The sequence below is a fragment of the Felis catus genome, chromosome B2 (genome assembly GCF_018350175.1).
Source record: "Felis catus isolate Fca126 chromosome B2, F.catus_Fca126_mat1.0, whole genome shotgun sequence".
Classification (NCBI taxonomy): Eukaryota; Metazoa; Chordata; class Mammalia; order Carnivora; family Felidae; genus Felis; species Felis catus.
In genome coordinates, this window is record NC_058372.1 from 78,611,319 (window position 1) to 78,683,407 (window position 72,089).

The 72,089-nt window shown below is 40.1% G+C and overlaps 1 long non-coding RNA gene across 1 annotated transcript; it reads left to right on the forward strand.

Annotated features, from left to right (window-relative positions):
- Positions 1 to 16,457: 16,457 nt before the first annotated feature.
- LOC123385461 lies at positions 16,458 to 43,183 on the forward strand. The gene is made up of 3 exons (XR_006597997.1): positions 16,458 to 18,038; positions 37,333 to 37,459; positions 40,395 to 43,183. It is a non-coding gene; the product is annotated as an uncharacterized LOC123385461 (long non-coding RNA).
- Positions 43,184 to 72,089: the final 28,906 nt, after the last annotated feature.

Genomic DNA, 72,089 nt, shown 5'->3' on the forward strand with positions numbered 1-72,089 from the left:
AGGGCCATTAGGGAAGGGACTTTGTCTGGTTTGCTGCTATGTTCCAGTACCTAGAAGGGTGCCTGGTACAGATTAGATGCTAAAATACCACTTACTGAATGAATTTCAGTTTGGCCAACGAGGAAAACATTGAATGGTCATGAAGATTAAGATTATGATCATGAAGATCATGAAGATCATGAAGATTAAGTAACTTGCTGGGATCTAATTAGGGCAAAACATCTCTTACCTTTCAGACCTGTGATTTTTTTCTCTAAGCATGGAATTCATTGTTTATACCCGAGTAACTCAGGATTTGCATGTTATCCTTTGGCAGGATGTAGGAGGTCAAGATTTCTCATCTTCAAAGACAGGTAACATGCATGAGATCAATCCAGAGGTCAGAATGGACAATCACACTGTTGAGATTGTGTGTATAAGAACTTAAGTCAGTGTTCAGTGGTGTAGTTTTACCTTACTTTCCTGGGATTTGGGGGTCTGGTTCTCATCTGGAGTATACTAATTTTGAGAAGCAGCTCAAAGGGATGGAAACAGACACAACTCAGCTTGAGTCCTGACCAGGCCATGTACTGTTAGATGATCTTGGAAAAGTCTATTGAACTCTTTCTGAAATAGGGATAACTTAAGCTTCCTGGATGTCCTGAGCTGAATGAACCTGCACATGTAAAATACCTGACCCAGGGCAAGGGTATGGGACAGGTTCAGTGGATGCTTCAAACTTTCTCTTCATCCAGTTTTTGATTGAAACTTCCTCCTTTAGGTTGAAGGCTGAGTTTTATTCTGTGTTTCTTAACGTCTCTCCCTCTCTTTTTAAATTTAGTATTTATTTCTTCATTTTGAGAGAGAAAGAGCAAGCAGGGAAGAGAGAGAGAGAAAGAGAGAGAGAGAGAAGAAAGAAAGAAAGAAAGAAAGAAAGAAAGAAAGAAAGAAAGAAAGAAAGAAAGAAAGAAAAAATCCTAAGCAGGCTCCATACTGCCAGTGCAGAGCCCAATGCAGAGCTTGAACCCATGAACCATGCATGGGATCATGACTGGAGCTGAAACTAAGAGTCAGATGCTTAACCAACTGAGCCATCCAGGTGTCCCCCACCCCCCCTTCCCCCCTGCCTTAACTTCTCAAAGTATCTGGAAATCTGCTTTATCGTAAACACAACTGGCTTTTGGATATCTGGAGATTAACTAATGATAACAGGAAGGAACGACATGGTCCTCAGGGAAGGGGGTTACTGAAATGTTTCCACTAGGTATTTATCATGGTGAAGTGGAGTTATATGACATCGGGCGGGGGGGGGGACTAAAAAATGTGGCTGCTTTGGTGTGAGTCCTGGATAGATGGAGAGCTCTGCTGTCCCCAACACAGGCCTCGTGCCTATGGCTAGCAGCACAGGGGAGGCCACTCAGGATGGACCAGAGGCTCCCCTTCTGGCCAAGGTGAGTGGGTAGAGCTAAAGCAGCACATAAGAGCCCAAAGAAGAGATGTCCAGGAGGTCAGTTTAAATTCTAAGTCCCTTAAGTCAAATTTTGCAGAAAAGGTTTATTTGCAGTTCTCCTCATGTACCCTGCAGGTTGTAAGCATGGCAGATTTGAAATACAGTTACCACAGAAGATCTCTGGAATTCCAGGGTGAGAAAAGAAACAGCGTTTAAGAAAAGGATGATGTCCTACCTCTATGAAAAAGCTTGGTTGTGTTAACACGGAACAAATCAGTAGAAGTAATGGGTGAACTCTACCTGCAGGCTTCCAACTAGCTGTGAGAATACCTGCCTTCTCATAGAGTTACAGAGAATCATTTTAGAAAAGTGTTCGCTTAACTCTCAGTCACTCCATGAATACTAGGTGTTTCTATGATGATAATTTGGTTTTGAGGACGGTTGATGCAGGAAAGATGTCAGAATCAAGTAGGCTGATCTTCAGATGCCTGCATTTGCTTCAGGATCTCAGGGCTCAGTTACTTACTCGGCTGTAAATAAACCCTGAGATGCACTGGCTTGGCTCCTTTCCCTCTCTGCCTCTCTCCCCTCCTTGGAAATACTAGCAAGGGATTATTGAATGGAAGCAAACCACGAGGCAGAAATGTGCTGAAGAGGAGAAAGACCTGTATACTTGAAAATTACCTCTAAATGGTACCTCTTAGAGGTAAAGCAGTTAAAAAAAAGTCTGAGTATTAAATACACGGAATCAAACAGCAGAGAATCTATTGAGATTATTGAGGTAGGCCTCTTTCTTCATCAACAAACAACATCTATGATGAAAACATTTATTTGGCTAAATGGAATTCAGGGCAGAGGGATAAAACACACTCAGTTTAACTGAAGGAAGGCAGTAAGCCTTTGTTCTGGCTAAGACCACGTTGCTTGAGGGAAGCATGTAGTTAATATGGAGAAAAAGATGATCAAACAGAGGAGTGTGATATATCGACTCATATTCTGTGAGAGAAAATCTGTACCATTTTGGAAGAGATGACTGTAATGGCCCCAAATGCTGCTGCAGCCCCTCGGTCACACATCATGTGACTTGATGTCTTCATTTACTACCATATCAACCCTCTCATCATTTCCTCTTCATCTCCTGCTCTAGGAGGGCTTAATTCTTTGGCGGTCATTCTTATTCTCTTTACTAATAGGCAATCAATATTACATCATCCAGTACTCTGTGATTCCTCTCACACGATGAGATATATTTGAGCAAATTCTCCTGGGACTTGTTTTTCAACTCCCTATGCCTGGCAAAGCGAAGCTATGAGAATACCATGCAAAATACTGAAATTTGATTGGACTGCAGCCCAGACAGCATGATTACAGCAACATTCTTACCCTCTTTTATGTGAGCTGGTGGCTGTAAGACATCCATATGCTGTTACTTGTGCTTCTGCCCAAGATGAATAAAGAATGAAGGAGGGAGAAAAAGATAATGAACTAATTAGAATTGTCCTTTAATGAAAAGGGCTTGATGCGGCTATCTTACATTCAATGGATCATGCAGTTGTCAACATGTGAGTTCATTATGAAGAGGGCAGAGCTTGGGATAGAAAAATAAAGAGAATCGTTTTACAGCAGGGATGCTCAGTCTCGGTATTGTGATTATTTGGGGCTGGGTAATTCCCAGTTGTGGGGGGTTGTCTTAGGCATTTTAGGGTGTTTAGCAATCCTGGCCTTTACCGACTAGATGCCAGTAGCACCATCCCCTCCCCCCAAAAGTTGTGATAATCAAACATGACTACAGACATTACCAAATGTTCCCCGAGGAGCAAAATTGCTCCTGGTCGAGGGCCACTACAGTACAGAATAGTCTATGACCCCTCTTTATGTCACACACCATCCCTTTCCCAGTGACAGAAGCTTATCGTAAACTACAAGGAAAGCATAATATTTAGATGGCAGGCTGAAGGGAGCTGGTGGTTTAATAAGAGAATAAATAATGTGACACTTCTTCCAATCATCGTGCCTTAACCATGTGCTGCCCAATGCGAGGATGTTTCCTCTGACTCTAAACATTAAGGAGAGAAAGTAATCTTGCTGAAAACCCAGCCACTTCTTCCTATGGAGAGTGTTTAGCTGTTTCTTGAGAAAAAAAAATTGACCTTTAAAATTAATTTTTCTTCCAGAGTTTTTTTCCTTCTTGAATTACTTCTCTCTACCTTGCCTTTCACTGCAGCAAAATGGCACTTAATGGATCTTTGAAATTTAATCTACCATAATGTTGCAAGACTTTCTGAAGTTTAATAATAACCCTTTGAAATGATTTGGGAAGAGGATCTGAGAGGAGAAAGGGCTTTATTTTTGTTAGTTTTAAGCATTTTCTCTGCTATTTTAGTGGAGGAGCAATCTGATAGGCTTTCCTTTCCCTCCGTCCTCCTCTTAGTCTTCATGAAGGACAACGGAATCAATAATGTTGCAGAACTTTTCACGTACTTAGCAATTTATCACCCCTAACCAACTAATCTGCAGGAACCAGGCAGCAGGAGGAAAGCTTGTTATTGGATCCATGAAAGTGATTCCCAGATCATCCATTTTTACTTCTGTAAACAGACGCATAGTTCCTGGCACACTGAGGCTCTCAATATACCTCTCTTAAATAAATGCTTCTTTAGAGTACTATGACAAATTGTTCCTATTTTTTACATCAGCAGACTCACAAAATCCATGCTGACCTGCAATATTTACAGGAGCCCGGTCTCCTCCTCTTAAGTTAGGGCTGGACACAGAGTAGGCACCTAAAACCTGTTTATTGAATGGGATTCAACAGAACATAATCATTTCACATGCTTTTTTCTTACAACAACCTTGAGCGATGGAGGACAGAAAAAGACATTTGTACCTCATTTTACAAATGAAGAAGCTGCCACTCAGGGAGGCACGATAATTTGCCTTTATTCATAAGCTAGCACATGTTGAAGCTGGAATTTATTAGAGCTTAAACATTGCTGTTTAAAGAGACATGCCAGGTCTCTCCTCTGTTGTGGATTTAAAATAGCTTATCAGCATTTTCTCTATGCTGAATATACTTCTCAAAACCATTTCATACTCTTTCCTGTGATTTACTAGTCAGCAGGGGAGCTTACAATTATTAATTTGACTAGATTGCACCATCCAAGGGGGCAGGAATCATTCAGTTTGATTTGTTAGCACAGAACCAGGCACACAGAAGGCACTCATTAAAAATTTGTTAGATTTGTTGAAAGAATTTGTGTATTGACAGAACCTTAGGAACTGTAATATAAAGAAAGAGGGGGCCTGGAGAGCAGATACAAATATTCAGGCCCTGGAAGGCATACTGCTCACTTTATGTGAATGGGAATAGAGTGTTGACCTGGCTTCTGCATCTCTCTCTGGTGAATTTGATTAGTTTAAGTTGGTTGTCCTGAATTGCATTCACTTCAGGAGTGCTGACAAATTTATTATTCTGGTCTGTAAAGCTGAGGATGGATCACGGACCTCGATGCCTCTACGAGGCTCTGAGGAACCAGAGCATCATTAATCTTTCTCCTCTTTTACATGCAGCAGGCACACCCTAAGATGCAGATGTGCAATGCGGTTATTTTTGAGAATATCCTTTCCTCATCCCTACCATCTCACCTCTGCCTTAGAGCTGAGCAGCTAGAAACCCGTGGCATCCCAATGCACAAAGAACTCCTGAGGCTGACACCCACCTCCTTCACACTCCCGGCCTTCATGAGCAGATGATGGAATTCAGTGCTTCCTTCCCAGTGAAGCCTGTCCTCACTCACAGAGAGCAATAGTCAAAGCAATTACAGCTCTGGGTAGTGCGCTCAAGCCAGGAGGAAAAAGAAGACCACTGCCTACCCTGTAATCAAGACATCCTTCCTTGAATCTTCCTATTCCTGTTTTGGATTGGGAAGGAAATGTGGTGCCTCTCCTCTGGCCATCTTGTTTCTCACCCAGGACCCCATTTTCTAGGGTCTGGGGAGCAGCACTTTGTGTGGAGTGTAGAGACCAGCTACCATGAAGAGAAACTGAAGGCTGTGACCTGGAACTCTCTCTTACAGGTTAAGATTGAATACAAAGTTGTGTGGCTCCTCTAAAATGGTGGTTCACAATCATGGGTGATTTTTCTCTCCAGGAGACACTTGGCAACATCTGGAGACATTTTGTGTTGCCACAGTGGGGGCAGTGAGTGTGCTACTAGTGTAGATGGATAGAAACCAAGAATGCTGCTGAATATCCTATAATGCAGGTCTGCAGGTTGTTTAGGTCTGCTGAATAGAATCTTTTCAGCATTAATAAGTTTAAACGGCTTTTCATTTGGAAATCTGTGGTTTATACTGAACCCACAAAACCATGGATCAGCAAGGGTAGGGCATTTGGGGCTTGTTCACTGTGGTTTTTCCAGTGTCTGTGGCACAGTGCCTGGCATATGGTGTGCTTCATAAATATTTGCTGAATTAAGTACTGTAGTTGGGGCTATTGTGATATTAGGAAGAGACTCAGTTGATTAGCTGTAAAGAGGGAATAAAGAAGAGCCATATCAAAAGCATTAAGGGTGGAGCAGAGCCAGGAGGTCAGCTAGGGTGCAAGATTTCATGGGATAGGCTGTCCAGAGGGTAGCCAAATGTCTAGAGATTTGAGGAGCAGAACTTCAACTACCCAAGGTGACTCAACTTGAGACCTCAATGAAGTAGAGGCCCCAAAGCATCCATAACTGCCCCTGACCCTTCCTTTTTGGTGAACCTCACATACTAAGGGTTTAGTATCATAAGTGTCTCTTGAGGTACTTGAGAGAGGATGGTTCATAGCATTCCAGGAACCAAATTCTCAAGATCAAAGCTAGGTCTTGACTCAGGCTTCCTTGCTATTCTAGTCTTTCTCTCTCTTCCAAATGCTCTACTCACTGGTTAGTTTTCCTAAGGTTAGTCATGATATATCAACCCCTTATTGTAAAACCTTCAACAATTCCCCGTGTTCTACCAAAGTTAAGTCCAAACTCTTTGCCCATACCAGCATACAAAGCTCTGTCTACATTCTGACTTCATTGCCCCTTTTCTTGCCCTTATTTTCTCTCCTTACCTTTTCTCCTTTGAACCTTTTATTCCTTTACATTCTATCACAACGACTTTTCCACACATACCCATAGCTTTAGCCAAGCTAGACTATTTGATTTTCCAGGAACAAGCCTCCTTGGTGCCATTGCCTGAGGGTAGGCAAACGGTGTCATCATCTACTGGCTACCACATTATCCTAATGGCAGCTAACCTCAGTCCTATGCATTTCTCCTTTCATTGCGTTCATTTTTCAGGGGTCCTTCAGCTCCCATAAATATGGAAATAACTCAACAATAATGGAGTCAGAATCCCAGAATAAATTCCTATTTCCTATCTACTGCTTGCATAGGGGATGTGTGTGAATTAAAGAGATAATGCTGTCTGCAAAGTGCTTTCATCTTCCCAGAATGAGCTACATTCCTTCAAAGCATTATTCGGATTTCACATTGGCTCTCACATGTGCCTAGCATAGCAAGAAAGACCCAGCCTGCTGAAAGCAGGGGCTTCAGTGCTTTGCTGAACCATGGTCTGAACTAAGATAGAAATTTATGTCACTGTGAATGTTCTTGTGTTTATTATTTGCTTAAGATTTAAGTTTTATGTTTAATTGAAGGTTTTCTCTGCCATGTTGCTATCTTATGGTAGACACATTTCTCCCTTCAGGAGGTAGAGACTTTGAGGGTGCTCATGAAATCCCAGTTTTACAGGGACTTTGATTAGATATGTCATCACCATTTTCCATTATAGAAATGTAATCGTCTTTTGAATATGGAGAAAGTAAATCAGGAAACTTCAGTTCTCAAAGAGAAAGGGGTCAAAGGTGGGAAAGTTTATGATATGATCAAGAGTCTGGGTGGTCTTATTCATCAAACTCAAGAACAACAGAAGTGAGATGAAAACTCTTCAAAAATAGAAGCACAGTGAAAAGGAAATTTTGCTTCCCACATACAACCCTTGCTTCTCTGGCCACCAAAGCCTAGAGTTGAAAAATAGAAGTGAGAAAGAGGAGGGGTAGCAACGGAATTGCAATAGAAACAGTCCCCTTCTACCTGGAGTGACCTGCAGCCAATGTGGGATTTTTGGAACATTTTGAAGCTCCCTTTTCCAACCCACTTCCTACTTATGAGAGTTTCTGGGGGATATTTCATGTACATTTGTGGACCCAGTTCTTAAAACTACCATGTTGTATTATTTCCCCCATGGCCTGTGGTGGTGCTGCCAATACCTGCCCTCACTGGAGGTGCCTACACATGTGGGCACAGGGCCACCAGCCTCCACACTATGGCCACGATACCTGTCCAGAGGGCTTGAACCGCTGAGGGTAACCTTGACCCTCCTAAGCTGCACTAGGTGCTGCACTGAAGAGCTGGGAGGAATCTTTCTCCCTAGTGTAGGAATCACTCAATTACTTGGAGTACAAAATCGTGTTGTTTTTGTATCTCCAAATCAGAGAGGTGGTGGTGGTGTTTGTTTTTGAAAGCAGGCCTTCATTTCAATCTCCTCCAGAAGGTTCAGGACGGGCTTTGCGGCTGCGCTAGTACTCCACTGAAATGCTTACTTCTCCTCTGTACTGAGCATTGGTTTTGGACGAAACTTGCATGCCTCAATTCTCTTTTACCTTAGGAATGCACTCTTTCCCAGGAGGCAAGCTCCTTTTGCAAATAAGTACGTGATAGGCTGGTCCCACCAGATACATCTTGGTATATTAAGCCTAATCTGGGACTCTTTTTATATACAGAAGATAGCAACCAGTCGATCTTTTAGTCCCACACATAGTGTAGGCTAAAAACATCAAGTCATGAGTTTTATTAGTTTTAATTAGAACTTGTTTGATTGACAGGAAGAGGAACCCCCTTAAGCTCACAAACTGACTGTTAATATCACTGATGTGGGTACCTGAGGACAGCTTGAGCTCCTGGAAACTGCATCTTGGCAACTCTGGGCCCAGAAACCATTCTCTGTCTCCATTACAGCTGTATGTTCTCCATTCTGCTATTACAACCTCTTTTCACTCTTGCTCTCTCAATACCTTTTCTCTGTTTACACGTGGCCCCAAATGGCCAGCAGCCCATATCAAGGTGTTTTCCATAGATCTAGTTAAACACAGCCCCCATCTGTTATAATCCTCGTAGGAGAGAATACGATTAGGTACCAGCTAGCCATTAAAAGGGTTTATTTTGGCTTGGATGTCCATTCTGCTCAAGTCAACAGTTCCTGAAGGTATGTCATATATATAAACATTGCTTTTTCCTCTCCAAAAGGCATTTTGAGAATGGGGCCTTGGGTGGGACTGTTACCCCCAAATATGGTTGCTATGCTCTGGAAGGGCAGGGCTTGTGCTGCAAAGTTCTTTGAATCCCCTATAAAGTCTTGCTCAAAGCTGACACTCAATAAAAGATTGTAGGAAGGATGTTGAGTAAAAAGGTCCCTGTGGTCTTGGACCCCACGACCCGTATGATCAACTGTGTTACGAATTAGGTTTGCTGTCCTCCTATAGGATAATGACAAACCAATAAGCTAGAAATTTGGAAACCTTTTGGCTAAGGGTATATCCCATGCCTGCCAATACTGGGTTAATAGATTTTCAGGAGAAATCTTCTAATCCTCTGGATATAGTTTCTTTCTCAAGAGGGCTTAGGCACTGGAGAAATAAATAACACTGAGAAAGTTTGGGTTCCCTTCAGCTGATGCTGCAGCTCCACTGCCTTATAACAGCCACTGTGATTAACAGCTCTGAAATGTTTTTAATGAGCATTTCAGTCTGGGTTTACATATCCTTGAAAGAGTTAAGATTTCACCCAGGAGGTTTCAAAACGGAGTTAGCATGTGTGCTTATTACTGCTTGAATCTGCAGCAGAAGACTTATTGCCTTTGTAAGCAGAGAGGCAAATGGATCTTAGGCTTAGGGCTTCTAGAGGTTTGAGCAGATCGGAGACCTGGGACGGCAGCTGTGAGGACAGCGTGTGAGTTCTGTTGGTCCAAATGAGGAGGTGTGGCTAATGCACCTCCATGAATTCGCAGCTGGGCATTCAAAATCTTACAGTGGGCTGATATAGAGGCAGAAATATTGGGCACTCAGGTAGGGGCATGTGATATGCGCCAGGAAGTTGCTTTTAGCTCTTGATAGACATACGACACCACTATTAAGAGTTTTCTTGATGTAAACATTCATTTTAAAACAATAGTCCCTGGAAAGTGGTATTTAACTAATTTACTTTACACTTAGGCAGCATTTGCCATGTGTCAGATACTGTTCTAAGTGCTTTAGAAATACTGACCATTTAATCCTAGCTGCTAACCCATGACGTCATACAGTTATGCTTATTTTATAGACAAAGACACGGAGGCTCTAAATGGTTAAGTAACATGATCCAGGTTAGACAGCCAGATAATGATGGAGCTGGGATTTGAACCCAGGCAGCCCGATTCCAGTGTCTATGCTCTTAAACCTTCTGCCTTGCTTAGTAATTCACACTGTATTACTGATTTCTTAATCAGGCTAAACTTTGTCAGACTTTTCAGTGTCTGCCAGAATACAAAGGAGTGAGTGGGTTGGTGGAAGCATAAAAGCAGTGGGTCTTGGCAAAAGTAAGGTAAAAGGATGGGAGAGGAGGGAGACTGATATAGAAAGTTATGGAAGAGATGTTTAAGGAGGGGAATTGAGGAATGTTATAGAGAAGATTTATTCATCTTATAATTTTGCTATGGGCAAGCACCTTGACCTTGAATGTTTTCACAACAGAGTTGGACATATATATGATACCAAGGGAACACTCTCAAAAAAAAAAAGCTATAAAACACAGCCAGATTAGCCACGATTAGTCCAATATTCCCTCCACTGGGCTATAGTACTTGCATAATATGGTGCGTTTTGAGAGATAAACTTAAGTTAATAGTCCTGTGGTGGGAATGCAAGCTGGTGCAGCCACTCTGGAAAACAGTATGGGGGTTCTTCAAAAAACTAAAAATAGAACTACCCTACAACCCAGCAATTGCACTACTAGGCATTTATCCAAGGGATACAGGTGTGCTGTTTCAAAGGGACACATGCACCCCCATGTTTATAGCAGCACTATCAACAATAGCCAAAGTATGGAAAGAGCCCAAACGTCCATCAATGGATGGATGGATAAAGAAAATGTGGTATATATGTACAATAGAGTATTCCTCGGCAGTCAAAAAGAATGAAATCTTGTCATTTGCAACTACATGGATGGAACTGGGGGGTATTATGCTAAATGAAATTAGAGAAAGATAAAAATCATATGACTTCACTCATATGAGGACTTTAAGAGACAAAACAGATGAACATAAGGGAAAGGAAACAAAAATAAGATAAAAACAGGGAGGGGGACAAAACAGAAGAGACTCATAAATAAGGAGAACAAACTGAGGGTTACTGGAGGGGTTGTGGGAGGGACGATGGTCTAAATGGGTAAGGGGCATTAGGGAATCTACTCCTGAAATTATTGTTGCACTATATACTAACTAATTTGGATGTAAATTTTAAAAAACTAAAAAATAAAATTAAAAAAACCCCAAATACAAAAAATAGTCCTGTGGTACATGCCCTTGTATACCTTGCCTTTCCTTCATTGAGTTGGTGGCATCCATTACCTCAGAGTATAGTTAATACAGAAAAAAGAGAGGAAAAGAGAGAAAATACATTTAAATTTCAAGAGCCAAGGCATTTTAAAACAACTTTATTGGCATAAAATAAGTTATACATATTTAAAGTTTTGACCTGTGTATGAAACCATTATCACACTCAAGATAACAAGCATATCTGTCACCCCAAAGTTGCTTTGTGCTTTCCCTCCCTCCCCCATCCCTGCCTTTTTTTCCTAGACAACTCTTAATCTGCTTTCTGTCACCATAGATTAGTTTGCAGGCTTTTGAGAATTTTATATAAATAGAACTATACAGTATTCACTCTCTTTGTCTGGCTGCTTTCTCTAAGAATAATTATTTTGAGATCCATCCAAGTTATTGTATTGATAGTTCATTTCTTGTATTGCTGAGTAGTATTTCATTGTATTACTGTACCATGGTTTGTCCATTCACCTGTTGATCAACACTTGGGTTATTTCCAGGTTTGGACTATTATAAGTAAAGCAGTTGTGAACATTTGTGTGCATGACTTTGTATGGATATGTGTTACTTTTCCTATTAGGTAAATACCTAGGAGTGGAATGATTCAGTCATGTAGTAGGTACATGTTTAGTTTTTTTAAATAAACTTTTCTATTTTTAGATAAACTTAGAAAAAAGAAAAGTAGACATTTAAGCAATATGAGTCTTCTCACTCATGAACAAGGTAAATCTTTCCCTATTTTAGTTTTTTTTTATTTTTTTTATTTTTATTTTTTTATTTTTATTTATTTTTAATTTTTTTTAACGTTTATTTGAGACAGAGAGAGAGCATGAACAGGGGAGGGCCAGAGAGAGGGAGACACAGAATCCGAAACAGGCTCCAGGCTCTGAGCTGTCAGCACAGAGCCCGACGCGGGGCTTGAACTCACGGACCGTGAGATCATGACCTGAGCCAAAGTTGGCCGCTTAACCGACTGAGCCACCCAGGCGCCCCTTTAGGTTTTTTTTAATATCAGTGAGCAATGTTTCATTGCATTGGTACATAAACCTTCACCATGTTTTGTCAGATTTATTCCTAAGTATTTCACATTTTTAATGCTTTTATTTGTATTGTTTTCTGAAAAAAGTTAATTTATTTTGAGAGAGAGTGAGTGCATGCTCAAGCACGAGTGGGGGAGGGGCAGAGAGAGGGAGAGAGAGAATCTCAAGCAGGTTCCATACTCAGTGCAGAGCCTGACTCAGGACTTGATCTCATGGCCCTGAGATCATGACCTGAGCTGAAGTCAAGAGTCTGATGCTTCACCAGCTGAGCCACCCAGGCACCCCTTAATAGTACTGTTTTTTAAAACTTTAGTTTCTGATGTTCATTGCTACTATATAGAAGTGCAATTAATTTTTGCAAACTTGTCTTGTATCCTGAAACCTTGTTTATCTCACTTATTAGGTTTTACATAGCCAATTGTGTCATTTGTGAATAAAGACAAATTTACTTTTCCTTTCCAATTTGAATGACTTTTTCTCTTTTCTTTCTTTTTGTTTTCTTTTTGCCTTATTGTGCTATCTAGAACCTCTAATACAATGTTGAATAGAAGAGGTGAGATCAAACATTCTTGTCTAGATTCTGATCTTAGGGGAGAGGATTCAATCTATTGTCATTAGGTATGGTGGTTATTAGGTATGACAATTATTAGGTATGTAGGTTTCTCATAGTCACCCTTTATCAGGCTAAGGAAACTGCCTTCTTCTTTTAAAATTTATTTATTTTATTTTAGAGACAGAGAGAGAAAGAGTGTGAAAGTGAGGAAGAGGGATAGATGCAAAGGCGGGGGGGGGGGGGGGTAGAATCTTAAGCAGGCTCCATGGTCAGTGTGGAGCCTGACTCAGGGCTTGATTTCATGACCCTAGGATGATGACCTAAGCTGAAATCAAGAGTCAGATGCTCAACCAACTGAGTCACACTGGTGCCTCAGGAAATTGCCTTCTATTCAGAGTTTGCAGAGATTTATTTGTTATTATTATTTTTTTTTAGGAATGGGTGTTGGATGTTTTCTCTTGGACTTGAGATTCATTGAGCTTCTGGGATCTGTGAGTGTATACTTTTCACCAGTTGTTTGATCAAATGCTTTTTCTGTCTTCCCATTCTCTTCTCTCCTTTGGGGACTCCAATTCCAAGTATACAGGGATGGTTTCAGTTGTCCATGAGTCCCTGATACATGCTTTCTTTCTTTCAGTCTTTTTCTTCTCTGTTTCATATTTGGATAGGTTGTGTTACTATATCTTCAAGTTCACTAAGCTTTTTTTGTCTGCATTGGCTAATCTGTCTGTAATCTCATCAGGATATATTTCATCTCAAACATTATAATTTCCTATCTAGAAGTTTTATTTGTGTCTTTTAAATATATTCCATGTCTCTACTTAACATGTTCTAGTTTCTTGAACATGTGGGAATTTGTCATAACAATGTTTAAAAATCTTTAGGTATTAACTCTATCATCTGTTTTATTACTGAGTCGGTTTAGATAATTTTTTAAAATCTCTCATTATGAGTTGTATTTTCCTGTTTGTTTGTATGTCTGGTAATTTTTTATTGGATGCCAGATATTGTTAATTTTACCTTATTAGGTGGTGGGTATGTTTTTATTTCTATAAATATCACTGAACTTTGTTCTGGGGTGTGTATGAGTTATTTGGAAACAGGTTGATGTTTTTGAGTTGCTTTTAAGCTTTTTTTAGGTGGGACTAGAGCTGCCTAACCAATGTGGCTAAGTTCTCCCCACCACTGAGGTACAACTCTTCTGAGTTTTACAATTATAACATTTTATCCTATTGCTGGTGGGAACAGGAACTATTCTCAATTCTGTGTGAGCTGTGGGATTTTTTTTCCTTTGCTTCTTTTGAGTGGTTCTTTCCCTGGTCTCAAGTAATTTCCTCATATCTATACTCATCGGTACTCAGTTGAAGTCTTACTGGGGATGTCTTCATATTTCTTGAATTCTTCCTATATATAAAACTCTCCTCTGTAGTGTGTTGCCTTATAAATTTTAACATTTTTCCTTCATAAACTCCTAGCTCCATCTCCTCAAGTTACTGAAACAGCTGGGCTGTACTTAGATCCTCATGCACCCATGTACTGAAGCATTGAAACTCTCTAGGCAGTAAATTAATGCAATTGCAGGGGTCATCTTATTTGTTTTCCATATCTCAGGAATTACTTGACCTCTTTTTTTCTGATGCCCAATGTCTTAGAAACCATCGTTTCGTAAGTTCTGTGCGGTTTTTCAGTTGTTTCAGGAAGGAGGATAAGTGTGTTTCTGTTATTCTGTCTTGGTCAGAAATGGAAATTTAAGAGCCAAAGCTTTTGATTTAAAAGAGTCTGAGTGTTTGACTTTCAAGTGCTAAGCCCTGAAAGACCCAGGGAATAAAGTCTAAAGTGTGGATTTGGGAGTGTGCTTAATTGTGTGAGTCAGATTTCCTTTCCCAGATAAGTTAAGAATACCTATGTGGGAGAGAGGAAGATAAGTAGAGAGAAGGAAGAGCATAATATGCTGGTAAATGTCTCTAAAAAGAGGCCTTGCTTCTTATTCCCTCCCTTCACAACTGAGTCTTCAGTGGTGTAATGGAAGAGAATACATGACAGAAACCTTAGGTTTATAAGGGTTCAAGAACAAAATGAGCTTGTATTTATTCCCCCCCCCCCACCGTGTGGAACTGAAGGAGGTACAAGCCTCAAGTGTTGCTATACTGACCATAAATAGAGTAGAGATTACTATTGAGAACATGTAGACCAACCAATCTGAGACCACCTTGCAAAATTTTCCCATACCTAGAATGGTACATGTGGAAAATATTTACCAGGTGTCTAAGATGAGTATTGGTATAGATGTGAGAAATCCAGACCTGGGGAGAAGAGATCTCATGTTTGGGCCAGGTCAGCAACTGTGTAGACCATAACTGTATAGAGAGGTCTTATAGGATATAATGTCCCCATGGAATCTAGCAGTGATACGTGACAACAATCAAGGACAAATGGTCTCTTCACATGTCTTGACCCGACAATGTTCACTGAAACATAAATGATACACCAGGGATAGAACAGAAGTTGAAGATTGAAAGACCATGAAGGAGAGGCTCTGAATTGACTGGGATTTGAGTTTGAAATAGAGTAATTTTTAGGAAAATAGAGTAAAATTTTTTTTGTACTTGAGTTTGTGGCCTAAAATTTTATCTGTTACACATTTGTTCTCTAGTCAAAGTCTCACAGTAGGGAAATTATGGGGCTTGTTTGGATTTGGTTGCAAAGTGATTAACTGAGTTTTAAATGAATATACCAAAATTTGGAGATGACTATTGAGGTATATGTCAAAAGAGCTTTATAGCATGTATTTTCCTTATTGAATAGAATAAGTTATAACTGAAGAATACAAGTGACTCCTTTATGAATAAACATAAATGGACCCTTCAAGAAAATTACTTTTTATAGGGTGACAAATTTAGGTCAAGAAGGTTCACTTCTGGAACACCTGGGTGCCTCAGTTAGTTAAGCGTCTGATTTCAGCTCAGGTCATGGACTTTGGCTCAGGTCATGATCTCATGGTTCCTAAGTTTGAGCCCCACTTCGGGTGAGCTTGAGCCCCACTTTGGGCTCTGCCCTGACAGTGAGAAGCCTGCATGGGATCCTCTCTCTCTCCCTCTATCTCTGCCCCTCATGGGATTCTCTCTTTCTCTCAAAAATAAATAAATAAACTTAAAAAAAAATTGCCACTTGCCAATGCCTATTTGCCATTGTCACAGAGTTTTTAATTCAAATACAGGTCTTATGTTACAGACTTTTGGAATATCTTCCAAATTAAAAAAATGTGAATGTGGACTCTGAATAAATAAATAAAACTCTATTTATCATTGAGTTTTATGTCTTTCAGAGTATCCATCTTGAGGAGTTATGCTCATATTTCAAAAATGATACCTCTACTCAAATATTTGCAGAATTCATCATCTGGAATTTTTTCAGAGGCTGTAGCCTATTCTACTGAATCTTCACATTAATGACTGATCTTTATTCTTTGAGCAAAGATTTGATTTCTTTGGTAGCAGCCAAAATTATTTAGAATTAGGTCTAATGAATGAAGAAAGCACTCAAACTTAGTAAACTATTTGTGGTTAAAAACAAAATGTGACTAAAAGGAAATTAGACTGATTTTTTTGTTGTTGTTTTTTTTGTAAAGATAAGGAAAGTAGTAGATACTCTTAAATTTTTTTTTAACTGAGAAAGCCTTTCCTGAAACAAATTTTATATGGAATTTTAAGTAAATGAACCCCCCCACCCACCCAAAGCAGAGCTGCTATGGTTAACGTGCAGTGTGAAGCATGTGCTCCTCCTCTCAGACCTTCCCAAATGCCTCAGATGCCCCTGATGCTCCACACAAGAGTACAGTTTGAAAGCCATTTACTGCTGTAAATGACAGTGAGTTAGAGATATGATTAAAAAAATAGATTCAGGCAGGTTACCCATAGCCACGCCAAATAGTGAACGGCTATCATCAGACTTCTGAATCAGAAATAGGAGGGTATGCAAGGTGTGACTTCAAAGTAATAAGTGACTTATTCTCTATAATTGTGATAGAAGGAAGGCTTTCAAGACAGCTATCCCGGCAGCTAAACTTACCACAGTTTACTTGCTGTCCTGTCATTGCATCTCCTAATCTTCACAGGTGATGTCCCTTAACTCTTTTCCACCCCCTCCACTCTTGTCACTTACCATTAGACCTTCCTGCCCTCTGCCCCAAGCACTTAGATTAAGGACTTAGCCCTGATTCAGTTCTAGCCCTTGCCCTACTTACTTTTGGGTAGCCCATTTCCTCCATGACCAAGTCTAGGCCAGGATTAAATGAAAGTAGATTTCCTGCTCTCCAGTCACAGTCTCCTGTGATGATTGTCACTATATGGACCTCTGGTCCTATCTCCTTGTCTCCAGTTTTTGTAGATTTTGAACTGAGTTTGGAACCTTAGCTCTGCCATTGAATTCACCATTCCCACAGCCCCTGCCCAATCCCAACTAATGGTTTTGTATTTGTTTTTCAGCCATAAAACTCTTTCATGAAACAAAAATCCTAAATGAAAGTAGAATATGTAAAACAGATAAAAAATGGAACTTACCTGATTGTAAAAAAGGTGAAGACTCCCATTTGCACAGCATCTCATCTGGCATAGAGTAAGCACTCAGTAAATGCTAACTCTTTAATAATAACAATAGCAAAAACAAGAACTATGAAAAAGTTGTTCAAATGCTACTCAAATGCTACCATCTTCAAGAAGACTTCTCAGATTTTCTCTTCCTTTTCTAAATGCTCATAATAGTTTATTTTGTACCACTTCTGGTGGAAGTTTCTACATTATGTCTGACATTAAAGTTATTTTTATTTTTCCTACTATAGTTTAGGTGCTTGAGGAATACTCTCGAACCATTTCATCTCTCTACTTTTCATAGAACTTCATATTATGCCTGGGACAAACTGATCCTAAGGTGATCCCTGCCTTCTGGTATTTATGCCCTTGTATAAATCCCTTCCCTTGAACATTGGCAAGGCTTGTGGTTTGCTTCTAACCAATAGAATATGGCAAAGGTGATGAGATGTCATTCCCATGATTATGTTACATTATAAAAGACTCCATTTGCTGGAATTCTTGCTCTAGAATCTTTCTTTCCATTGTTAGCTTTGAAGAAGACAATTGTTATGAAAAAGCATCTGTCTCAAGGATATAGCATCTCCCAAAATTCAAATGAGGTGAGAAGCAGTTTTGTTAAAGGCAGAAAGCTAGAGGAAACTTCCCCAGTTGAGCCTTCAGATGAGACTGCAGCCCTGGACAACATCTTAATTGCAGTCTAGTGAGACCCTATGCAGAGGATTGAGCTAAGCCATGTACAGACTTCTGACCTAGAGAAAATCTGAGGTAAGAAGTAGTTATTGTTTAAAGTAATAAGTGTATAAGTTTAAGGTTTAAAGTAATAAGTGCCTTCTGCAGAAGGCAATTTGCTAAGTTTGTGGTAACTTGTTATGCAGCTAAGAAAACTAATACAGGTCTGATGTAAAATTTTAAGTCTCCTTGGTCTGAGAGGATAGGTACCAGTTCTGTGATACTTAAACATTATTTGGTGAGTAATTTTAAAAGCATTTACAATACTTCTAAAATTCTATTGAAAAATCAAATATTTGGGGCACCTAGGTGGCTCAGTAATTAAGTGTCTGACTCTTGATTTTTAGGTCAGCTCATGATCTCAGGGTCATGAGATCAAGACCTGAGTAGGGCTCCACACTGGGAGTGGAGTCTGCTTAAGATTCTCTAATTCTTCCTCTACCTCTCCCCCCATTCATGTGCACACACACACACTCTTCACCCCCCCTCCAAAAAAAAAAAAGGAAAAAGAAAAATCACACATTTGCGTATGGCAAAAAATAATAGAAGTTGGTTTACAGAAGTAAAAAGGCAGATAAAAATCTGGAAAACAGATTAAAAGCATTTCTCAGTAAAAGCTTGATTTCCCTGATAGGTAAAAAACTAATTAGTTAGTAGGAGAAAGACCCTAAACCCATTAGGAAACTAGCAAAGATATAGATAGTTGACAGAAAAGTAAATACAAGTGGCTCTATAATATATTAAAAGGAGCTCAACCATATTTATTTATTTATTTATTTATTTATTTATTTATTTATTTATTTATTTATTTTTAATGTTTTTATTTATTTTTGAGACGGAGAGAGACAGAGCATGAGCAGGGGAGGGGCAGAGAGAGAGGGAGACACAGAATCCCAAAGCAGGCTCCAGGCTCTGAGCTGTCAACACAGAGCCTGACGCATGGCTCAGACTCATGGACTGTGAGATCATGACCTGAGCTGAAGTTGGATGCTTAACTGACTGAGCCACCCAGGTGCCCCTCAACCATATTTATGATAAGAACAAAGTCAAAATAAAATTACAATGGGATATCACTTTCCATTCACCACATTGGCAAACGTTTAAAAAAATTGATAACACACTCTGTGGTCAAGGAGTGGATAACAGGCACTATTATATGTTGTTCATACCTCTGCAGAAGGCAATTTGCAATATTTGTTAGAATTAAAACCAAACACACACTTTGATCTAGCAATTATACTTCTTAATATTTACTCTATGGTTATACTCACCTTCTGTGAAAGGACTTAAGTATTGCAGTATTGTCTGCATTAGCACAAGGTGAGAAACAAGGTAAATTTTTTAGGTTGTTTTTATCCATGAAGGACTAAGTAAGTGAATTTTGGTGTAGCCATACAGTGGAATATGTTGTAGCAGTTAAAAAGAACATACAGATATGGAATGCTCTCCAAGGAATATTGTTAAACGAAAAAAAGCAAGATGTAGAACACTTTTGTATAATCTACCATTTGTGTTAAAAAAAAAATCTACTTCACGAATCTGCCTAAAATACATCAAGAAGTAAGACTAAAACAGAGTAGCATGGTTGCCTCTGAGACTGGGTGATTGGGAGACAGATGTGTAGAGATTTCTGCCTATGCATCATTTTATACTTTTCAATTTTTGTACTATGGACATGTGTTATCTATTTATAAAAATGAAATTACAATTAATATCAAAGTAAAAAAGCTTATAAACAAATATTTGAAACAAATAACTTTTTAAAAAATTGGATAAAGAATTTAATAACATGTATTATTCCCAAATAACATATGGCAAATAAGATGCCCCAAATCTGAGGTTTTTGAATAGCCTATCTGAGTTTAGGGGTGAAATAAATGAATTTTACAAGCCTGTGATAGATGAAATTTTCACAGTAGTACATTTCTTACCAACCAAAAACCCCTAGGGAAATCAGCTGAATACCTTATACTGTAATTTTCGTTTTTCATTTCCTTGTGTAAAAACACCCTAGGAGCTTTGCTACAAAAAGGAATTCCCTGGGATTTTAAACCAGCATGGTTTAGAGAAGTCCTAACTTCAAAGTTAGGTTCCCTATATACCTACCCATGGGTGGCATCTTTCAAAATGAAATAATTGGAATTCAGTGGAAGTAGTGGCAGCCATACCTGGGGTTTGGTGTTGGAATAGTCAGGAAACACAGTCTGACAGCTGGCGACACAAAGCTGTTACAGAGAGCATTGTCAATTGAGTGTTTCCTTGATCAATCTGAAATGATTTTAACATTGAATCTAATCTGTATATGCCTTGAGACGAAATGTTAGGAATGACCACACAAAGAGACCAGGGGATGGAGAGGACACCCTTCCCATGGTTGAGTAAGATGAAGGCGGTGCCTGCCCACTGCCGTTAACTCTGTCCACCCTACCCCCTCCAAAAAAAAAAAAAAAAACACCACCCTATGATCTTGATGCAGAGGAGAGTGGAGAGGTGAACATCTTACAACATGCCTGTTCTTGTAGAGTTCTCTCCCTTCATTTACAGCTGTCGGGGCCATGTCAACCTTGTCTACATGGTGGAATTGAAGACTTTAACTCCAAAAAATCACTCCAGAATATCAACTCCATTGCTCCTTGATCCATAGTTTTAGCCCATTTGGGTCCTGATGATTTTTCTGATCTCACACTTTGCCCTTCCCAGGAGGGATCACACCTTGAATTCTAATCACCTTAGTTAAGAAGAAACCTGGGAGAGCGCCTGGGTAGCTCAGTCAGTTAAGTGTCTGACTTTGGCTCAGGTCATGATCTCACAGTTCGTGAGTTCGAGCTCCACATTGGACTCTCTCCTATCAGCACAGAGCCCGCTTCAGATCCTCTGTCCCCTCTTTCTGCCTCTCCCCTGCTCTCTCTCTCTCTCTCTCTCTCTCAAAAATAAACATTAAAAAACAAAAACAGAAAGAAGAAACCTGGAAAGACTTGACATCCTGCCAAGGGCAAAAGTGTAGGAGAAGTTGGGGTGGGGCCAAAGACTCACTTTACTGCCTCTGCTGTTCTCAGAGATGGGCCCTGGCTGAACACCAGAAAATCATCTATACAAGTCAGCTTGGCTCAGGCACCAGAGAACACCCTGATGCAACAGCTAGCCTGTTTCTGAAGTGCCTGGCACCCTCTGGGGCTCAGTACATTCTTATTGATTAACTCTGTTCTGAACTAATTGACCTCCTTAAAAATGGCCATAATTAGTTTTCAAGTTCTGGAGGAAAGTTGTTATAAAGAGTTCTATTTCCAGGGAGAGCCAGCCCTTGAATTTTCAGAGTTTCACTTCATCTTCTACCCTTTACTAAGTTTTCATCCAGTTCATTAGTTGATTTTGGAGGAAATGAAATAAGGGGGGAACAGAGGAAACTTGCCTTTGTCAAAAACAGTTCTGGTAAAGGATTTTGTTGGCAAGCATTTATAACTGCTGGCTTATAAAAGGCTTGAGATTAACTCTGGATTTAATTTATCTGAGCTGTATATTTCCCAGTCCTCGGTAAATGACCAAGAATTGATTCTGGGTGGTGACAAATCTGATCACCATCACATTTGAGTGCCCCTTGGGGATTAGGCAAGGCATTTTAATACCAAAGGACAAAACAGGTTCCTGCCCTGCTGCAGACACACACACTGAAGCAGGAAGATTACAGAGGAGGCCAACTGCCCTACACAATCTCTGCCCTTGTCCTCTGAGGTTTCTGAGCTCTTCCGCCACTGCAGTGGCAGTCGCCAGTTCGACTAGAATCTACCCCATCAAATTCAAGTGTAGACATACCTTTTGGTATTCTCACCAGTGTTTGTGAAGAGGCTACAATGATGACTGGCTTGTTGCTGGTGGTCAATACCTCTGGGGACAGCAGTGGAGACACTGAACCGATTTGGAGGCAGAAATGATGAGCTTCTGGTAAAGGGCCCTTTTGCAAGGCAGTTGGGTCCCTTTAGGCCACTTAATCATAAACTAACTATGGTTATGATTTTTACCTGACCCTAAACTAACCATGGATTCTTCTCTTCTGCATATTGGGGCCCGCTTATATCCTTACCTCTACATTCTGTTTAATGGTATTCACACTAACGTTTTCCAGCATCAGTGAGGATCAGCCTGGAAAAGCTCACCCTGCTTTCAGGTCCCCAAAGGGCTCTTTCTGAGTCCTGACTTCCCTTTCTTCTTTCTAGTCTATTCCAGAGTGACAACTTCCTTTTTTTTTTTTTTTTTTCTAAAAAATATTCAGGAATGGAACACTTTTTCTTTTAGTAAATCTCAGTCTAGTCCCATGGTCCTTAACGGAATAGAGCCACTCTTCAACTTCAAAGTTTGGCATGGTCTCACACTCCTTTTATGTGTGCCCAAGGTGCTTCCCTGGTCCCCAGTTTCATGTGTCATCTCCAAATCTAGTAATTTTCCTCATCTCCAACTTCTTGGAAACTGGGATAACTTTCCAGTTAGCAGCTTGGACTCTCTTTAGAACCCCATTTCCTTACCCCCTTCATAAAGGTCCTAGAAACCCACCTAACATCACAATTTGACAGTCCTATGAGTGACCTTGCCCTGTAAAACCACATTCAGGGCAAGGAACTGTACCTGCAGTGTGTTTTATCACCTCCAACATTGTACATTTCTTGAACTCACTTTGACATGCATAACAGGCCTGGAATGGAGGGCAAGGTGCTTGGGTGGGCTTGTGGAGCCTTCAAGGAGAGAGGGGTGCTGGCTTCTGGTACGTCCAGATGGAACAGAGGGTAACAGAGGTAGCTGTATAGGCGTTTTAGCCACCTAGGACTCCCGCATCATTAGTTAACAACTTTAAGCAGAAAAAATGTCAAGTTTAAGAAGGAGGCAAGACTTTTGTCACATGATGCATATGTTCATTTTCTACAGGAGGCCTGTTTCAATGAATTTATTGCATATTCTTTCCTTTGGAAAGGTGCACAGATAAACACAGAGAGACCTAGAGCTTTTTCAAAAATTGGGGCAGTATGAGAGAGGGCACAGGGAAGAGAGATGAGATTTACCCTAGACCTCCACACTCCCAAACAAGGATTTGTATTGTATAGCATTCTGTGTGGGTGTGGGTGTGTATATGTGTGCCATGTTCACACACCTATTGTGACTTGTGACTCCAAAGCCATAGCAGACTGCCAGATGCGGTTTTTGGAATCTTATTATGTTAATATCTCAGCCTGCACACATGTGAATCCAATGCATGTAAGTATACGTGTGTCTATGCACACAAGCTCACTGTATGTGATCCCAAGTGCTAACACTAGAGAGGCTGCAGTGAGATGATGAAAAGTGAGCTTTGCAGTCTATGTTGTATATGTTTACATCAAGATTTGGAATCCAGGGACCTGCTGTTTTCATAGTGGCTGTGTTCTTGGCACAGGCTGTTTGGAAATGCCGGTCCCTGAGAGCCAGGCTCTTTCATGAATGGGAAATGAGATGCCTCCTCCCTCCAGGCTGCCAGAGATGCTCCTCCCCTCCTGCAGTTTTCTCTACTTTTAGAAAACGTGTGCTGAACTTGTAAATGTGGTTTCCAGGGCTGGGAGCAATATTTTTGTTTTGAATAACAATCACAGTCTTTCCTAGCTCGAGGCCCTCGGGTGGGTGGCCAGGAGCCCTTCCCATCCCGATCCTTGGGTCCTCGCAGTGTCAAGGCAGTCCATCCAAATCCTTCTTTTATGAACACTGCACTGCACCACTGGCTCCCCAATGCGTAGTAAACGCAATTGTCTCATGTTACAAAGAAGAGGAAAACAAACAGAGGCACAGATATGTGTAAGTTTTTGTGCCACTGTGGGGAGGCTGTGTGGCGCTGGGGTTGGGAGGCTGCCCGAGGGCCCCTGGTCATCCCTCTCACCAGGGGCACCTTGGAGGAGCTGCTTAGTGTCTTTGTGCCTCAGTTTCTCCCTCTATATGCTGAACCTCATGTGATTGTGGAGCAGATTAAATGAGGTAATCCATAAATAATGCTTCACTTACTACTTGTGTTTATGAGCTCTCCCTACTCCTGCTCCTGTTCTAAAAGGCGGCTTTAATGGGGAACGTGCCCTCCACCCACAGATTCCAAAGTAGATTTATGCATAAACGCTCCTCAGAAAATGCAGTGCTTTTCCTCCAGATCTTAGCCTGACCTCTTTTTTCCAACCAGCACTAGTTGTTGTTGTTGTTTTAAATCAGAACTGAGCCTCTTATGAAAAAATTCAGTTTACGAAATCCAGACCCTTTCCCTGGCCTAAAACCCTTTACCAGCTCCCTATCATCTATGGGGGAAAAATCCACACTCCTTAGCAGGATAGCAAAAGCTCTTTACAGTGTGGCTACTGACGACTTTTTTGTTGTCATGCCACTGGACACCTTTCCCCAAGTATTTGATGCGGCCCCAGAACTGAATGGGCCACCGTTCTGTTATACCACTGTAGTATTGCCTGTCCCTGGGCCTTTGCAAAAGCTGCATGGACTGCTGTCTTCCCTGCTTGGCTTTCTGGGACAGCTCTGTCTGGTTCTGGTGAATCTTCTCGCATGTTCCCTCAGATCAACTGACTGTCTCCACCTCTGTGTCTTGGGCATATTTTTAGTCCTGTGCTCATAACCTGGTGTTGCGGTGCATTTATATATTAGTTTGTCTCTCTGACTTGACTGAGTTTCTTGAGAACAACGATGAGGTCTTCTTCATTTCCATGTTCTGGCACCGAACAAACAGCACAGACTCGGCGATTCAAAAAATGTTTGCTTCACTGTTAAATTGAAATAGGGAGTAAATATTTACATTATTAAAGCAGACCCTGCAGTTTTTTGTTTTAATTTTTTTTTTGCCTTTTGTTCCTTCACAATAATAAAGCCAGTTATTGTATTTCAGGTAGTTTGTAGAACAAGGCGCATTGGTATAAACGAAGAGTAGTTGAAGCAACAGCGAGGTTGAGGTTTCTAGGATTAAACTTGTTTGCTTTAATAAGTATTACTGTAAGTGCTATGGGAAGGGAGGAAGTTGGAATAAGATGTATTCTGTTTCCTTGAGAAGCTTTCCATCTGGAAGGGAATAAGACAGAGAGTAGAGGTAGAGCAAAATTCATACCAGAAGAGGTGAACCAGAGAGTCCTGGAGGTGTGAGAAGAATCAGCCAAATGCCACTGGGGATTAGGAAGAGGTGTCGTGTGGAGGTGGCAGTGTTGGGGACTGGCTTCGCTGTATGCCTGGGCTGGACTAGGCAGAAACGGGCAGGAAGAGCATTCTCGGCAGGAGGGACAATGTTCGTAAAGACCTCGAGGGGCCTGGTGGGATTTCTACTTAAAGACCACCAGGCACCCAGCTGGCTCCAGCTTATGCTCAGTATGGGTGTGTGGTGGGAGAAAAGGCTAACAAAGCAAGTTTGTGGACATTTTACAAAGGGTCCTAGGTCCCAGAATGAGGAAATTTAACTTGATATGGTAGGCATTGGGGCGCAATCAATGTTTTTGAGCAGGAGAGTGATATAAATAGAATGCGTCAGAAAATTCTGCTTCTTGGTGTATATGGACTACACTAGAGAAGGGATAGGTGGTAAGAAACTATTGCAAGCGTGTAAATGGGAGATGCTAGCCATGGATGTAGTATCTGAGAGGCCTTGCAGAATCAACAAAGAGGGCGTGGCAGTCGTTTTGGTGTGTGGATGAGTGAGAAGAGAGTCTCATAGGATGGTTGGGTTTAAAGCTTGTGTTGAAAGGGAAATGATAATACTATTAGGAAAATTTGATGAGTCATGTGGAAGAAGTTATATTGTTAGGAAACTTGTGAGTTTTGTGGGGGTCATGTCAAGGTGGAGGGCCTCCGGGTAGGTCTGAAGCTGAGGAGGGAGGACGCAGTGGAAGCTGTGCATTTCTAACAGTCACTGACATCAGGGGGTAGGTGTGGTACTGAGGAAGGGAAGGTAAAGAGGGGAGAGAAGTGCGTATAGAACCTTAGAGAGTTGCCTACATTTAAGGAACTGAAAGGAAAAGAAGGGCTGATGAAGGAGAACAGTGATAGGAATAGAACCAGGGGAGACAAGGCAGTATCATGGAATTCAAGGAAGAGCTTTCAAGGAGAGAATCATTCTTGGAAGGGAACTCAGGTTAATTCACTTTCTGACACATAGTTTAGAAATTGACCTGGGTTTCCGTAGCTCTTTGAAGCATCCTTTGTAATTATTGGTGTATATGTCTGTCTCTCCTTCCAGACCGGGAGCTCCAAGTGTCGTCCCTAACACTAGCAGAGTACCTGGAATATAGCTAGGGCTCAATGAATGTTTGTCAGATGACTGAGTAAACAAACAAAGGAACAGAGAAGATGAGGAAAAACCCATTGTGCTTGAAGAAGAAGTATGGCTTTTGAAATGAAAGAGTGAGCATCTGAATAAATTTCTGCTCTTAAGAAAGGAAGAAACGGTCTATGCGAGGGTGGTTCAGATGCGAACACTTAAAAAATTCTGAGTCCTCCACTATGGCATGAAATTCATCATCCAAAGTCTCATAGATTTAAACTTCATGATTTGTGAGGTATTGCAGTGAAATTATCTAGGAAGTAAAGAGTTCTCTAACATTCCAGCTGCCTGAATTCAACTGGCCTCATGATTAATGACATTGCGAGACACATCCAGGGCCTTTCATTTCCCAAGCACTTTATAAACATTGAGTAATCTCACAATGCCCTTGTGAGATATTATCATGTTCATTTTCCATATGGTTAACTGAGCCAAGGAGGTTAAACGACTTGCTCAAAGGCCACAATGGAAGTCAATGACATCAAACACTCAGAACGATGGAGTTCCCGGTTCCCACACCTCACAGTAGATTGCTGAACCGAATCCCACTCCTTATACCATTAGGAAGCCTGACTGACAGGCCAGTGCTGTAATAGATCATACTTTGCAGCTGCGATAAGTGAGGATTAGCATGCTGTCTCACACAGGTCAGGGCTGGCCCCTGGAAAGAGAGAAAACTATGCTTTCCGAGACCATGTAATGTAAGACATGCCTGGAAAAGGAAGAGCAGAATGAGACATGGGTGAAATTTCTTCTGTGGATTTCTAAAGACCTTTGCCAAGATGGCAGTTGCAGTGTTGGTGGAGAAAGGCAGACTTAGGGATCCTGATGGGCATCTTAAATCTGAACAATCATGCCCTCTTACCTTTCCTACAAATATTTCCATTCTTCTTTATCATTCAGTTTTGGTATTGTCTTTTTACACTTCTTATATCTCCATATTTCTTAACATGATTCTCCTTTGGTCTAAAAAATGCCAAAATATCATCACACTGTCAACTCCTATGCACATGGCCTTTAAGGAAACCACAGTCTTCTGAAGAATTGGTACAGATAAGGTGAAATTTGACAGCCTTCGTAACTGGGTAGCTCACTAGGTTGGGATGTATACCTTTGATTTGCAATTACGTATTTGTAGCCAAGTCTTAAAATTTCTCTGTACTTTAGTCTCCTTCCGCTGAAGATAAGAGCATGGAGAGGATGCTGTCGGTGCCTTGTGCATATTCCCCTGACCTTCCCATATGGGAGGACACAGACCCAGTGATTCTACTGCAAGCCCCTGTGACACCGCCTGAGGGCTTTCTCTGACTGCTGGAGCATGCTCAGTATGGGCTGGGGCAGGCCAGAAGTGTGGAGAACTAGTGCCCTGAGAGTAGACCTTACCTGAAGACTGATGGGAATTGAGGAACAGACTTTGGCTTCCTCTCCACTCAGGTGTGTTCTGTGCTGCCTCCCAGAGGTCCTCATCAGGACTGCACCTCAGTTACCCACAACATCAGTAACTTCTTTGAGAATAGGCACCCATATTGACTCCCCTCCCTTTCCTGTCTTAGTTCCCAGCTCCCTGATTAGAGCTTTCTGGGGGCCCAGTCCAAACAAACTACTTGCACCCAACTCCCTGTCTCAAGGTCTGCTTCTGGGCCAGCTCAACCTAAGGCTTATAGCTGTGAGAGTTACAAAGACATCAAAGGATAGTGAGGATTTGAAGTCCTGATAATAATCAATCGTGTGTATGTAACACTGTTTACAGTGCACTTTCATACTCATTTTCTCATTAGATTCTTACAACTACCAGTGAGTTATCATAACCATTATTATTATCCCTATTTAACATGGAGGACATTGAATCTCTGTGGGGTTAAATATCTTGTTAAGAGCTAGTAAGTTGCGTGTGCCTCTGGCCTTTAGTTCAGATCTCAGTCTCCAAATCACCACGTGCTTCCACCTCCCCACCATATCCTCAGGCACTGCTAGCCAAGAAGGCTTGTAAGATGACTTCTAGTGCTTCTGCCAAATATAGATTCCACTAGCATAGTTGAATAGCTATGTAATCTCTACTTACATGTTAAATTTCACTGAAACATGCTAACGATATATATATCCATTTGAGAACTTCGATTAGCCACCATTGTGTTTTAAGGTAAATGAAACGTTTAGCTTGAAGTGATATTTGATTTTCTTTAGAGAAATGTTAAACGTCATCAAAATCAGTTGTCCTCCAAACATTTTTATGAACTGTTTTTTGTAATCTGTGTATTTTTCTTTCAAATCATATCCTAGAGTTAGAAGAAATCTTAACATTTAAAGATACTGAAATTTCATCTGTAGTAACTCTGACAGGCTACCCAGCTTCCACTTTCATGTTTCTTACAATGTCACTGTCACACTGTCACACACTGTCATTTCATTGTTGAAATATCCTGTTTAAGATTTCTTCCTTTTATTGAGCCAGAATGGCTTTCTCTAATTTTCCTGTCATTAGTGTGGTTAAGACCTGTAAAAATAAACACAGCAAATCTAATCTTGCATCTTGGCATGGCTTCCTTCTACATTAAAATGATTCTTGAAGTCCATCTTTTTTATCCTGTGTTAGCATCTGTCTGTGTAATTTTGCTCTGAGTAGGAGTGGCTGTGCTGGTTCCTCTAACATATAACTAGTTTTTCATTCTGTTGCAGTGGTTCCCTTTATAAGTGATGTTTGCATCCCACTAGAGTGGTCCTGGCATTCGTGGCACCTTTTAATACATCAGCATATTCTTATACAATTATCATTTTCCCTTTTTAAACCATGAGTATGTTAATTTACCCTACCCTTTGAGTTTTCACTTCTTCTTGGATTTCTTCTTAGTTATTGCTAATTTGCCCTTCTCCTTTGGTTCTAAAATGATGTGTATTAACTGAATCCATAGTTTGAATCCATAGTTGGAGATTTGCTCTTTGTCTTTGAGGTCTTGTTTCTTCTTCTTGAAGAAATTGCAATTTCAAGGGACTGATTTGTTTGGAGGAGGTAGAAAGCACTCTTTTCCATATTTCTGCCCTGGGTATCCTATTTGAAGACAGTTTTGGTCTTGTCCCTCTTCTCCAACCTTTCCCCACCCCCAACTCCTGCAGTCTTCTTTCTTTAGCATCTATCTCCACAATGCAAAGGACATGGATTTTTGAGTCTAGCAAATACGGGTTTTAATGCCACCTCCACCATTTTATTCGTTTCCTTGGGATGTTGTGACAAGTTGCCACAAGCTGGCTTGAAACAACAGAAATGTATTCCCTCACAGTTCTGAAGGTCAGAGTTTGAAATCAAGGTATTGGCACAGGCACATGACCTCCAGAGGTTCGAAGAGGGAATTCTTCTTTGCCCTTCCTGTTTGTGGGGGCAACTGGCATTCCTTGTCTTGTGGCTGCATCTCTCTCTGCTTTGTTGTTACATCACATCGTATCTTCATAGACCCCCCTTTTTTCCCAGGTATTAGGACCTCATACCTTTTATGGCCCCCATCCAGCCCATTATAACCACTACTACTACGATTTTAAGCAAGCATATGAGCTTCAGTTTTTCATCTATAAATAGGAACTAACATCGACCACTTACAGTATTATAGAGGTTTAAATGAGATAATATATATGAAGAGCTCAGCATATAGTAGCTACTCAATCACTTTTAGTTACCTATTTTGCCTTCTAGTTTATTGGCCTCTCAGGTTCTAGGTATGTTATTCAGGACCAGGCTCTTAATCTTTCCTAACTTTAATTTTCTGCATCTTTATATTTAGGGTTTAAAACACTTTTCTCACATCTTTGGAAAGATCCAGTGAGATAATATATGGCAAAGTGCTTTGTCAACCAAAGACTGCTATAAAAATCCAAGTCACTACCATTTTATTATTAGTTTATGTGAAAGTCGTTTCCAAGTATAAGTCTCAGATATTCTTCCAGTGAACAGCCATTTAGTTAGGTCTCTTCTAGTCTATATTTGTTTAATTGATTTTTTGAAACCAAATACAGTATTTTATATCCTGTTAAATTTAGTTTTGTTTATCTTGGGCCAGCATCCCGTCTGTCAAGTTTCCTTTGGGTCTGTATTTTGAGAGTTCTTTATTGGCCAGTTATCCCTTAAAGCTTTGGGGCTCCTGCTGGCAGGAACACGCTAGATTATAGTGCCTAGAGCATTCAAAAAGTGTGAGTTCTAAGTTCCCCATCACCCACCCACCTCACTTCTCCTCATTTCCTGACTTTCCTCAATTTTAGAATGTCATAGAAACTCCCCAATTTAATCTTATTTTTGATTGAATATACCTATTAGAGCACTAACTGCTCCCACTTCCCCAGAATTTTCTAAGATTTGATGACACTCTATAAAGGACTTGAAATTTAAAACAGGAAACAAAAAACTCCTGTGTACATGTACATATCCATGGACAAAGCAATCAGAAAATTGTCTTTTATTTTCCTAATAGAACAGCAGAAAATCATTTGTTAGTGTCTGAGTCGGATGTCTGGGTTTTTAAATATCTCATGCACACACACACACACACACACACACACACAGACACACAAAAGTCATGGGTCTGTAATGTTTTAAAGCTCCTATTTGTTAGAACATTTGGTTTAAATAGTGTTTGAGTACCTTCATTCTTTTTTAATACCATCCTTTTAATGATCATGCTCATACAGAGAGAACTTACACACATACATCCACACCAGCGAAACCCTATTAATGCAGTCTTCAGCAAGGATGAATTTATGACTCAGGAATGAACAGTTAAATCTCCCATCACAGCTCGTCACATTTATACAGCAACAGAAACTGTAGTGCTTCAGTCTGACCTGGGGGTCTGGAAGCATTACAGTTTATTAGGCAAGGCTTTTACGATACCCTCATTTGCAGGGATGTTTCTGTCAGAGCAATACCAAAATGAAGAAAATGGGAATAGCTATGAACTTGTCAATCTTTGGTCTTTCAGATGTAGCATTTCACAATTTTGTTATCTACTGCAGACCTGAGAGAGGCAAGAGTCTGATGAATATCTTTCAACTTCTATTAAGATCAAACTCAGCAGTCTGTAGCTTGTCAACCGTCGTATTGGTGAAGAGCAATAGATCACCTTTGAAACCATTGAGAATAAGTAAGATGGTGGCTAGATAAAGGTTATTGTGCAGCAGTAGAATATGTAATGGAATCTATTGGCAATTTAAAATAATGTGGCATTATAATATGTTCAGTTTTTTTCCCCCAGAATTCATACTGAAGTTGAGGATATAGTTGCAGAGATATAATCACTGCACTAGAAACTGATGTGGATATGAATGCAAATGAAAGGAAAATGAGACTGTTCCCCCCCCCAGAAGAGGACCCCTTTTTGCCTCTCACTATCTATCAGTAACTGAAGAAACAAGGATACCTACCGCTTCCCCAGACTTAATGCTGTATCCTCTCCCAGCTAGTAACACATTCAATGAAATTAAGCTTTAAAGACAAAACTCCAGTCAGCAAGCCCAGTCAAGGTATTATTTCAATCAAAAGATTTTTCAAGGGCAGATTGATTAAGGAACAAGTTTAGCAATACAAATAGGAAGTAGGATAGTAAAGTAAAAAAAAAATAATAATAATAATCCCTTTGGGACTTAGAATGAATACTTTTAGGGCTTAAAAACAAGGAAGAATTTTAAATACCCAGTACTCCATAGAGTGCAAAAAATTTGAAGACATTAACAATTAACATTGCTTGCTATTTAATTCCCCCTTAGACCAGCCCCATTTTCCTCCCTAAGGGAACGATTGCTTCTCTTAACTGAAAGCAGAGCAGATGTGACTTTTGGGGGTGGTGGGAAGAGAATAAGCCAAAAAGTACCACCCCCTCCCTAAAAGTGTTTCTCACCAATCCTTGAAATTTTAGCCTTTCCATTTATGTTTTGAGTCAGTAACAATGGATCTACCTTGAAATGCTGGCACTCATTGACCCAGGAGCTTCAAACTTTAATATGCAAGAGAATCACCTGGGGAACCTGATGGTGGTATGGCTCCTTGGGCTCAGCCTCAGAGATTCTGATTTGGTGTGTCTGGGGTGGAGTCCAGGGATTTGCCTTTTAAGCAAGATCTTCAGGTGAATGTGATACCTGGACCACATATTGAGAAACCCTGCCCTTGACCATTTTAGCAGGCCTCAGCCATAAGCATATTTTAGAAAGAGAGAGTAGAGAAGTGGGGAGGTAGGGAGAATATAGCAAGGAAGGGACAGGAGGCAATATGGACAGCCTGGCTGGAATGGTGGGAGGTAAATTTAGGGTAAATAAGGAAACACTTGAGGATCCTGGAAAATACTGAACAAATTATTTGATCATACATATATATTTTAATAAAAGCTATGCAAATCACCCACAGACATAAAACTTGAATCCATGGATTTATTAATTAGAAATTTCCATCTGCCCTCATATTACTCCCCACCTCCACCTACCAACACACACACACAGAAACACTGCGGTCACTCATTGTGGTTGTTTGGCATTTTAGGTTCTAATTTTCTTTGTCCTTGGAGGGGGGGTGGGGGGGGCTGGTCAACTTGTGTGAGGCTGTTATTCAATATTGTGTGTATATAATACTTAATATGTAGCTGAAAGTGGGGGAAACACAATAACGAGAGTTACTTGCAATTAGGTGGACAGCTCATCCCACTCCCTGTACCCCCCAAAGTTTACAGATTTCAGTGTTTTTTTGCCATGAGTCTTTGTTAAACTTCATTGCAGTTGGCCTTAGGTAACAGATAACCCCAATATTGACATGCCTGAGGGAATATTTTTCCTTTTCCTGGTCCAGTGTTCCAACAGAGTTGTGTTGATTCTCTTGGGGTGGGGATGGGTGAAGGAAGAAGGCATTTCTTAGTTCTTGACGTTAGTTCAGCCACAACATCTTTTAATTTTACCTTCTTTATTTGAAATACATAGTGTAAAAAAGCAAAAATCCTCCCAAATCACGGGGAATGGGAAAACTGCACTTATTTCTTTGTTAAAAAAATATAATTGCCAAAGAAAATTCAGAAATGAATAACAAAGACAATAAATGTCAGACATAATAGAGATAACTCCTGTTAGCCTTGAGGCATGTTTCCTTTTAGTCTTTTGGTTTGTTTCTACTCATGTATTACATTATTTAAAAAATCAAAATGGCATCATATCTACTTACAGTTTTAAAACTTGCTCTTCCCCAGTTGACAATATATTGTGAGCATTCCCTATATTAATATGAGTTCTCCTACAATTTGCAATAGCTACATTAATTTCCCAGGCTCTGGATATAATTTATTTAACTATTTTTTCTTCTGCTAGCTATTTAGTTGGTATTTAGTTGGTATAATTTTTCTATATTGTAAATAATGCTCCAGTGAGCAAGGTGATACATGAATCTTTGTGCACATTTGTGATGACTCCTTAGGGAAAATTCCTAAAAGTGAAATTTCTGGAACAAAGGTTATGCATAATGTTAATGCTTTTGAAACATATTGTCAAATTGCCCTCTAGCCGTGTGTGAGAGTGACTGTTTCACTGCACTGCTGGCCCTACTGGAAATTGTAACTTTAAAACATTTTGCCAATTCCCACTTTAAAAACTTTTTTAAAAAAATATTTATTTATTTTTGAGAGAGAGCGAGACAGACTGTGAGTGAGGGGAGACACAGAATACAGCTCTGAGCTGTAGCACAGAGCCCGACGCAGGGCTCGATCTCATGAATGGTGAGGTCATGACCTGAGCCAAAGTCGGATGCTTAACCGACTGAGCCACACAGGCACCCCTCCAATTCCCACTTTTTGATGTATAATGATGGTGATTAACATACTGAAAAAGGCCTCTTTTAGATAAATTCATTGATTTTTAGGACACATTGCCCTTGATAATCAAATGTAGAATGCAGTTGATAGTTGCTTTATCCACTAGACTAGTGGCTGACAAATATTTTCTTGGAAGGACCAGATAGAAAAGACTTTATACTTGTGAACTATATGGTCTCTTTTGCAGCCATTCAACCGCCATTGTAGTACAAACGAAGCCAACAGACAATACAGAATTCAGTGAGCATAGCTATGGTCCAAGAAAACTTTATTTACAAAACAGGTGGAAGGTGGGATTTGGCATAGGGGCCAGAGTTTGCTGAACCTTGCTCTAGACATAAATGAAAACTCATTATGTGTTAGGTACTGTCAGGGAAACTGGAGGAGAGGATCTGGTGAGCAAAAATGATAATAGAATGTGACATTACCATGACAAACAGATGCCTAGGTGTTGAGAGAGCCAGGGAACAGAAGAGAGCTGACTCCTAAAGGCCACGTTGGTGTTAGCAGAGTGAAAACAGGAAGGTTTGGAATGTAGGGATGGAGAGTGGAATGAAGGGCATCCCAGGGAGGGAAAGCAGTATGTGGAAAGGCCCAGAAGAATAAGAACAAATTCAAGAAACTCTGTGTAGTTTCCTACAGAAGGTGTGTAGAGCTCAGGTAGGGTATTAGTGTTCTCTGGAGAAACTGAACTTGGGGGCCGGGATAGGGAGTGAGACAGAGGAAGAGAGGGAGAAAGATTTATTATGAGGAATTGGCTCGCATGCTTATGGAGGCTGGGAAGTCCAACTCTCTGCTGTCTGCAAACCGGAGACCAAGAAAGCCAGTTCTGAGTCCAAAGGCTTCGGGAGTGTTGATGGTAGAAGTCCCAGTCTAAGGGAAGGAGAAGACCAATGTCCCATTTCAAACAATCAGGCTGAGAGAGTGAATTCTTCCTTTTCCTGCCTTTTTGTTGTACTCAGGCCCTCAACAGACTGGATGATGCCCACCCACCCTGGGAGGACAATCTGCTTTACTCAGTCCACAGATTCAGATGTGAATCTCATCTGGCAATACCCTCACAGACACACCCAGATATAATGTTTAATGAAATATCTGGGCACCCAGTGACCCAGTCAAGTCGCCATAAAACTAACCATCACAGGCAGAAAGGCAGTGGAAGATGAAGCTGGCAGGATCAGATTGTGGAGGCCACTGTAGCCATGCCAAGGGGTTTGCATTTATTTTGAACGTGTGGAGGAGCCATGGGAGGACTCTGAGCTAAGCTGTGAAATGATCAGATTCTGGTCAAAAAAATTTTTTTTCAATAATTGCACTGTGGTCATCTAAGAAATCAGCATAAGGAGACATTGAATGGATGGTGTATGGGAACTCTGTACTGGTTTTGCAATTTCTCTAAGTCTAAAATTATTTAAAAATTAAAGGTTATAAAGATCCCTCTGGCAGCAGTGTTGAGGATTAAGTAGAGACATAGCCTGAAGCGTGGTATTGCAGTAATCCAGGATGAGGAGAGTCTGAAGTAAGCCAGTGGCAGTGGGTATGAAGACAAGAGAGTGGATGAGAGATATTTAGGAGCAAGTAGAGGCAGGATTTAGTGACTGACCGAATGGGTTGGAGATAGAGCCATCACAGTGAGAAGACTAGCATTAAGTAATAATGTTCCTCCCTTGATAGGAGGAAGAAAGATAGGAGAAAGAAGGATAGGAGAAAGAAGGTGATTCTTTTTTAGGCGGATGTGGAATAAGACCAAATGTTTGCAGATGTTTAGAGAAACTGAATGACTTCCTTCCAGCTGAATGATTTTCAAGTGAACTGTAACTTGGTTTCTAACCCTTTATCACAAGGAAATACACAGCATCACTGCTGCTTTCAAGACCAGAGGAGATGGCCAGGGCTGTTAATGTGCACACCAGGGATTTCTGCATGGTGTAGGAAGAGGATGGGGGAGTCACTAGACCATACAGAAATGTACTATTAGTCAGACATGTGATGTTTCATATTCTGAATGCTTCTTTGAAAATGGTTGAGTTTATATAGTAGCCTTAAGAAAGATTCACAAAGTGTGCTGTGTTACCCAGCCTCAGAGTTAGTTCTCAGTGGATCCCAGCCTTGGGTAAAATCCCACAGTGTTCCCCTTTATCATTTGATCAAATGCAGTGACCTTAACGATATCAGCTAGATTGAATAGAAGGTTAATCTTCCTCAGGGAGACATCTAGAAATGTGGCTCACAAAAGCCATTTTTTGGGGGTTATTTTGTCTCCTATAATTGATGGCAGGCCACATGATGATAATAGGCTGAATGTGAAATATTTAGATATTTGTTATTTTTTTTTAATGTTTAGTTTTGAGAGAGAGAGAGAGAGACAGAGTGCAAGCAAGGAAGGGGCAGACAGGGAGGGAGACACAGAATCTAAAGTAGGCTCCATGCTCTGAGCTGTCAGCACAGAGCCGGATGCAGGGCTTGAACTCACGAACAGTGAGATCATGCCCTTAGCTGAAGTCAGACGCCCCACCGACTGAGCTACCCAGGCACCCCTATATGTTTTATCTCTATATTATTCCAAACTGGTTCATTTTAGAGGCTGAATTTACTGAAATAATCCACTATGTTGCTGATATCCAAATATCCAATTTTTGCTGTCACCCACTCTAAAAGTATCAGCTTTTCCAATAACACTCCTAATTTCTTTGAAGAGTTTGAAGCAGTCAGTCTTTTAAAGGGTTCCTCAGAGTAGTTAAGAATGCAAATTCATATTAAAATATCACTTTTGTATTTCACATGACATTATTAGATGTATTTTTCAAATGATTTAAAATATTAGAGGAAAACCATTTCAGAAGCTATTGATAGTGTTTCCCCAATCTTCAGATTGCTCATGAGAGAAGAGGGAACATAACCAATGAAGAATTATGTGTTCTGTATGCATAGGACTGTAGATGCTATGGAGAAAGTAAGATAAAAAGAGAAGAAAGAAAAAATCAGAATGAAAGAAAGCATAGTCCTGGCCCCCAAGAATTTATAAACAGTGAGATGAAAGCATAGGTACCTTATCTGTCTATGGGAGGAGAAAAATAGAGCTTTGATTTCAGGGTCAAGTGAAACACAAATTGAATATTTTGAAAGTATTCATTTAAATGCTAAATAAGAACATACTCATAAACATCCACAATGATGACGCCTATTGTTTTCTGAGGTCCAAAGGAGATGATAAAATGTAATCACTAAATGTCAGCTGGATGAAAGCCCAAGCCTCCCTGAACACTGCAGCCAACTGGTGGAGTTTGGATTTCTTGGTCTGGTTCCAGGAACGCCTGACCCAGGTGATGACTTTGCTTCACTACTCAGCCATTTGAAAAAAGAGCAATGGAAGTGAATCTGCCGGATAACCCTTGCTTGACTTTTTAAACCAGGAATGTCTTGGTCCCCATCTCCTAAGGCATAGGCTTAAAGGAGACATGTCCTAGGCATTCATACCAATCATGCTGTATTGAAACCTATGTTGTCCTTTGGCTGACCTTTAAAATGAAACATGTTTGGGAAGCTAACACAACAGCTGCCTTAAACTGGCCAGGATGAATGTCCACCATAAGGAGCCAGAGGTTGCTTCTATATAGAAAAACAGAGGCTTTCTAATAGGTCATCCCATAACAGCTGTGTGTTAGACTGAGCAGTAGGTTTTAATCTTAGTAGACTAAGAGTAGCTTTAGTTGTACATTTTTGACTACTTAACTCAAGGCTTTCAAAAGGAAAACATTCAAAAGAACCCCCGATGAGTCAGCAAAGATTCTGAAAAGATTGTGTATATTTTCTAAAGCATATTTTAAAAAATCACGTACAGGGGAAAAGTGTAGAACATGTACCCACAAGAGCTAAATTTAAAAAATGTGCGTAGCAGTGAACACACGCATAGCATATGGATGCGGCTGACGGAAGAGTTCCTGGCCTCCATTCAAGACACCACTCACAGCAGATGCACCGTCATAAATTTGAGCTACACAAGCCACATCCTCGCTGATCAGGTTCCAGTCAGTTGTCTTTGAATCCAGCATGGCTGACGCACTCTGGAGCTCCAGCTTTCCTTTTGGTTGGAGAGAAAAGAAATTCTTGTCTGAAAAGGCCAAAGCGTACATGTCCCAGACAAATAGATACTCTCGCATTCCTTAACTCCTGCAAGACATTGGCCAGTAAGGCTCCTGGCCACTTTTCAGTTCAGTTTTGCTGCCTAGCAGCTTGTGCTTGGCAACCTACCATCTGATTCCAGGAGCAAGAACGACAGAACAGCAGTCCTTGGGAGTAGCCTCTGCAGTTTCTTTAAGATTAAATTATACTTCTCGAGCAGATTAAAAGGCTCTGAGTATAATATCAGGGGAACCCTTATTACTTTTCCTTTCATGGTCCCCCCCCCAAAAAAAAAATTACTGTTTTATGTATTTGCTGGTAGGGTCCTTGGGTGTTTACTTAAAATCTTGACACACTTTTAACATGTATAAAATATGTAAATATTTTATACTTTGATATTTTATGAATCAAAGAAACATTTGAATCACCTCTATATGGACCCATAGGTGCACTAGTTTATCAGGGTTCTCTGTTGACTGATTCAGTAATTGGAGGCTCTTGGTACAGAAAGTGCAGCATGTGGCTGGACCAGCAACTGGTAACACGTCCCCTATCAACATCACGTAGAAATCTTTGGTCCTTTGCTGGATGGGCCAAGCAGATGTTGGAAAGAAGGAGCCTGCTTTTGCAAAATCCTTTTGACAATAATTTGATAACTTTGGCAGAATTGAATCTGCTAATTTGATTCTTAGATTTCTAGGTGGTGGAACAGTACCAGATGCCTCACAAAATATTAGCATCCATGTTTAACTGCTTTCATCACATCCTGTTCACTCCTCTTTGGAGAGCTTCATATTAAATTAGATGCAGCTGCTGAGTGAAAGCTTTCTTTCATGTTCCTATTTAGTATGAAAACAATAGCAAAAATAAACATTCAATTTCCTAACTTTTAGGAATTCTTCCTTTGGTGTTGGCTTTTTTTTTTTTTTTTTTTTTTGATGAAAGAGGGATCGTTTGATCAGAGTACTGTTTTGGAGACAGACCATCTGACTAAAGAAAGAAAAAGATTCCCTGGAGATCTATTAAGGGACCCCCACCCCCACCCCTCTGGCGAAACTCACTAAATGTGCCAGAGGTAGTACATTTTGCAAATAAGTTGTCTCATTTCAAAAATTATAAATATGCTCTTTTTTCTAGTTCTGACAATTTTGAATCACATTTTTAGTTCATTTGATGTATTTTAGTGAACTAGACCTCAACGCCACTTTGTTTAATGTAATTTCCATTGCTCAAGGAATTAAGTTAGCATTTATTGGTTACTAGGTTTCGAAAGAGAGGAAAAACCACTTGGAAAAAGGGGATGTTTCATCCCCGGTCTGTATTACAGCTTCTGACATATTTTTAGATGCCAACAAGTAATGTCAGACTAACAGCTGTTAAAAAAAATCCTTCTCTAACACTCTTACAGGAATGAAGATTTACACAGAGAGCTTTGTGTGTGTACCTGGTTGATAATCAGAGAAGTCTGATTTCTCCCTTCTCTCTTCCTCCTCCTATCCATCTCTGGGTTTTCTTTTGTCTTAGCCTTGCAACTTGCCAAGAATTGCTGTTTTCAGCTCCCTGCAGTGGAATAATGGCAAAGAAGTCCCCTGCCTTGCATCATCAAGCCTGTGCTCTGTGGCCCAGGCTCCCGGATAACTTACTTTAGAGTCTGTTTCCCGGATTACATTTGCCTACAGATTCAAAGTGCTGGGAAGGGCAAACCGGGAGGGGGAGCCTGGAATAGGGTCTGGGGGTGGGGAGGCCTTCTAAACCTCTGAAGTCCTTAGTACTTTGTTGGCCACCTGTGGAGTAAGAAATGTCTGGGTTGGCCGGTTCTAGCAAAAAGTGTCTTTTCCCTTCAGACTGGCCTCAGTGGAGCTGCCATTTCCTGCTGCCTCTGAGAGACACAACTGGCGTGCCAGATTGTCATTTAGTTTAACTCTGTGGAAATGAGACAAGGGGATTTGACCGTGACTAAACCTTTGTAGCCGGCAAAAGAACACAGGGCAGTCAGGGAAGCCTGCCGAAGTCCTAGGAGGACAGACTGATGCTGGGTTTGTGTGGTAGGCAGGCAGAAAGTGGAGTCTCAGCAAAGCAACAAAGAGGTGACAAACACTCTTACAATTCATTTATTCAAGCCTTTTGTTATCCCAGAATTGAAGCACTTCCTTGATGGAGGCTGCTCTGAAGAAAACTGTGGCTAGCTTTCATCACCAAGAGAAGGTAACCAGAAAAAGTGTCCCACCAGCCACCAGAGGGAGGAATGACCCCAACTCTCCAGAGGACTAGGGCTATGCCAGCTGGTTTCCTTTCCTGAGTTCTATGTGGTTGTACTTAGAGGAAGGAGAAAGGATCCTCAGAATACACTGACCTCCTCTTCTCCCTCCTGGTTAATTCTTAACTGGTTTGAATGAAACTCTTTAAAGCAGTGAACTGATTTAGAATCATAAGAGCAACACTTTTTTTTTTTCATTTGTAAAATGTCTTTTCAAATCCATCATAAAAGCACATTTTATATGTCAACCTTGCAAATGGCTGTTGAAATTTTGTGGGCTCCCACAACATTTTTGTTAGTCGTTGCACATTCACTACAGTATGAGTAATGTGTGTAATAACGTGGACCTGATCATTACGGGCACCCAGCCCCGAAGGTAGAGAAGGGGCTTCGAGTTTTGTGGGGTCGATGTTAAATTTTCAGAAATCTTCTTATTCACAGTCCGATTTCTATCAAACACCAACTTAGTTTTTTTCAAGTCTCAGGCCTGTGGTTTCATGCTAATTTGCCAGGCTGCTGATGTTGTATTGACTAAGCAGTTATATCCATAAAGACTTTCCAACTATTAGCAAATTTGTATTTATTAGTTAGCTAGATGGGGTAGAATACTCAGCATGTTGCCCAAATTTCAGTTAAGCAGTTCATTTTGTAAACTCTTTTACATTGCTATCTTTATAAATTATTTCTTACGACAGTCCTATGAGATAGGCTAATGCTGTTGTCCAGAAGCTGCCTAGGTTTTAGAAAGGGTACATGATGTGTCCTGAGATAGTGGTAGAACCAAGATTAGAATTCACAGTTCTTGGGGCTCAGGCGGCCATGTCTTGTCACCCATCTGATGTGTCCACCCACTTCCTTAAGTTATATTAAGTTTGGGTACCATTGCAGAGTCACAGATTCAGATAAAATAACAGTTATGGAAATGGAGTCCATGTCCATAAAAGCAGAGCCCTGCATTCAGCAGCCTGAGTGGTGCCCCACATGGGATGGGTGCTCTCACTCCTTCAGAGTCCCCTACACTAATGGCTTCCCCAGAGGCTGTTTCTACTCTTCTGAGTTAAGCTGTTCAAACTGGAAGATCATTTAGTTCAACTCTTTGTTTTGCAGGGAAGGAAAGCCTCAGGACAAAATTGGGTCAGTCTCAGGATAAGAACCTGAGTTACCTGACACTGGCTTCAGCACTCTGCTCCCTAGACCGCCCTGTTTCTCCAGACTGGCTTCTAAGCCACTTGCTATGGAGTTAGAAAGTGAACTGAGGTATCAGTCAATGTCCACAAAATATGAATTTGGGATGTTTCCTGGGTCCAAGGAAGCCCAGAGCTTGAGCCCAGAGTTTGTAGGTAGAAGATGAGATTGGTGAGTGATGTTTTCTGTTTCACCAAGTAGTAATACCTGTGCAACTAGACCTATTGTCTATAAAACCCACAATGAAATGGAGACTTCAAATGATTTCCGTAGACAGCCAAACCAAAGCAATTATCTAGGCCTCAAATGGAACATTGTGGTCTGAACATGAAGGATGATAATTTGTTATCTAAGTAAATCCTATTTTGTCATTATAATTGTTAATATGCAAAATGTTGGGTGGGAAGACCCACGTTAGAAAACATAAGCCTATGCCTATTGAAAGGCGCTTCTGGGAACCAGGGTTTCCCACGCTTTGGTCATTCACGTATATCACCATTTTTACCGTATCTGCACATTTTCATTAGACTGATTTTTTTTTAATATAAAGCAATATATGAAGAGAGGAAAAATTTATAGAACTGAAAAATGGTAATCCAGTATCATTTGCCATAAAAAAATTAAAATAAATTCATAATGAGAAAATTTTTATAAAGTTTGTGCCCTCATTAGAACCATCTCATGTATGATCAGCAATGTCTACTATGCCTTAGAAGCATTGATCTGGGCCAGCAGTTACCAATATTTTTTAGGGGTAGGAACCATTTATACCCTTAAAAATTATTGCGAAGCCCTAACGAGATTTTATTTATGTGGGTTGTATCTATAAAAATTCGCTATATTGGAAGTAAAAGCTGAGAAGTCGTTAAAATATATATTTAATAATTCATTTACAAATAATAATAAGCCCATCATGTGGTGACTTAAACATCATTAAGTTGCTGTGAAGCCATTAATATCATAATTAAAAGGCTATATTTTCCAAAGCGAAAAGAAAAAAGCGTACCGAAAATAGTGGCATTGTTTTACATTTTTGTCAATTAACGTCTTAAGAGAAGACGGTGGGTTCTCACACCTGTGTCTGTATTCACTATGCCGGGATATGTCGTTTGGGTTGAAGTGTATGGAGAATGTCTGGCTTCACACAGATATGTAGTTGGAAAAGAGAAGCGTACTCTGGTAGCCTTGCTCCATGTTGTGGATACTCTTCTTTGATGATGTACCAGAGCTCAACAATGTACAGAAGCTGAAATCAGTGAACTTTCACTTTAAAATCTATTGATTTACTTTCTACCTTGAGTAAACCTTTTACCTATACATGATTTTGTAACAGCATACATCAGTCCCTTGGAAAATGCTACTTCACCAAGTTATGCGGGTCTTTCAAATTTTGGCGCATTTCCTTACATAATACATATATTTTGTTAACATTTATTTATTTTTGAGGCAGACAGAGATAGAATGCGAGTGAGTTAGGGGCAGAGAGAGAGGGAGACACAGATTCCGAAGCGGGCTCCAGGCTCCGAGCTGTCAGCACAGAGCCCGACGCGGGGCTCGAACTCACGGACTGTGAGATCATGACCTGAGCTGAAGTTGGACGCTCAACCGACTGAGCCACCTAGGCGGCCCACATAATATTTTTTAAAATCACATTTTTAAATATCACCACCGGTCATATCAGGAATATATCTAAGTACTGGAAAGCTGTTAAGCTCAGGGTGGCAGATACAAGTTTTCCAAAGTTCTAACTTTTACCTGAAAGGTCCAATTTTATCATTGGTGACAAACACTGAAAAACGGGTTTTTGTTTTTTTACCTTTCACTGAGAGGTAATTTAGTTCATTTTCAAGGAAATGTCATCAAATACCAGTGTCAGACTTTGTCAGATCAAAGTTAAGTGTGTAAGTCTTACTAGTAAACTGGTACTCCATGAAAATGGCAGCTAGGTCAGCCTGCGACTCAACTACCCTAGTACTTCTTCTTGAGACAACCATCATACGTTAGTATGAAATAGACATAAACTGTATGTGAATATCCCATTTCATCACAGAAAATATTAAATATGTGTGTATTTAAGAGTTGAGATTTAATAAAATTAATGTCTCACTACTTAAAAAAAATTGTTTAAATGTTTATTTATTTATTTTTTGAGAGAGAGAGAAATAGAGAGCTAACAGAGAGAGAGGGGGAGACAGAATCCCAAGCCTGATGTGGGGTTTGAATTTATGAACCGTGAGATCATGACCTGAGCTGAAATCAAGAGTCTGACACTTAACTGACTGAGCCACCCAGGTACCCCCAATAAGTCTGACTTCTTAATCACAGTTATTTGTACGTGAAATTGATGATTGTTTTAATTGTGAACGCATGGTGTTGAAAAATACAATGATTACACGTAAAGTTTGGTGCCACTCTTTGATTTGTGGTACCACAGTTTTACCCACCATTGCTTTAACACCATCAGTGCAAAAGTCAACACTGAAAAATGGGTAAATAATGCCTTAGTCTTAGTATTATTGTGAAAATTGTTTTGATCTCACAAATGCCCTGAAAGAAGCTTGTTAATCCTCAGGGATCCATGGCCACACTTTGAGATCTGCTAATCTAGGCCAACCCCTAAACTAGGGGTAAGGAGAAGCAATCTCATACTTACTAAGCACCTTATAAACATTGTGTTATGGACTGAATTGTATCCCCCCAAAGTCATATATTGCAGTTCTAACCTGAAGAATGTTACTGTATTTAAAGTCTTTATTTTTTTTTTTTTATAAATTTTTAAGTTTATTTATTTATTTTGAGAGAGAGCAAGCAGGGGAGGGGCAGAGCGAGAGAGGAAAAAAGGAGAGAATCCTGTACTGACAGTGCAGAGCCTGATAAGGGGCTCGAGCTCACAAACAGTGAGATCATGATCTGAGCTGAAACCAAAGTTGGATGCTTAACTGACTGAGCCACCCAGGTGCCCCTAGAGATAAGGTCTTGAAAAAGGTGATTAAGTCAAACGGATGCCATTAGAATGGGGCCCTAATCCAATATGGTTAGTGTTCTTATAAGACGATAAAGAGACCCCAGGGATCCACATGTACACACGGGGGTGACCATGTGAAGAGGTAGGAAGAGGGTGTCCATCTGCAAACAAAAAAAGAGAGGCCTCAGAAGAATCCAACCTTGTTGGCACCTTCATCTTGGACTTCCAGCCTCCAGAAGCTGTGGGAAAACAATTTTCTGTTGTTTAAGCCACACAGTCTGTTGTACTTTGTTATGGCAGCCCCAGCAAACTAATACGCATCACTATTTAATCATAAAATCTTCAAAGGGCATATTGTCACCCTCGCTTTATGGAGGAGGGAACAGAAGCTCAGAGGAAATGGGTAATTTCCCCAAACTCATGCAGCTAAGAGAGGAAAGAGCCAAAATGTGAATGCAGATGTGACCATGAAGTCAATAGTCACAGGGCCAGTGCCTGAGTGAGCACGTACAGAACTCCGGAACTAGTGTTCTCTCTGTGGCAGAGGGTTGCCCTGTAACAGTGATGTCATTTTCTACTAGTGATCCTAAGAAACAGGAAACCTGAGTTGTAATAAACAATCTCACCCTAATGGGTGCAATATAAATATCACCCTAATTAATGAGTTTGCAAAAATTTATCTCTGCTCTAACGACACTGCAGTTTGTTTTTAAAATTTTTTTTTTCAACGTTTATTTATTTTTGGGACAGAGAGAGACAGAGCATGAACGGGGGAGGGGCAGAGAGAGAGGGAGACACAGAATCGGAAACAGGCTCCAGGCTCTGAGCCATCAGCCTGGAGTGGGGCTCGAACTCGCGGACCGCGAGATCGTGACCTGGCTGAGGTCGGATGCTCAACCGACTGCGCCACCCAGGCGCCCCTGCAGTTTGTTTTTAAATTACAATTGTAAATAGAGACCAGCGTGACCCAAACACAAGATCTTATTACAGCTAAGAACTACAAAACCACCACAACTTACTTCATCTAATAAACATGCCTGTTAGGAGCTAATACCAGCAACCCAGAGAAAAAAAGAAATGCCTGAACACCTCCTCCTTGGACCTACGGCTTCTTTCTGCCTGTCCCTGTAACGTGCCATCATTGATTGGCAAGTCAGAAAGGACTGTGGTTCAGTGGCCTGCTGTCTATGGGAAGTTGACTTCGTTCTCCACTTGGAGCCTCGGTTGACCCCTCAGGAGGTGTGGCTGAAGGTTCAGCATTGAATAGTTTTGAATGTCTAGGTTTCATCCTAGAATCTCCCCCGAGTCCAGCAGTAATGAAGCAATTGTATGTCCTGACACAATAGAACTGAATCAAAGTAAAGCCAATGTTCCCTTCCTTCCAGGGAGCAGAGAGTACTGAGATTTAGATGAATGAGGAGGCTTTTGTGCAGCCCTGATCAGAGGGCTGGAAGCTCCATCCTTTGGCAGAGAGCAAATCTAAGTGCTTTCCCTGTGCTGCTTGCCATTTGCATTTGAATTTTGATTGCCAAGGATTTTAAGCCTTGTTGGTGAATTTCTAATTCTTTCTTTCAAAGTTCCAGCTTCAGTTGATGTCTTACTTTTCATGCATTTAGAATTAATTCAACAACTGCTAAAGAAAAACAGAAAGTTGTACTCCTATTAAGCACTATGCATAGCATTAGACTCCAGGGGTCTTGAGATAAACAGGACGTACATTTTTGCTCTCAAAGAGCTTTTATTGCTTTTTTTAAAGGTTCTTTTAATTTAGAATATCAGTCTATTTTATTTATAGTTTTTTATCAGTATCAGAAAGTATTGTATTATCTATTTATTAATGTACTTATTTTCTATTTCCCAACCAGAATGAAGCTCTGGGAAGGCATGGATCTTGTCTGTTTTGTTCACCACTATGTTATCAGACCCAGAATAGTGCCTGACATGCTGTAGACATCCATAAATAATGAGTAATCTAATCTAAACTGAGTGGTACAGTACACTCAGGTCTGAGTGGTATCAGAATGTTAGGTCTTTTTTTCTCTAAGGACACTGGTCTAATAACTGAATTCAGAAGCATGGACACTAGTTCACTTTCTACGCTTCTGTTTTCTTGGAAGACATTTTGGAATACTTGTTAAAACCCATCTGAAGCTGCAGTGTTCTAATGGTTGGAGTAATTCCTACAAATTCTGCCTGGAATCCTTTGGTCTTTGTTTATTTAGGCTGCTATAACAGAAGACTATAGACAAGGTGGCTTAAACAGCAAACATTTGTTTCTCACAGTTCCTGACTGGGAAGTCCAAGATCAGGGTGTCTGCAGATTCACTGTCTAGTGAGAGCCCGCTTCTTGGTTCTTTGCTGTCTTTGTTGTGTTCACCTGGTGGAGGGGGCGAGGAGAAACTCTTTGTGGCCTCTTTTATACGGGCACTAAATCCCAGGAACGAAGGCTTCACTCTCATGACCTAATCACCTCCCAAAAGCCTCACCTACAAATACCATCATATTGGTTTCAACATACGAATTTGGAGAGGACACAAACATTCGGTTGATAGCACCCTTTGACAGCTACCTCCTTGAGTTGAAAAAGTAGAAAACATTTTCGTGTGGCTTCTATAAGAACTCTTTATAACCCAGTACCCAAAACTATCTGCTGTGACTCTTACCTTGAATGACACAAAATTTAAATAACTTGTCAAATGGTTCCTGAGGTAAAACTCTGCAGAGTCTCTACTGTTTTGAGAAATTCTACAATCAGAAGTGGCTGCTACCTTGCACCTGACTTCTGTGGCAAAAATTCTGTCTCCTAACCTTCCTTCACCCTCTGAGGAAAATATACCTCCCCATGATTTCTGGTGTTGGGAGTAAGAAAAAATGTCTGGTGTCAAGTGATATGATTACATACTCCTGGACCTTTGATTTATAGCCTTGAATGCACACAGCACGTGCTTATGCACAAATGTAGCATGCATGCATGCACTGTGAGAACGGGTGGAGGAACAGGGGTGGGCCCTTTGCAGAATTCAGACCTGTGGGTTTCCTGCACTGGGCCCTTCCTGTAGCAGTTGACCTGGATGGTGAGAATACTCTGCCTCCATAATAGCTTTGACTGCTGAGAATGTTAACAGTGAGTTTCATTAACTGTGCCCTTTTCTTGGGAGTGTTAAATGTGTCAAATTTGGTGTAGTTAAGAGGCACTCATTGCAACTTATTTTTAAGGTGTCTGCATATAAGATGCTTCCATAGTATGTCATATCGAAATTTCCCCAAGTTCCAGTGTTGACAGATGGTGCTGCTCTGCAATACAAGCAGCGATGTCCTCACGAGACTATTGATTTTGTTTGTGAAATATAAATCCCTAAACAGTGACTGATGGGCTGGTGAGAAATGCTTCTTTAATAATTCAATAATTTCATTAAATGATCTGGTCTTCAGTGAAACAGGAGTGGTGAGGGGCCCGGCTATGGACTGCACTTAAGTCTCAATAAAAACACGGCCGTGGTTTCCTTTGTTCTTGTTTCTCTTTGTTCGTGTTTATCTATGTCTTCAAGATAAAGTGGAGTCTTTCAGTGTATGGATTCCAAGAAATAGAACAAATGACATCAAGTTCTTCAGTGTGCCTCACAGCAGCCATTTTGAGCTCAGTCTGCCCAGATTCAAGGTGATGGCTTGGTTCATTTGCTTACTAGATAGGCTCCGACGTTGATGTATTTTGCCTCTGCTATTTGCCTTTCTTTTTCCTAGCGGGCTGTCATCTCAATACAGAATGGACTGTTTGTAGGGAGTAGAAACTAAGATGATTCCAACACAGAACTTTATTACAGCTAAGAATGGCATATTCACCAAAGCCCCTTCTTCTGATCTGACAGAAGCAATAAGCAACAAAACCCCCAAGAAACAAACAACCTGAAACTAAATCATGGAAACCCCTGGAAATGCAACTAACGTGAACTCAAATATATCTTCATGGATTTGTATATCTATTACATATGCAAGACAAAGTCCTATAGAATCAAATTGATTTTAATTTTACCTTGGTTTATTTCAGAAAATATTTAAAACGTGAGTAAATTCCCATATTCTTGCTTTTACAAAGGAGTTCTGAAGATAATGTTTTGTATACTTAATTTGTTATCTTAATTAGGGACTCCTAGATCATCAAAGAGATGTAATACATCTTAAAGTAATACAATTAAGAATCATAGAGTAAACACACGTACAATTTATTCTTTCTTGACAAGTCTCAGATAAAAACTATTTTGATATGCTAATGGATTCTAATGGACAAGTAGCTATTAATTAAATAAATAACCCATTAGACTGAGCACAGAAATGTCAATACAAGGACAGTCTACTAACATTGTTGAAGAATAGTAATTAAGTTATAGTCTTAGCAGTGGCATAGATATTTGTGTTTCATTTTGCAGATATTTGTGTCAGCTATACCAATTAATTAAATTAAGCCAGTAATTATCTAGTAATCTCTAATCTCAGTTTGCACAGTACTGTGCTAAAAATTTGGAATGAAACAAAAGTAGAAGACACGATCTAGATTCTCAGAGAAAATATAGTGTAGTCAGGAGGTGCAAGACCCAAGTAAATTTAAAATATAATTGTTGTACATGTCAACATATTAGGAGTGTTTTAAGGCATAACATCATCAAGTATTTACCACGTTTATCATCATCCATCATGACTTATCAGCATTTGTTGAGGACTCCTAGGTATGGAAAAATAGTGTTGGGATAGGGCCGAGGGATATCAAGAAGGTATAAATCCTGGTGTCTGCACCAGAGACCAAGGATTTAATTTGGCAGATTGCTAAGTGAAATCTTTGCTAAAGCAGAAAGTCCCAGGAACGAGAAAGGGAGCAAGAGCTGAGGGTAGGATGTTCTGACAAGTTTTGTGGAGGAGGAGAACTTGAACTTGAAGTACAGGTAGAATATGGCTAAACAAAGGAGGAGGTGATGGCTCAGGTGGGAATAAAGGCTGGAGCCAGCATCATCGGGAGGTGTTAAGGGTGAGGCTGGAGGAGAGATGTATGTAACTGGGACTACATTGTGTGGATTCTGAGGGTAGAGGAGCTTGGGCTCAGCTATCCTAAGGAGAGTGATGGTCAGAGAGGCCCCAGGGGGATGGATGAGATGGAACACTGCCAGGTAGATCTGCAATAGGGAGTAGAGGCCAGAGGATGCGAGACTGGCTGGGGGGCCCTGTGGGGTTTAAGGTATGAAGATGCTTTTCTAAACCAGATCACAGCCTTTCTCACAGAAAGGACAGTGCCTTGCTTTCTGTTTGTTTGCTCTTTTGCTTTTCCTGTACATTCAGCCCATAATGTATAATGCAATGAAACAGCCCCTTAAAGGGCCACTAACTTATGAGCTGTCTAAAGCCAGGTGCTGACCTTTCCCACTGATAACTGCATTTGGCCTCCTGGAACAAGGGGCTTCATGAATAAAACAAGTTAGAGACACCTAAGGAGATGCGAGCAGAGGTCATTCTATGGTGAGTTGATATATTTTGTGACTACCAGGGCCTAGTTGCAAGCAATCGTTACTGAATTACCTGGGAATAAGAACTGGAGGTGAACAAAATACCCAATCTAAACACAATGCAAATGCAAATTACTAGCTTCCTGGAGATCTGATTAAATAAAACAGGTTTTAATTAAACTGCGACCAAGTTAATTGAAAGTTACTGTATGTGTGATAATTATCAACTAGAATGGTATTTATTTTGCTGCGGCATCCTGATTTCTTTATCTCCTTTTCCCTTTTTTCTTTTAATGTTTATTTATTTTTGAGGGACACGGAGTGTGTGTGTGGGGGGGGGAGGGGAGGACAGCAGAGAGAGAGGGAGACACAGAATCCAAAATCCAAAGCTGGCTCCAGGCTCTTAGCTGTCAGTACAGAACCCAATGTGGGGTTTGAACCCATGAACTGAGAGATCATGACCTCAGCTGAAGTCACTGTTTAACCAAGCCACCCAGGCACCCCATGCCTTGTCCTTTTCTGAGAATGTAAAAGTCTGCTTAGTCTTTTAGTTACAGTCATAGGCTAAAAAATTATGTAGCAGAATCATATATTAAACTTTAAGCATAATCATGAAAGTTTGAATCTTTCTTTTTTTCCGCCTACATATATTTTAAGTTCTTGAGATAAGTTTTACTGTGGCACATCTATTTTTTATGAGCTTTTTATAAAATGTGGTAATAATAGCAACTAATAATGTTAACAATAATAATGATAGCTGTCATTTCTCTCCGTAGCCTCAGGATCATTTTGCGCTGAGTGTTCACAACTGAGTCATAACTGTCTATGTTGAAGGATTGTTCCTAGGTTTTATTTATCTTGTTCAGCAAATAAAGAAGCCTTTTAATTCAATTGGTTTCCTGGCTGATTTGTCTCTCAGTGTGATTAATCAATGGGAACTAGGGGCCCAATTCACGTTTTCACTTAAGTCGATACAAATGTTGAGTGTGGTTGTGGTTGTTTAGAAGGGGATAAAATGGGGTCGCTGACTTAAAGATCATTTCTTCTCATTTTTATCCCTTAAGTTTATTTTCCCCACCAGGCTTTCTGGTAACTGATTCTCCTGGTTATGAAAGCCCACAGGGAGCAGGACCGTAGGTAGCAATTTCTCTTCAGCAGACGGTTTCCATTAATTTTGTTATTTCTCATCAACAACTGATGTATGCCCCAAAGTGATATAAGTGAAGGTAAATGATCAGCAATTTGTTTTACTTTATAGCTAATACTTTCCAAAAGCACTTGTGACTAATATCCAATAGAAGTTTAATGGAAGTCTGAGGCTGGAAGACAATTTGGGGGCTAAGCTATTCACCCCCATGTCCTCCCCCCCTCCCCCCCAGTGTTAGACACAGGTGGTATTACTTCTCTTCTTCAAGGTGTCCTGGCAGGACGATCCTGCAATAGACTCTAGGAAATCCATTTCAACATTAATATCCCTCATGGCCAAGAGAGAGGTAATTTGGTTCATATATAATCTCATTCCTCCTCCTCTGTGTTGAAAGCCCTTAATGACCCGGTGTCTTCCCTCAGCAGGGCTGAAGGTATTCTGTCAAAATGCTATGATGGATTATGCGCTTGGTGACCCCCTGTGACTTTTTGCAAGGCAGATAGAGTAGAATAAAAGGGCGGCAAAGAGGCAGGGGAATAGCCCTATTTGCCACGCCCACCATCTCTGCAGCAGGAGGAAGGTTCACGGAGAAAAAGCTGAACAAGACTCTCTACTCCAGCTTCTCTGCTTCCCCACCCCCTTCACCTCCCCGCCCCGCCCCCGCCCAGGGAAGCATTAGCCAGCACTGGAAATGAGAGCAGTGCTGGTGGCACGAGACCATATTCTCTCTCCACTTTGAAAGCTTAACAGAAGGAGAAACTAGCTAGGGAAAGGAGGGGAAGCTGCTCTCTGTGCTCAGGAGTCACCAATTTCAGGACTCCTGCAAGATTAATCAAAGGAAAAACTGACCTCATCCATGCACATCTATAGTAGCTTCTCTGACATAGACATTAAGGCATTAAATAACTGGTGGGCATTTTTTTATTTGACTTACATTTTCCCCAACAAAACAGCTAAAATAAAAGATTTCACTACATTTAAAGGAGCTCAGTAAGAGGCTGTGGCAGCTGAGTCAGGGTTTGCTCACCTGGAAACCGCTCAGGTAAGGAGAACGTCTCTTCACCATAAAGGAACATTGCTTATCAAAGCCATCCCTGGCGACAGAGGCTGCTTGCCGTTTGTCCAGAAGGGACTTCTGAATTATAGACAGGGAATGGTTGCAGGCAGCGATCTGTGGCTAGAGACCAGTTTGGATTTGCAACACATTTATTTGCAAGAAACAGCACCATCAATCATGAAAGGGCATATTTTGAATAGTAAAGTGTCTAAATTTCTTTGCTTGTGCTATCCTAAGCTGGCATTCCTACCTGTGATACCCTAACTGCAGTGTGTTGTGTGTCCTGTCTTCCCATGCGGGTTGAAAGCCAGATCACGCCATCCTCGGAACCTGACACGGCATCTGGAAATGACTAGGCACTGGTTAAACAATTGAGGAATGAGTGAATAAACACAGAAACGGCCTGCTTTCTGATAGGTTTAATGAGTCAGAAAGACTAGTTGATCCTTCTGGATAGATTTACTCTAGTGGCTCCTTAGAGAAGAAAAAAAGAAGTGTAGATTTTGCTCAAAACTCTTTCTGATGAAGGCCATTGTAATTTGTGGGCTGAGAAAGACAAAGAAGTGGGATAGGAAATGGAGGAAAACATCATGACCTCTCTGGGGTCTGAGGGCTTTTGTAAGGATTGGTTTCTGCTGGGCACTTACTGAGACAGATTTGGGGTGGGTTGCTGAGTAAGGGTCTAGAAAGAAGCTCATGTCATGATTTAATAATGTGCAGGATACTAGTTTGTCAGTAAACCAAGGAGAAGGTCAAACCAAGGGGAAAATGCAAATGAAAATCATGTTTCCTTGAATACCTCCTATAGCTCTTCATTTCTCTGGCCAGCTTCTACTTGTGGCAGTTTCCTCTCTGGACCAATATGTCATTTATTTTGGCTCTACTAAGTCACACACCACTGGAATGAGATTGGTATTCTTACCAACTGAGGACCATCTGCTCTTTTCTAGACAACAGCTATTCTGTTCTGTCTCTCTCCACCTCCTGCTTCTTTCAGTTTTCTCATATATTTTCAATCGTATGCATTCTTTTTTCTATGAATAGGAGACAGTGAGTGCCCGAGGAATTATCTCTTTGGATACATTTTTTTTTTCTCAGGCATTGGAATTTTAAATTGCTGTTTGTTCCCTTTCAGAGCTTTGATCTTCTATATGTAAAATAAAATGTGTATCTGTAACACTGGCAAAAGGAAATGCAGCCTTCCAGAAAGCTTCTCTATATTCCTTAGATAAATTGTGAGATACTTTTTAACTGCTGGCCAGTTAATGTCATAACATTTCCTCTGCTTCTCAAAAAAATCAGGTGAAAAAGGTAAATAGAAAGTGACAGGTAGCCTATGAAGAAAACAAAGCAAATTTGTTGTAAATGTACTGTCTCCTTTGCTCTCAGAGTGCCTGGAGACAGACTCCCCAGCGGTGGTCAAGGCATTTGCAGTTAGAATTTCAGAGGAGCAAACTCATTTCTGGGGTACTGGTGTTCTCCTGGAATTTGTGGCTCTGACACCCATGTTCGTTTCATTTCTCATTTATTTGTTCACATGGTTTAGAGGACACTGTGCCCGACTTAATGTGTGAGGTTGTGGGTTCAAATCCAATTCCATGGCAAGTTATAAACCTCTCTAAACTTGAGTTCCCTCACCTGTAAGATGCAATTAATACTTATACTATGAAGGTGTCAGGAAAATTAACTAAGACAGCATATGGGAAACCTTGGAATCAGCTGCTGTTCAATAAATATTGGTTGAATTTTAATCTGCAATTACTAAAGCAAAGTCCAGAAATGAGATCATGATCAGGATAATTCATCCTTGCATCAATTATCTGGACTCTTTGCATAAAGAAAAAGGCTCAGGGATTCAATTACCTGCATAATTATTCAATTCTGCTCTGCATCTTCTAAACACGCTTAAAATTTAACAGGCAATTATATTCTTTCTGTGGGTAATTACTTGCAGAGAAAAAAGGGTTAAAGAATTGCCTTTCCTATTTTGTCCAAAGATTTTTGTTTTAATGACACCATTAAAAGAATCTACCACATCAGCCCCATATCAAAATAAACCTGCTGTTATGTCCAAAATTCTCTGGGTTTATATAGATACTATGAATTTAATTGGTAAGGTTTCTACCACCCCTCACTATATTTGTAGTGACCAAAGCATAAAACCATTGTTAAAGCCACCTATTAATCAATTTGCTCTTCTACTTTTCAGTAATTGGGTTTCACAGATGAAACAGTATATCAACTTTAACCCTTTTCTATTCAATGAAAGCTTTCCTTTTACTCTCCAGAACCATTTCAGCCATTTGGTATTAACACTGTTCATGCTTATACTGTTAATCATTAAAATAATTAAAGGTGTTTTGAATAGGCATCCTTCACTTTCCCAGACCCTTACGTCTTTATGGTCTAATAATTGTTGGAGTCCTCTAAGGTCCTATGTAATCTTTTAATTGAACATTTTAATTTTGACGTATAGTTTGCTATTAACTTATTAATGATAAAGGTGAATTATAAAAATATCCCCACCCTCTAGCATTCATCATCCATAATACATCACCAGTTTTCCTGGCCTTCAGACAAGATCCCCTTTGGCCTAATTTCATTAATTCATCCATTTTAGGCATCATGAGCTATTAAACTTAAATCCATTTGGTTGACATCCATAAAATACCTTAGAGTTGCTGTCAAATTTTCTTTTAAAATGACATCTTTCATGTAAAAAAAAAATTAAGAGATGTCTTTTATATCTTTGCTTTTTCCCATGTTTATTTTAAAATCTCTCTCTTGCGATCTAATATTGTATCCTTTTAGAGACCCAGTAAGGAAAAAAAATACATGCAAGTGAGGTCATTGAAAGAGTTTTAATAAATAACTATGTGAAAAGGAGCAGGCAGCGTTGAGGGAAGCAAAAAGGTATGGGAATGCATTCCAGAGCTAGCCACAATGGGGAGCCATTGCCCATCTCAGACAGGAAGGAGCAAGGAGGAAACAATTACTGGAACCTGAAGAGAGTACCTGTGACTGTGGGAAAGGACTAACTAGAGCTATGTCCTTGTGGGAGAGAGCTGGGGGAATAAGTACTCCGAGTCCTTTCTCCTCCTGCCCTTCCAGCTCTTACTGGCAGTTCCCGCTGACCAACCCCACCTAGCAGCTGGAGGCAAGAGGGCCTTCTGTGCCATGAAGTGGGACAGGGAATGGTAGAACATGACTCTGAAGGGGCAAAGGGCAAGTATCAGGTACAAATAACAAAGCAAAATGGGCCTCGAGAACTTTTCATTTGTGACCTTTTTAAATTCTATTCATTTTTGTGGAGCAAACATTGATGGAACATCTATTAGATGAGAGCCACCTTAGTGGGTGCTGAGGATACAAAAATAAGCAGGGCTGGTGAGGGTGAGGCAAGCAAGGCACCTAGGGTGAACTTGCATGAACTTGTAAGCAAGTCCCTCCTTAAATTGCACACCCAAGGGGCTTTACTTGCTTCATCCTCATCTAAGCCCTGTAAATAAGACTCCATCTTGACATTAAGGGTTTTTCAGTCCAGGCAAACAAACATGAATAAAAATAACGACAAGATAAAATGTTCAATTACAAGTGCCAGGGTACACATAGAAGAAGTATTATGAAAGCCCAGATGCCTGAACACTAAATCTCAATTCCAGGAGTCTGGTATGGCTTTCAGAACAGGTCATGTAAGCCGAGTCTTGAAGGACAAGTAAGATTTCAAGAGATTTACTTGTTCAACATGTATTGATTGAATTTCTACTGTGCGTCAAGTGCTGTTTTTAGGTGATGGGGGAGGGGTGAGACCAAGACAGAGAAGCTCCCTTCTCTCAGGGAGCTTATGTTCTGGTTTGAGCAAAAGACAAAAAGTAAACTAACAAGAGAATATTAAGAAGAGAGAAGTACTTGGGGCGCCTGGGTGGCTCAGTTGTTTGAGCGTGCGACTTTGGCTCAGGTCACGATCTCACGGTTCATGAGTTCGAGCTCCGCGTCGGGCTCTGTGCTAACAGCTCGGAATCTGGAGCTTGCTTCAGATTCTGTGTCTCCCTCTCTCTCTACTCCTTCCCTGCTCACGCACTGTCTCTCTCTCAAAAATAAATAAAGATTAAAAAATTTTTTTTTAAAAAGGGAAGAGAGAAGTACTTGATGATCAGAGATAATTCTCCATGATTGTCTTGCATTTCTGCATTTCTTATGAGCAGAGGCATTAATTGCCCTTTTGTCCTGAACTATCTTTTTAAGGATGTTTGCACAGCAAACAGACTTGAAAGTTAGAATGTCTCCCTCTGGAGTAGAAGGCAGGTCAATTTGCTTATTGTCCAGGAAAAGATTTGGGTTCCCTAAGCTCTGGGCTCCTCAGTTGTAACACAATTCAGCGTTTGTGTAGCATTCATCTGGTTTCCTCTACATTTTTCCCACTGGATTTGAGGAGCAAGGAGAAGTGACGCAAACATGAAGCTCATGCCATTTGCTGTGCTGTCTTAAGATATTTTGTCTCTGACCGAGATGTCTTAATCCATTAGGATGCTATAAAATAATATCATAGACTGGGTGGCTTATATACAACAGAAATTTATTTCTCCCAGTTCTAAGTCCAAAGTCAAGGCAGATTCAGATTCTGATGAGAGCTCTCTTCCTTCTTTTGCAGATGGTCACTTTGGCCTCATATCATTAGAAAGGGAAAGAGAGTTATCTGGAGCAAATTTTAGAAGGGTACTAATCCCATTCATGAAGACTCTGCTTTCATAAACGAATCACCTCCCAAATGCCTCACCTCCTATATCATCACATTGGGGATTAGGTTTCAACATATAAGGTTTAGGAGACACAAATATTTACTTTGTAAGACTAGGAGCCTTTTGTCTTTTGCCACCATCCATGAAACCGTGGCAGGATACCTTATTAGTTTGCAAGTATAGGGCAAAAATTTCAGACCCTTCATAGTTTTTGGCAGTTTTTGGTGAGAATATAAGATGCTGACAGAGACATGGCTTTCTGGAAAAGAAAGAATGAGGACCACATGGGTCAGGTTTGGGAATATGAAAGGACTCTCTGGAATCTGGCAGCAAATGCTCTTACTCAAATGTTGAGCAAGGTGTGTGAAGGGGATTAGTAAGGATCCCCACTGTCATACTTGTTAATCTATGTTTAGAGATTGTGTGAACATAGGTAGGACTAAAACAAGTCACTTGTGGAATTTTGCTTCCTCACTTGCCTCTGGGTGGAAAGAAGAACTATTACAGTGATGGGCTGCAAGTCCTGTGGCCAGAGCTGAAAGGCAATATTGCTATGATTATTGAGTTATTAAATCCCCAAAGTGGAAATAAATGGTTCAGCAATGAGAATATAGAGTTTTGGACAGACTAAAACTGTTAGTAATTAATCTGGTTGGGCCACATAGGTGGTTACTTGAAACCAAAAGTAAATACAAAGCCTTGAGTACTGGGCAGAATCACCCTTTCTGGCTGTACTCCCCTTAACCTCTCTCTGTCCCTTGACCCTGACCTCAGCTGCTTTAACAAGAAAGATGATTGGGACTAGACCAAGTCCTCCATATCTACAAAGGGGACTGGAGGCCATACACACCCATCTGAGTATTTTGGGAAACTTTGGGGAGAGAAGGACCTCAAACTTTTAAACTCTATTGGATAGAGCCAACACAACATCATCCTACAAAGTTCCAGTTGATGGGGTTTGGGCAGGGTACACACTGGGGAAGGGAAGCTACCATGACCTTGAGGATGGGGCCATTTGGGCCAATCCAATGGACTGTGTTTGTTGCTTCTACATATGAATCTATCTTATAAGTTGATGTTATATTCTTGTACATCCCTGTCCAATAAGTATCAGAGGGAATTCTCCTGATCAGGAAGAGCCTCACGTATAGAAGTGCTAGTTGGACAAAGTGCCCTGCCTTTGGAGAGTCAAGATTTAGCATGAATGTCTCTACCCTCTGATGCCTGAAGTTTTCACTATACAGATGATATATCCAGTTGGTTGTCAAATCAGAAGCCCGAGTCTGAATGGTATTGTGATATCTGCTAGCAGGGGGTGGCTAAATAAACCCTGACAAAATTCAGGGGTCTGCTCATGGAGTAAATTTTGGGGGAGCCATGGGAATGGAGTCACAATGTTCAAGGAAATCAGTCAAGGAAAACTTGCTACACAGCAAATTTAACTACCTACCACAATAATGTAGACCTAGCACCTTATTGTACCTTTTGGGTATTAGAGATAGTATGTGCCTTGTGGGTATTTTAACCGGTCCTTTATGTGGGCTAGTATGAAAATAAGCACCTTTAAGTGGAATTCAAAAACAACAACAAAAACAACAAAAAACATCTATGATCCCTTTGTGCTACAAGTCTTTGTGACTGATTTTGCTGCTTAGAACCTCTGGTGAAGGGAGGCAGCCTTCAGATAGATTTTACCTTAGTTGCTTACCTGACATGGCTACCAGGTACACTCCTTTTGAAAAGCGGGAACTGATATCTAGCTCTTGTCAACACTGCATGCCTGGTACATGGGGATCTTTTGACTCTGACATTCCCATTGTGGAGTGGGTCATCTTAGACTCAACCACTAACAAGGTGGGAAGGGCCCAACAAGCCTTGCTTGCCAAATGGAAATTGTACGTTCAAGAATGCAGCCATCCTGAGGTGCCTGGGTGGCTCAGTTGGTTGAGCATCCGATTCTTGATTTCAGCACAGGTCATGATCTCACGGTTTGTGAGATCTGACATGGAGCCCCGTGTTGGACTGTGCACTGACAGTGTGGAACCTGCTTGGAATTCTCTCTCTCTCTCTTTCTCTCTCTGCTCCTCCCCCCCCTTCTTTTTCTAAAAATAAATAATACACTAAAAAAAAAAAAAAAGAAAGAAAAGAATCCAGCCATCCTGGCCCTAGCAGCATCTTGGCTTTGCATGAAAAAGTGGTAGTTATTCCTCTGGAGGAAATGTTATCCCCCACTCTAGCACCTGAATCAAAGGCACTGGCTAATGGGGCCCTTGATTTATTTAGGTTTCCTTAGATCAGAGGTTTACAAACTGTAGCCTGCAGACTGGCTAATTGGTTTTGTAAATGAAGTTCTATTAGAATACAATCACACCTATTTATGTATTGTCTACTTTTGTACTGTGGGGAAGATGAGTAGTTTCAACAGAGACCATGTAGCCCATAGGCCTAAAATGTTTACTATACGGTTCTTTAAGGAAAAATTTGCCTGGACTGGTTCACTGATGACTTGACAGAAACCCAGTGGGCTGCTGTGGCTGTTCAACTATGCAAAGGCAAAATGGATGCGATCAGTCCTTGAGTTCTCAGTGGGGAGAACTTCAGGCCTTCTCTTGCTCTGGCTGATATTCCCCTTGATGACCTTTGGTGTATTTCTGCTGACTCTCGGGAGGGTTGTCAGTGGCCTAGCTATTTGGTTTGCCACTTGGAAAACTACAGACGTCAGATTACAGACACTCCTCTTTAAGGCCATGAACTGTGTTAAGGAAACAGTGTGGCTCACTCATGTAGATGTCCATGATAAGGATCAGTTCTTTGACGAGATCAGCTGGAGTCAAACTGCTGACCAAGCCTGCACAATCAGAATTGCCACTATTGCTGCAGGAATCCATCATCATATGAGATATGGCAGCATACCCACCACCACAGCTTGAGCACAAAGGATTCAGTGTTTTCAGACTGCCACTGCATGCTAGACTTGTGATCCCTGCCATAGTTGCCCTGCTTGTCCAGCAATAGGGAAGGCCACACTGCATGGGCTTAGCTTCCATGCACTCCTGATCAATGGACCACATGAGATCTTTGACCCCTCTTAGGCCTGTTAGTGGTGCTTCGCTACCATAGACACTTTTCAGGTTACAGTGTTGCTGTTCAAGCTTGACTGTTGCTGCTCTTAAAATGAATCTGCATAAAGTGTTTGGTTTTCTGGACCATTTGTAGTCACAAAAACCACTCAACAATGGGCTAAGTCAAGTTATTTAGTACTCTTTTGCACTCCATACCATTCACAGGCATCTGGCATCATTGAGCTTTGGGACATTCTCCTAAAAAATTGAGTCAAAAATTTTCTGACTATTCCTGTGTGGCAGGTTGAATGGTGGCCTCCCAAAATATGTGCGTGTCCTAATTCTCAGACCCTGTGAATGTTACCTTATTTGGAAAAAGGGTCTTTAAAGATGTAATTAAGATCTCTTGAGATGAGACCATCCCAATTACCCAAGTAGGTTCTAAATTTAATGACAAGTCTCCTTATAATAGGGAAGAAACACACACATTATAACTCACAGTGTTTGCAATATATACCTGGGCCACACTGTTTACCTCTGGGACTTGGATAGCAAGAAGTATTGATACAAACATGAAGTTTATGGTGCTTTTGTACTGTGTGTAATGAGGCCTTCTGTCTCTGACCTAGACATCTCATAGACATCTTCTGCCAGCATCTTTGAGACTGTGGTAGGCTAACTTAGCTTGCAAGGAGAGTAAAATCTTAGAGCCTTCATGCTTCTTGACACTAGGAAGAAGATTCAACGGGAAAATAATGAGTTAATGAAGAAGAGGGAATCATTTGACAAGGAGGTCAGGGGAAGGTTTCCTGTGAGAAGTGACATTTGAGTGCTGGCTAAAATAATGAGAAGGAAACAGAGAGCAGACAGAGGAAAAAATTAATGCAAAGTCCCAAGGCAGGAATGAGCCTGTAATGTCCAAGGAGAAGCATAAAGATCAATGACTAGAGAACAGTGAGTAAGAGGGAATGTGAGAAGAAATGAGACTGGATAGGAGGGTAGTTGTCAGGTCATGTGGAGTATTATGGGCTGTAATAATATAAATTGTTCTTGCTAAGGTCTTTACTAACAACTGAGTCCAGTTCTTTAATAAATCAACCACACTGAACCTCACTTCAGACGTATTCCCCTCCAATCCATTCATTTTGCTTTTTCTAGAAATGCAGATCTTACTCCTCACTCCTCTGCTTAAAACCCTTCATTGGTTGCCGAATGCATGTAGGACAAATTTTATGTATCTAACACGAATATCATGTACCTAACATGATACAAAAGGCCCTCCCTGATGAGGGTACGCCCCTGTCATTTGCATGAAACCTGTGATCCACCCCAATGCCTTATTGCACGAAGCCATTTCTCATCTGTATGTTTTCAATATGCTTCTTTCTGTGTATGCCCATACTGCCTTTTTGGGAAGCTCACCCTCATCCTTCAAGGCCCTACTCAAACACCTTCTTGGTGAAGCTTTTCCTAATGACTTCAAGCAGATATCATGGCTCCTTCCTTTGAATACCCACTGTACTGTAAACTCACCTCTATTATAGCACCTGTTACCCTGCATGATCATTACTGGTTTGTAAGCCCAAGTCCTCTGTAAGACTGAACTTGCTAACAGTAGGAACGATATCATGTATCCTTTAATCCCTAACACCTAGAACATTTTTTACCACATAATAGGTGTTTGATGAATACATGTTTAGTGAAAGAATAAATCCATGATTTCACACTTAACCTGCTTTTTGTCACTTAGCTTTATCTATTCCACAATTGTATAAATGGGATCATCATTATGTATTTTTATGTGACTTTTTTCATAGAGTAGAAATTTTTGAGGGTCATCTAGGATATTCAATGCAGTAGTTTGTCCTTTTATTGCTGAATAGAAATCCATTGTAGAAATAAACTATACTTTGATTTTTCATTCACCTGTTGATGGACATCTGGATAGTTTCTAGATGTTTTGAGATTATGAACGCAACTGGTATTCTTTTGGGGAACATGTGTTTTCATTTCTCTTGGGTAAATACTTAGGAATAAACTTGTTATCTTCATTATAAACTGCAAAATTGTTCTCCAAAGTGGTCATACTATTTTACATTCCCATCAGCAAAGAAAAGAGTTACATATTTCTCTACTTGCCAACACTTGGTTTTTGTATGCCTTTTTACTAATAGCCATTCTAATGCATATATACAGGAATCTCACTGTGGTTTTAATTTGTATTTCCCTGGTGACCAATGACACTGAGCATCTTTTAATGTACTTATTGGCCATTTATGTGTCTCCTTTTAAGTGTCTGTTCAAATCTTTTGTCCATTTTTTAATTGGGTTGTTTGCCTTTTTATTGTTGAGTTCTAAGAGTTCTTTAGATAACCTGGATACAAATCTTGTGTCAGGTATGTGTATTGTGAATATTTTCCTCTTGTCCAACAGTACTTTTTTGTCTTCATTTCAAAGAGCTTACCTTTAATATTACTATTGTTCTTTCAAGGTTATTGTCATGTTTTGTTGAATAGCTTAAAACAGCAGTACATTTTATGCACATTCATTTCTGTTTCATGCACTAGGGTTTCTAAAATCCATCCACCAAAATACTTTGGCCAATCACATACCTGTGTCTCTGAATGCTTCTTAAATATCCTGTGGTTTCAGATCTCTGGCTTGGGTGAAAAATATTTGATCACTACAATGAGGTGAAAGTCACATTTGCTGTGTGTGGCAAGGACTGTCATAGCCTACCCCAACACCACTGCTCTTTTCCTCCTGATTTTATCAGGGGAGGCAATGTGCTTAGCACATTTCCCAGCCTCCCTGCAGCTAGATGTGGTCATGTGACTAATCCTGGAGAATGCATTGTACCTCCTTGTAGGAAAGAAGGAAGAGAAAGAAAAACAGATTTTTTTGTGTGTGTGGTCAGCATCTTTAGGCTTAAGACAAATGCCAGTGGTCATCTTTAAATGTGATGCTATTGTTCTTCCCCTTTTGTTTCACCTTTCTCTCCCCTCCTACCTTTCCTCATTTCCCCTTTTATCTCTTACTCTTTCTCATCTCTTTTCCCCTTTTTCTCCAGAAGCAGAGTTTGATATTTTATGTATAAGTTTATAACTATAATAGGTGGTCAACTGGTCTTAAATGACTTGAAGCTGGGGAGTGGGGGTGATGCAGCAGGGTGCAGTTTCATTTTGATGTAGGGTCTTCCTTAAACTTCCATTCTGGCTATTTTATACATCTTCGCTGGCACTTAACTTCATTTGCTTTTAATAATCTACTGTTCCATGGTTCTGACTTTCCATTGCCTCCTACACATCTGTTTGGATTGATATTCTGCTGTTCGTCATGCAAGCATGATTTCACTTTGAAAATGATTTCCTCTTGATGGATGCTCTGGTTGCTCAGGCAAGCATGGTCTTGCGTTCCTAACGTTTGCTCTTAGCTGGTCTCAGCACTCCAACAGTCATCCCTCAGGGTCTCAGGCATTCACTCATGCTAGCTACAGACTTCTTTGTAATTAAATGCCAAAAACGTTGTATTCCTTGGATTAATCTATAGCAGAGCTTGGCAAACTACAGCTGGTGGGCCGAATCTAGTCTTAGCTTGTTTTTGTATGGCTTGTGAGCTTAGACTAGATTTTACATTTTTTAAGTATTATAAATGCAAACAAAAAAGCAAAGAAGAATATGTGATAGAGACTGTATATAGCACCTCAGAGCTTAAATATTTACTATTTGGCTCTTTATTGAAAAAGCTTATTAACACAATTCAGTTTCTATGGGACACCCACCCCATCATGCAAAACAGCAAGTCACATGTCTTCCCAAGGATCTTTTTGGTTTGTTTTAGTAAAAGCTATGTAGACTATATAAAATATACTTTATAGAGATCCCAGGGAAGGTATGAGGAGATAGGTAGTGATCTCCCAAGGCAGCTAAAACTGAGATTCAGTAAGAGGTTGTTTATGATTGAGACATACCAGGCAAACAATGATTGCAAATATGAGCCCTAAATTGAAAATAACAAGGACCGATGCTCCAAATTACATGAAGACTCAGCTGCTTCTCTATAGAAAGCGGCATGATGAGGAGCAGCACCAAGGATTTATTTATCTGATGACGAGCAATAATTTGTCCAAGAAAACTTAGGGAGAGGTTAGCCAGTATTAAATAATCCTTTCACTCACTCATATCATTCATTATTCATACTGCTCAGTATACAGTAGAAAGAAACAAGCCATGGTTACCTACCTTATACATTATGACATTTGCAATCAACTTGAACACAATGCTATTTTTATGATGAAAAACTTTGACCATATTGTCTCTCTAATCTATCCCCATTCCGCCTGTTTTCGCACTCTCCCCGCTTCACAGACCCCCTTCCCTGATGCCACATACTCCCTTCTGTGACTTTGCCCAGCTAGGTCTCCACCAGGAATACCCCTTCCCTAATTGTGTCTGTTGAAATTCTGTTTATCCTCCAAGCTCTGACATAAATAGCACTAGAGACCGTCCCAGATCCTCTCAGTGGGAATTCCTTCCTCTGGGTCCTAGAGTGTCAATCGCCCTGGGACAATTTTAAGGCTTGTTTCTTGGCCTGGGGCTTCCCTACAATGCAGGTTGTATAAGTTCAAGTTGTCCACCCAAGTGTCACAGAATTTGGGTTTTGATTTCTAGTGACTGTTTTCCAACCCAACACCCCAGAAGAGCAGCAACCTTCTTCAATTTTTGTCCAAACTGGTGGGGGAGTTTTTCTCCCTCTTTTCCCTAGAGCAGGCAGTGCTTCACAGCTCTGACCTTCGTTCCCAGGGCCCAGTTAGGCTCCCAGCCTCACGGTTGAACTGCTTGTCCTTGGGTTAGCCTAGGGCTTCCATCCCTTCCAGTCCCTTTAGGCTCCTGCTACAGCACACTGCTTGGGCTTTGGCTTCTTGGTATCTGCTTCCTACATTTTTACCTTTCTTTTGTGCTAGGCTTGAATTGTGATGTTGTCCTGTTCTATTCAGTATGTCTATGTTTTGAGAGCTATGCATAGGAATGATGATGCAGCAAGGGAGCCTGCTCATACCAGCCCATTCGTTGCCTGATGTCGACAGAATAGTATATAGCTCTGTTTAATTATGAAAGTCACAGGGCACCTGGGTGCTTCAGTTGGTTAGGTGTCCGACTTCGGCTTGGGTCATGATCTCACAGTTTGTGGGTTCGAGCCCCGTGTTAGGCTCTGTGCTGACAGCTCAGAGCCTGGAGCCTGCTTCAGAATCTGTGTCTCCCCCTCTCTCTCTGCCCCTCCCCTGCTCATGCTCTCTCTCTGTCTCAAAAATAAATAAAACATTAAAAAAATTTTTTTTTAATTATGAAAATCACAATCATTTATTCCATATAATTTGAGAGAGATCCTGAATATGCTTCTTATTTATATCACTACTTCTCTAACATCTAGATATCTAGGGGTCCCACACAATATTGTTTCTGAATTTTTTCCAACTAAAGAAATAGATACTTGTAAGGAAAGGTTTAGTGGCCAGAGATGACTGGGAGGAAAGGAGCAAACTAAGGGAAATTTTGGACTAATGGAAAATACAGTCAATTTTCAATTAACTGGGCAGATGGCACTTTGCCGCAATGCACATAACCAGGAACTCACTTAGTGGCACAACCTTATACCAAATAATGTTTAAATTATAATTTAGCCTTCTGAGCGCCACACTTTTGAGCATTTTTCATATAACTGAAATGGCTGTTACAACCAGTTAAACAAAGGATAATTTATATTGATGATTGCTTGCATTTTAAAGGCTGAATATTATTTTACAAACCAATGGACTAACTTCACATAGTTTCAATCAAGTCCACAACAGAGAATAACATGGGACTAATGGTTAGAAGCCATACAGGGCATTATTTTTTTTCTAAGTTTGGATCTACAGAAAATTAAGGCAACTTGATCAATTACTCGATAATGCTTCCTTTTTAGTTTTCATATATATATTTATTTATTTATTTTTTAATGTTTATTTATTTTTCAGAGAGAGAGAGAGAGAGAGAGCAGGAGAGGGAAAGAAAGAGAAGGGGACACAGAATCCAAAGCAGGCTCAAGGCTCTGAGCTGTCAGCACAGAGCCCGATGTGGGGCTTGAACCCACAAACTGCGAGATCATGACCTGAGCTAGTCAGCTGCTTAACTGACTGAGCCACCCAGGCGCCCCTCATATATACATTTTAAAGTTTGAAATAACAAGTATCCTCTCCAGAGTTATAGCTCCCAGACTGAATCCTTGAATTTATTTCTATACTACGCATGACTTGGAAAACCCTGATAAATCTTTTTGACAGACAGGTTGTGTTTACTGCCAAGTCTCCATGAGAACAGATACTTAGTTCTACACCATGTCAGCAAGGAATATAAAAGTGGAGCAAAAAACCAGAATGGTGAAGGGATCCCATATTTTCCTGTTCATGGAGCCATAGGTTTTTACGGTCAGAAGAGTACTCAGATTGTGAGGAACATCTTCATCTTGTTTACACGCGCGAAACCAGGCTCAGGAAAGGTAAAATGACTTGCTCAGGGTCACATGGCTAGGAGCAGGGCTGCAGCTGGGCCCCAGGCTTCTTCCTACTCAGCTCCTCAGAGGCACGTTCACTATTGGGATAATTTGAGGAGCTTTGTGTAACAGCACTTGAAGAGAATGGCTCTTTTGGAATAAATGTCTACATTTGGCATAATAAGCACTGCTTGTGTATGTGCAGCTTTGTTGCAGAAGGAAGTAGACACATAATTGGTATATTTTTTTTTCCTTCTAGCTCTTGATTCTAAACCATCTGAATGTTTCTAAACATTGCGTAATATAAGGAATTGGAACTTGTTTCTCATATTTGGTGCAGGGTGTGTGTGGTACTATGTGGTATTTATGTGGACAAGTTGGGAATTGTGATGGGAAGCTAACGATGAATACACAGTGAAAAAAGAAAGAGATTTAATTTGCTTAGGTGAACTCTGATAAAATGGCAAAAATCACAGTGTGCGTTTTAAGGAACAGCTGGGATCCTGGCCCCCTGATGCATACAGCAATGTACTTTTTTCCAGATTGGTGGCTCCACAGGCTCCGCATTTGACATTGTTGTTGTTTAGCTGCTCACATAGTCCTTTGCTTGGGAAGCATTCACAGGACACTTGTTAGTTAGATGACTAATTCTTAACATCATAAAACTGACCAGTCATGAGGAGTTGGTCAAATCTTTATTCCACAGTTGAGCAAATAAACAAGAGTGAGGGTATAGTTTGAGACGCACAAATTGCTTGGCATATCTAAGATAGTTTTCTGCAGTTCTAATATTGATCTAGGAGTGTTTTTAAAAATTACTATGGCAACAATCCCTATTCAGTGGGGGAAAGCAATGCATTATCTATGCAAAGAAAAGTGAGAAGAGTATTTCAGATGCTGCCTTTTTACACCCTGCAGATGTGCCCTGACCTCTCAGCATTATTTTTGCTGAGGACAGTGTCTGGAAAAAAGAAATCCATGAGAGTTACTCACCGACTCTGGAAGATATTAGCAATTCAAGCACTATGTCATAGAAAACAGCATCTCATGGATTTAAGATGTTCCACAAAATGAATATTTCCATTATACTTGAAGTCTATCAGGTTATCATTTGAGAACACATGAAAAAAAGAGAATGTTTTCAGCCAGTAGCTGAAAATTGCTGCATAGGATGCATTACAAAGATATAGATGTAGGTGATCATGTGGCATTCACTGAACAAATATTTATTGAGCATAGTCTATCGAGCATTTCTATGAGAAAGAAGAATGCTAAGTGTCAACCCCATCAGCAAGAGTCATAAGAGTCTACTGATGCTTTTTGAACATTTAAAACCAAATTCTACTTTCATTATTGAACAAGTCAAACCTCTGCCAAGAATGATCTAACTCAAGAACATTTCATTTCTTTCTTTTCCACAGAATTTAGGAATAATAGGTAACCCACTGTTTATTACCTTTGTTTCAAAAATAAGAAAACTAAGAAACTAGGTTGTCTAGATAGCATAAATTGCAGTGTAAATTGGGCAGTTTCCAAAATTTGCTTGATGCTGATGGCCAAACCTGACAAAACACTTAAAATGTATGTGTATACGTAGGTATGCGCACACACACACACACATACACACACACACACACACATGCAAGCACATGAATTATCTGGATTAACTAGGTAAGTAAATTACTCAAATGTTTATGATTTGTTACTCAAGAATGGTCCTGGGGCCCCTGGGTGGCTCAGTCAGTTACGTGTCTGAATTCGGCTCAGGTTATCATCTCAAGGCTCATGAGTTGGAGCCTTGCCTTGTGCTCTGTGCTGACAGCTCAGAGCCTAGAGCCTCCCTCTCTCTCTGCCTCTCTCTCTCCCTCTCTCTCTGCACACGCTCTCTCTCTCTCTCAAAAATAAATAACATTAAAAACAAACAAAGACATAAAGAATGGGCTTTAGACCAGCAGCATCACCTGGGAACTTGTTAGAAAGGAAGACTCTCAGGACCCTCCCTAAATCTACCAAATCAAAGTACCATTTAACAAGATCCCCAGGTGATTCATATGAAATTAAACTTTGAGAAGCATTGCTTTAACATATTTCAAGGAACAAAGTGAGATGAGAGTTGAGACAGTTATCTAAGGGGGAAAAAGTCTGTTTCAATTATCTATAATTTTTAAAAAGTGATTTTGGTGGTGGTGAGGGTAGATGAGGGGATGGTCAGGATGTCAAATTATCTGGATTAATACCACAATTTTTATATATTTTTGGCCAGTGTATGTACTGTCATGATGACTGTTCAAAGGTGATCATTCGAGTACCTTTAATCCCTAATGGATTGAGAGAGGGCTGTGCTATATAGCACTGCTCATCATTTAAAGAAAAATTATTTATTATACAAGCCATGATAAAAATTTAAAAATTAAAAATAAAACCTAATGTTATGTGGCCTTTTAAAGATTTGTTGGTATTTTCATTTTCACATATGATGTTTACATAGTTGTACACTGATTTGTTTATTCCAAGCTAAGGAGTGAGTGTGGACAAACTTGTGGAGGTTCAATGAAAAGAATCTAATTTTTAAAGCTTTTGTATTCATACTTTTTCATATACTGCTATGTTGAGCTAATTGTAATCATGATTAGTAACAATTCCAACTATAATCAAACTTCCTAATCATGATTTGTAATGGCTCTGTCACATTCCACTGAGTTGATGCACAAAGATTATTTAATCACTCTCCTATTATATGGATATTCAGGTAGTTTCCATGTTTTGTTATTATAAATAATGTGGTAACAAACATCTTTGTACAATAGTTTAAGTCATTAAATATATTTTCATAGCATAAATTGCCAATAATAGAATTATTGGATTCAAGTACATATAATATTATAGGGTTTTGAAGACATGTGGATTTTAGAAAAGGTCTGTAACAGTTTATTTTGAAACCTGCATTGTCAGAGCATTCCAGCGTCACCACATCTGGCCAGCAAGAGAAATAATTATTTCCAAATTTGCTAATCAATTAGTATACATCTCATAAATTTTCAAAATAATTAAAACTACCACTAAAATTCACTTTTTCTCTCTTGTTTTCTTAGAACAAAATTTACCTACAAATGTTCTGCAGCCTAAGCCATAAATGCACTGCAGGTGTGTTGACATATTGTGTTCAGTGATCTTCTGAGTAAGGCAGGAGGTAGCTAAAGCCTCCTGGATAATCACCCCCTCCCAAACAGGTTGAGAAAAGTTTGGTAAGTGCAGCCTTATGCTCTTTCTTTCCCCTACTTTGGCTCTCTTTCTCACTCTTTTTCTTTAATAAAAAATTAATATACTTATTTTTGAGCAATTTTAGGTTCACAGAAAAATTGAGTAAAAAGTATAGGAAGTTCCCATATGGTATAAGGGAAACTCCACCCTTCCCCTCAACTCCCTACCTCCCCTTTCCCTTATTAGTACTGCCTGCATTAGTGTGACACATTTGTTACACTGATGAGCCAATATTGATACACTGTATTGATTACAAGTCCATAGTTTACATTAGGGTTTACTGTGTCGTACATTCTGTGAGTTTTGACAAATAATGTCACATATCCACCATTACAGTAGCATACAGAATAGTTTCCCTGCCCTAAAAATCACCTATTCTCCTTTTTATCTCTCCCTTCCCCTCAGCCTCTGGCATGATTAATCTTTTTATTGTCTCCATAGTTTTGCTTTTACAGAATGTAATATAGTTGGAATTATACAGTATGTAGCATTTTCAAATTGACTTTCATTTAGCCTTATGCATTGAAGTTTCCTCCATGCTTTTTGGTGGCTTCATAGCTCATTTCTTTTAATTGCTGAATAATCCATCGAATGGATGTACCACAATTTGTTTATCCATTCACCTCTTGGTTGCTTCTAAGTTTTAGCAATTATGAATAAAGCTGCCATAAATATTTGTGTGAAGGTGTTTGTGTGGATGTAGGTTTTCAACTCATTCTGAGTAAATACCAATGAGCTCAATTATTGTATAATACAGTAAGAGTATGTTTAGTTTTGTAAATAGTGCCAAACTGTCTTCCAAAGTAACCATACCATTTTGCTTGTCCACCAGCCATGAATAAGAATTTCTACTGCTCCACATCCTTGCCAGTATTTGGTGTTTCAGTGTTTTGGATTTTAGGTATGTTGTGATATATTATCTTTGTTTTAATTGACAATTCCCTAATGACGTATAGTGTTGAGCATCTTTTCACATATATTTACCAACTGTATGTCTTCTATGATGAGATGTCTATTCAGATACTTTTAAATCAAATGGCTTGTTTTACTGTTGAGTTTTTAAGAGTTCTTTGTATAATGTGGATTCTGAGTCCTTTACCAGCTTGTGCTTTGGAAATACTTTCTCTCAGTCTGTGGCTTGTCTTTCCATTCTTTCAACAGTGTCTTTCACAGAGCAGAGTATTAAAAATTTTAATGAAGATCAACTAATCAATTTTATCTTTTTGGTGTTGTATCTAAGAAATTATTTCCAAATCCAAGGTTCCCTAGATTTTCTCTTCTAGTGGTTTTATATTTTGCATTTTACATTAAAGGCTAAGATCCATTTTGACTTAATTTTTTTGCATGTGGATAACCAGTTGTTCTAGCACCATTTGTTAAAAAGGTGATCATTTCTCTATTGGCCTGCCTTTGCTCATTTGTCAGTTTGTCTGGGTCTATTTCTGGGCTCTCTGCTGTTCCACTGAACTATTTATCCATTTTTGCTCCCAGTATCACATTGTCTTGATTACTATACCTTTATATTAACTCTTAAAGACAGGTAGTGTCCCCATCCTCTTTGTTCTCTTTTAAATATTGTGTTGGTTATTCTGGTTCTTTTACATTTCCATGTAAACTTTAGACTTAATTTGTTGATATCTACAACGTGAGATTTTGATTGGGGTTACGCTGAATTTACAGATCAATTTGGAAAGAACTGACAACTTGAGAATATTGAGCCTTCCCTTCTGTATATATTGAATATCATTCCATATATTTAAATCTTCCTTGATTTATTTCATCACAGTTTTACAGTTTATCTCGTAGAGATACTGTACATATCATGTGAGGTTTGTACTTAAGTATTTTTTTTTTGGTGCTAATATAAATGATATTGTTTTTATTTCAAATTCCAATTTTTAATTGCCGGTATGTAAGAAAGCAATTGACTTTTATATATTAATCTTGTATCCTGCAACCATGCTACAATTGCTTCCTAGTTCCAGAAGATGTTTTTTTATATAGACAATTATGTCATCTATAAACAAAGATTTTTATTTTTTCTTTCCCATTCTGTATACCTTTTATTTCCTTTTCTTGTCTTACTGCATTAGCTAGGACTTCCAATACAATCTTAAATAGAAGTGGTGACAGTAGAC